This window comes from Cannabis sativa, chromosome 4 (genome assembly GCF_029168945.1).
Source record: "Cannabis sativa cultivar Pink pepper isolate KNU-18-1 chromosome 4, ASM2916894v1, whole genome shotgun sequence".
Lineage (NCBI taxonomy): Eukaryota > Viridiplantae > Streptophyta > Magnoliopsida > Rosales > Cannabaceae > Cannabis > Cannabis sativa.
In genome coordinates, this window is record NC_083604.1 from 3696918 (window position 1) to 3769006 (window position 72089).

At 32.7% G+C, this 72089-nt stretch overlaps 6 protein-coding genes, 1 long non-coding RNA gene and 1 other non-coding gene across 8 annotated transcripts; 5 read left to right on the forward strand and 3 right to left on the reverse strand.

The window, feature by feature from the left end:
- Window positions 1-5297: 5297 nt before the first annotated feature.
- On the forward strand, window positions 5298-9828 carry LOC115714851 (aldehyde dehydrogenase family 2 member B7, mitochondrial). The gene is made up of 11 exons (XM_030643619.2): window positions 5298-5754; window positions 6290-6424; window positions 6541-6683; window positions 7005-7158; window positions 7242-7471; window positions 7910-7999; window positions 8155-8328; window positions 8426-8563; window positions 9001-9138; window positions 9227-9288; window positions 9371-9828. Exons 1-11 carry the CDS (start codon window positions 5679-5681, stop codon window positions 9642-9644), a joined length of 1614 nt encoding a protein of 537 aa, XP_030499479.2. The 5' UTR covers window positions 5298-5678; the 3' UTR covers window positions 9645-9828.
- A 763-nt stretch (window positions 9829-10591) lies between these two features.
- On the reverse strand, window positions 10592-11467 carry LOC133036593 (uncharacterized). The gene has a single exon (XM_061113104.1). It carries the CDS (start codon window positions 11465-11467, stop codon window positions 10592-10594), a length of 876 nt encoding a protein of 291 aa, XP_060969087.1.
- Window positions 11468-22978: 11511 nt separating this feature from the next.
- On the forward strand, window positions 22979-23085 carry LOC133037608 (small nucleolar RNA R71). The gene has a single exon (XR_009687700.1). It is a non-coding gene; the product is annotated as a small nucleolar RNA R71 (small nucleolar RNA).
- A 3408-nt stretch (window positions 23086-26493) lies between these two features.
- LOC115714877 (probable xyloglucan endotransglucosylase/hydrolase protein 33) lies at window positions 26494-28014 on the reverse strand. The gene is made up of 4 exons (XM_030643639.2): window positions 27651-28014; window positions 27459-27559; window positions 27147-27355; window positions 26494-27058 (listed from the first exon to the last, which is right to left on the reverse strand). Exons 1-4 carry the CDS (start codon window positions 27880-27882, stop codon window positions 26665-26667), a joined length of 936 nt encoding a protein of 311 aa, XP_030499499.2. The 5' UTR covers window positions 27883-28014; the 3' UTR covers window positions 26494-26664.
- Window positions 28015-28022: 8 nt separating this feature from the next.
- Window positions 28023-29222, forward strand: LOC115714878 (uncharacterized). Its single transcript, XR_004011141.2, has 2 exons — window positions 28023-28112; window positions 28838-29222. It is a non-coding gene; the product is annotated as an uncharacterized LOC115714878 (long non-coding RNA).
- Window positions 29223-39474: 10252 nt separating this feature from the next.
- LOC115712650 (PTI1-like tyrosine-protein kinase 3) lies at window positions 39475-44655 on the reverse strand. The gene is made up of 8 exons (XM_030640957.2): window positions 43806-44655; window positions 43662-43703; window positions 43169-43279; window positions 42956-43084; window positions 42658-42876; window positions 42458-42573; window positions 42115-42375; window positions 39475-42034 (listed from the first exon to the last, which is right to left on the reverse strand). Exons 1-8 carry the CDS (start codon window positions 44470-44472, stop codon window positions 41828-41830), a joined length of 1752 nt encoding a protein of 583 aa, XP_030496817.2. The 5' UTR covers window positions 44473-44655; the 3' UTR covers window positions 39475-41827.
- LOC115715219 (U-box domain-containing protein 19) lies at window positions 39545-41820 on the forward strand. The gene has a single exon (XM_030644061.2). It carries the CDS (start codon window positions 39545-39547, stop codon window positions 41603-41605), a length of 2061 nt encoding a protein of 686 aa, XP_030499921.2. The 3' UTR covers window positions 41606-41820.
- A 23793-nt stretch (window positions 44656-68448) lies between the features above and the next one.
- Window positions 68449-70653, forward strand: LOC115715278 (uncharacterized). The gene has a single exon (XM_030644126.2). It carries the CDS (start codon window positions 68737-68739, stop codon window positions 70519-70521), a length of 1785 nt encoding a protein of 594 aa, XP_030499986.2. The 5' UTR covers window positions 68449-68736; the 3' UTR covers window positions 70522-70653.
- The last annotated feature ends 1436 nt before the right edge of the window (window positions 70654-72089 follow it).

Sequence of the window (72089 nt, forward strand, 5' to 3'; positions counted from 1 at the left end):
GCAAGAGAAATCATAAAGACATTTCATGTTTCCTCAAAAGGAACAACTAGCTGACATCTTAGCTAAGTCTCTGTTTCTTAACCAGCTCAAGATATTCAAAGACAAGATGGGCTTAAAGGACATATATAGCCCATCTTAAGGAGAGTATCAAGGTTGTTAGGATTAGTTTAGAGTTAGTTAAAGGTTGTTAGGTGTGTGTGAGTTGCCTTTGAGTTTGTTAGAGAGCTAGTTACTACTCTCTTCTTCGTACTTAGCTACTATAAGTAGCTTCATTCTTCTTTTATAAACTTAATGATCAATACACACATTTTTCTCATCTAACTACTCTATTTTCTCTCTCTCTCTCTAGTGTATTTTGCTCCTTCGAGCTAATATTCAGCAACACTCAATAAAAAATAAGGTAAACGAAGAAACAAGAATTTGCAAATTTACTTGAAGTAATTGTTCACCTTGATTGTGTCGATTAAAAGTAGAAGTATCGAAATATCTAATGTTAATTAGTGAAATTCTAAATTTTAGTATACCAAACCAAACCTTATAAAAGTGTTATAGCGTTATAAACATTCCAAGGTTGGAAGCACATTATAAAAAATTTTATTTTTAGTCACAATAAAACTTATGACTAAAAGTGAAAAAATTGTGACTAAAAGGCCCATGACTAAAGGTATTAGTCACAAAAATTACAATTTGTTGTGACTAAATGTATTTTTAGTTACAATACTTATTGTGACTAAAACTAAATTAGTGACAACTTATAACTAAATACTATATTTTAGTCACAAGTAACATTTTTGTTGTGACTAAATATTTTGTTGTGACTAAAAGTCACATTTAGTCACAAAAAAATTATGTTATGACTAAAAAGTTGTCACTAAAAGTTACAGTCTTTTGTAATGACAACTTATAATTTCTTTACAACTGCTTATTTACAATAAAAAATAATAAAAAAAAATCCTGAGCTTAAGCTTAATTGACTCAAATATGAGTAAAAATATTTCATCAAAAATCATTAAATCAAGGTTAATTGGCTAAGTATGAACATCATATTAATATGCTTAAAGGGTACAATTACAAATTCTACTATTTGTTTCAAAACTTTGTATTATGACTATTTAATACAATGTTTGTCAATAGTTTAGAATCAAATGTATCTTCTTTCACGTGTGAGGTGTGAGGGTGGTTATTTATATTTATATTTTGGCTGAGGGATTGGGAGAAGCCGGAGTTTAAACAAGTTCTTAATTTCAGATCAATGAATAAATTGATAATTACCACGATACAATAGAAAAAACACCCTTTGTTCAGAATGAGAAGGTGAGTGATAGACAAAGTAATAGTGGTGTTGAGAAGTACTCTAACTCAAAATTTCTAGTTAGAATACTAGAGTAATTGTAGTAGTTATTTTCAACTTGGTGCTATGGCTCTTAGAGCACATCTTTAACGAAGAGTTATAAAAATAGTATTATTTTAGTTCATTTATAAAAAATGAAGCTCAATTAATGGTGTAAAATGTGTGTTAAATTTTGACACATGTTAAAAATTTGACTAAATTTAACATAAAATATAACACACGCCAAATTTACACCACAATATATGTTATCTTATTTATTTACTCATTTACCTCTAAATAATATTTTTAATTGATTAAACACTTTTTAACATTTTATTTATGAGCATTGCTACTGAGGTGCTCAATACCTTGTGGAGATGACGCTTAATGATTATTTAATTAGTGATATTTTTTAAAAATATTACATTAAATTATATAATATCTAGGAATAAGTTAAGACATGGTACCTTTTAACATTTCTCTTTATTTAAACAATTTTTTTTTATATAATTTCAAGAAAAATTTAATGATTATATTAATTTTAGGGGTTAATTTGTATTTTGTACATTAAAATACAATTATAAAATTTGAAATATAACATTGACTCATTTTAATTTATTATTACAAAATTTACATTTGGAGATATAAATGGTTGATTTATTATATCATTATAATATGAGTAGCTAATTAATATATAGGTTTACAATTATCTTATCCTCTTATCCTTAATCGGTATTCATGTTGCAAATGTGACACGTAATAATATATAATACTTGTTAATTAGACAAGAATCACATTATACTATTTAATTTAATTACACACCAAAATTTAAGGGATTTCCCAATCTTCTACTTTATTTTTATTACACGTGATTAATTATGAATTATTATTATTATTATTCCTAAGATCTACTTTATAACATTTATTTATTTTTATTTAAACATGCACTTAGCTGGGTAAGATGATTAATTATTTGAATTTTTTATCAAATACACATTGATCAACTTTAACGCATTCATTGCTATAATCAATCATCCAATTTTATTATTAATTAATTGATATATTATTCAATCAAACCTTTTCACTTTTTCAATTTTTGACTAAGTAACAACGTATTATTTAATTTTAATTTTAATCAATAATAGAACGTGACAACTAAGCTATATAGCATATTTTGTAGAAGTAATATTACACCTACTTTAGACTCCCCCCAAAAAATGGTATATTGCCATATACCTAATTTTTTTTTTTTTTGTTGAAAGAACCATATACCTAATTTTGTATTTGATGCAAATATTTATAAGTTTAGTTTTGTTTTGTTGTTATTTTTTATTTCGAATGGTTTGCATCACGTACAATTTGATTAATTATAAAAAACATTATTATGTGATATTAAGATACTTAATACTACCCCATAAATATGATATTTAATAGGGTTTTTTTTTTCTTTTCTTATTCTTATACTTCAAAATAATTTTTTTTACATTTTTACGAAATTCTACCTAGAAACTCCTATTGTAACTAGTGCTGCAACTTAAATTGCAACAAAAAATCGTATAGAACCTCTATTGCAACTAGCGCTGCAACCACTTTAGAAATTCAAACGGTAAATTTTAAAAAAAAGTTAAAAAAAATAGTATATAGAGTAATTCTTCTATTTAATAATTGATTATATTATTTATTAAATTAAAATGTAAAAGACTTAATATTAAAATGTATCAATAATAATGATATATCACATCTTATAATACTTGCCACTTTAAAATGTGTTTAGCCTTTCTCAATTATACAATGTCTTATCATATTATAAAAACAATGCTCTTATGTAATTGGTGTGACACCACAATCATCAAACAACCAATGATTTAAAATCAAAAATAGGAAGTACTTGAAAAGTTAGAAAAGTTAATGAAATTTAGAGTCCGTTTGGCTGTGTTTTCAGTTTTTAAAATTGTACTTTTAAAAATGAGAATAGAAAACAGTTTTTGTCATTTTAAAAATTTAATGGTGTTTGGTACAAATTTTTTAAAATTATTTTTAAATTTTTTTGACTAAAAAAAATCAATATTTTAACACCATACCATGACATGAACCCATCCGGGTTCGGGTTCGGGTATGATTCCGAGTCTAGATCTGAGTACGTGAACAAAAATATAAATATAATATGTTAGACAAAAAAAATTATTTTTAAAAATTGAAAACAACATTTTAATGTTTTTGTTTTCTAGTTTTTCAAAACTCCATTTTAAAAAAACTGTTTTAAATTTTTTTTGCCAAATATTAGTTTTTAAAAATTATTTTCAGTTTTAAATAACAGAAAACAGTTTTTAAGTCATGAAGCCAAACAACCTCTTAGTTTCCTTAAAAATGAAACTAATTTGATTTTTCAACTTAAACCTAATAGAAATGGAATTTATGGTGTTTAATTAACACCTCTTAAGTCTTAAGCAATGCTAGGGAATGCTATAAAGAATACTTGGTAACATAGATATATTTTTGACATTTTTACTAGACACTTGCAATTTGAGTAAAAAATAATGTCAAGTATTGATGTTATTTTTGTGTTACTTTTATGTAGTTATTTTTGTTGTTTTTATAGAGTATTGAAAAATGTAAAAAAAAAAATCTTTCTATGTAAAAATATAAGATTTTTACAAAAAATAATAATTTATGTAATTATTCTTATAATAAATATATGTTTAATTTAGTTTTACTATTGATGTAAATACTTATTGTTTTATTAGTATAATTAAATATTAAGTCTCATTTATTTTACTTTGAGTGAATGAAGATCATAGAAAAACTCTTATAAATTGTATATGATATCTTTTGACCAGGACCGGTCCTGAAAATATATGGGCCCAAGACAAATTAAATTTTGGGGCCCTCAAAAATATATAAAAAAAAAAATTAAAAAAAGAGTGTTATAGGATTTGAACCATGACCTTGAACATTATAACATCCACCTCAACCAACTAAGCTATAAATATTTGTTGCTTATAATACACTTAAATTTTACTTAAATAAAAGCCTAATAATTTTTTATTTTTTTTTTTATTTTGGGCTCCTGAAAAGTGTGAGCCCTAGGCACGGGCCTAGCCCGCCTATGCCTAGGGCCGGCCCTGCTTTTGACAGACCACCTTAATTAGATTTGGCTGCTTATTCACTCACAAAATGGTTCCATTTACATATGAAAGTTTTACTTTTGGACAAAGACAAAGTTGTCTAACACTATGTGTATATTATAATTGATTAGTAAATTTTTATATTATTTATTAAATTAAATTTAATTAAAATACATCAATAATAAATTTAGTATCTTAAGATTATCTCCAATGCATGTAAAATTTATACTAAATTTAGTATAAAAAATGATTTTATATTATATTTAGCTCACTATTTATAATTATGCTTCAGTGTACAAGATGGAAAATAAGTAACAAATAATTAATTATATTAATAGTCATTTGATAATTTATTGAGAATATACAAAATTTATTATTTTTTATTGTTTAAATAATATTAATATGGTAAAGAAAAATGTAAAGTTTAGTAAAAATCATAAATTATAATAATAAGTGGTATTATAATAAATAAAAAAAATTAGCATTTATTTTTTATTAAAAAATATTCCTTTCATTAACCAAAAAAGCTAACTCCTCCTAGCTGAAGAAAACCAAATAAAGTCTTAGATGACAACAAAAAATGCTAACTCCTCCTAGCTGAAGAAAACAAACAAACAAAAAAACTCCTTGTAACAGAAACTATTTATTGAAATTAAATTTGACATAATGTTATATTTTATGTTAAATTTAATATAATTTTTAACATGTGTTAAATTTAATACAATTTAAAACACGAAGTAATAATTTTGGTTAAGTCTACTAAAATAAAACTATAAACCACCTTTTTAGTGCTGCCCCTTCTTATTTAAACACTCAAATTACATGAAGAAGAAGAAGAAAAAAAAAAAGAAATTAAACCCACATGTTTTCTTATTATTGGTTGTGAAAACCTTAACAAGAACTTAAAAGGCCAATCAATTCAAGCCAAGTCAAGTAAAAAAGAGATAACAACTTGAAAAGAAATTAAGAAAAAAAGACACTCTTTTTCCATTTTTTTTTTCTAAAGCTCATATTTTGAGTTGGTAGGAGGTGGGTTGTCCATCATTTTGGGGGGTCAGCATCTCATTTTCTATTATCACAAAAAAAAAAAAAGATTAATTAATCACACACTAAATATCTGGTAATCTTCTTGTTGAAATATTTGGCTATTTATAGATCCTTTAAAACAAAAAACAGAACAGTGAGAGCCCAAGTTCTCTTTTTTCTTGTTTTTTTGGTTGATAATGGCGGCTTTGAAGATGTCATCTCTTCTGTTTCGCTCACTCAGGGCTGCTTCTGGCTCTGGTTTGCTTTCTAAAGGTATGTTCTTGGTAGTTCTTGCTTTTGGTGATGAAAATATCTTTGGTTTAAGTTAAGTTGTGTAAAAATATACACTTTAAATCAGTTATAATTTCTACTGAGTTTTTCAACACAGTTCCAAAGTTTTGTCAAAAGTTGACCAAAAGGGTCCAAGAAAATAGTTATGATCTTTCATGAACAATTTTTTATTTTTTGTTTTCTTCTTTTTTTGTATTTGACTTTCAATACAGCCCCATATAAATCCTAATATGGAACATGGCAGTTGATATAACAGTTCAGAGATTTTTGTATCTGGAGATGCAAATCAGATGATTTCACTACCCCACATTTATATCTTACCTACCTGGGACATGGTTGGCTGTGTCTCACTCTTCTGCCTTTTCTTCATTTTTTGGCTTATATTTATTACATCTCATCACCTACTTTCCCATCTATGATCTTTTTATATCCTTTTGACTGTTATCTGTATTAATTTTTTACCTATTTCTCACTAAAATCTAAAGGTTTTAATTTGTTGGAATTTTATTATTACCAGGAAGAATTCCTGTTGCAGTTAAAGCTATTGGTAACTATAGCACTGCTGCTGTTACTGAGGAGCTCATCCAACCATCTATTGGTGTTGATTATACTAAGCTTTTGATTAATGGAAAATTTGTGGATTCAGCTTCAGGTGAGATTTTTTACCTTGTTGTTGTTCTGATTTGTAAAACAAAAGGGCTTAAAATTGTACCATAATATTTTCTTAATGTAACAATGTAACATTTACTGTTTCTCTTATGGTCTCAGGGAAAACCTTTCCAACATTTGATCCCAGGACTGGAGATTTGATTGCAAACGTTGCTGAAGGCGATGCAGAAGATATAAACCGTGCAGTTTCTGCTGCTCGAAATGCCTTTGATGAAGGCCCATGGCCAAAGATGACTGCTTATGTATGTAACTATTAACTGTTTGCTTATTTCATTTGCTCTATGTTACTAACTAAATACTTCAATGGAGTTTGTTAGGATCCTTACATTGACCAACTATGAGACTAGTTAGTAGTATATAATTACTTGGGCACCCTCCTTTTTTAGGCTACCTCTTAGGAGTGAGTTCTACCCCAGTAGTTGTATCAAGTGGTATCAGAGTCATGCACCCTCAAGTGGGGCCGCCGTGGACATCCCCTCCAAAAGGGGGTGTATAGCTAAGATCTCAGTATGAGATTGGTTGTATCAAGTTTCTAACAACATACAAATTTATACCATCCACAGGAAAGGTCCTGCATACTCTTACGTTTTGCTGACTTGCTTGAAAAGCACAATGATGAACTTGCAAAGCTTGAGACTTGGGACAATGGGAAGCCATATGAACAGGCTGCTAAAATTGAGGTACCTATGGTGGTACGTCTTATCCGCTACTATGCAGGTACTCCTGTTAAACATGGCTTAAAAACTCCATTATTTGTAGTGATATTCCTATAAAATCTTAACATGCTTATAATGCCTTAGGTTGGGTGGATAAGATTCATGGTTTGACAGCTCCAGCAGATGGACAGTATCATTTGCAAACTTTGCATGAACCAATTGGTGTTTGTGGTCAGATTATTCCATGGAACTTTCCACTTCTCATGCTTGCTTGGAAGCTGGGGCCTGCATTAGCTTGTGGAAACACTGTTGTTTTGAAAACAGCAGAACAAACTCCACTTTCTGCTTTCTATGCTGTAAAGCTGTTGCATGAGGTACCTCATGAAACTTATCACATTTTTGTTTTTAGCTTTCTACTTTGTATGTGTATATATTTGGGTAAGTCTATAGTAGACTCCCTGATTGGGTGTTTAAGTACATTTTTTGGCATCCAGAAGAGCTTTTAGTGCCAAAAATAAGTTTCAAACAATAACTTAAAAAACAGTCACGAGTGCAGCAAAATATTTGAACCTTACTTTTAGTACTGCAAATTATTCGGAATTTTCTGAAAATTTACAAGTGATCTTAAATAACTATATTATATATGATCATGAAAAGAATTAGACTAAAAAGCTCTCCTGGATGACGAAACAGATAAGGGGTGTACCTAAACACTCATTTTAGAAAGTGTACTTTAGATTTTTCCTACATATCTATCTAATTCCATGTGTAAAAGGTTAATTAGATGTCTAAATAATCTTATTCTTTGTCAGGCTGGACTTCCTCCTGGTGTTGTGAATGTGGTTTCTGGTTATGGTCCTACTGCTGGAGCAGCTCTTGCCAGTCATATGGATGTTGATAAGGTGAAACATTTGCATTAATACTTACCACCATTTTTCCTGAACCAATTTTTTTTGTCTAAGAATGTTGTAAGCAAACAGACTGAACCATTACTTTGATTGTAGCATTTTAGTTTGCTTAATTTTCGTGCTAAATCTACCAATTAATCTCTTTGCAGCTTGCTTTTACTGGTTCAACTGTGACAGGTAAAACTGTACTTGAACTTGCTGCAAGAAGCAATCTCAAACCAGTAACTTTGGAGCTTGGAGGGAAATCCCCATTTATTGTTTTTGATGATGCTGATGTGGATCATGCTGTTGAGTTGGCACATTTTGCCCTCTTCTTTAATCAAGTATGTAATAAAAGATTTCTCTTTAAACTTGATTGATTCTGCAAAAGAAAAAAGAAAATAAATTCATTGGTAAGAACCATTTGCTTCCCTTTTGCAGGGACAATGCTGTTGTGCTGGTTCAAGAACTTATGTCCATGAAAATGTGTATGAAGAGTTTGTAGAGAAAGCGAAGGCGCGTGCAATGAAACGTGTTGTTGGTGATCCATTCAAGGCAGGCATTGAACAAGGCCCTCAGGTAAATCAGTGGCTTTTAGCTCTATGATATCACTCATTTGAACAGTTTAGGAAGCCCCAATTGGATTTTGATTTTGGTTTCTGAACTAATGTTCAATTTGTTAGAAATTTATAAAACATCAGGAATCCATTCAGATGATTTAGAGAAGCAGATCATCAGATGAACCAAAAGCATACAATTGTGATGAGATAATATGTATTTATAGAGTTAGGAAGGGAGCAAGAAAACCCTTTGGGCCTTCTCATCAAAGATTTCAGTTATCTAGATTAACTCACACTTCTGCTTTTACTAGACTCCATTAGAGCTATAAATCACTAACTATATGAGAAACGATAAAAAACTATTCATCAACTCATAAAATTACAATGTTATAAGCCCAAAATAAAATTTTAAGGTATTATGTTGTGTTAATGATTAATGCTCTATTAATGTTTCAGATTGACCCAGAACAATTTAACAAGATCCTGAATTACATAAGATCTGGAAAAGAAAGTGGAGCTAAGTTGGAAACTGGAGGAGACAAAATTGGCTCAAAGGGTTACTATATTCAGCCCACAGTTTTCTCAGATGTTAAGGTATTATTATATTTACCTTTTCCATAACCAAATTAGCCATTTTTTTGATTATGATCAATCTAACATTGCTATCCCTTATTTTGTCAAGGATGACATGTTGATAGCAAAGGATGAGATATTTGGGCCAGTTCAATCCATCTTGAAATTCAAGTGAGATAAATCTCTGCCCTTTATAACACCATAAAAGTTTTCTCATTCTATTAAAACTTGTAACATTTTTGAGTGATTTCAGGGACCTTGATGAGGTGATTAAAAGGGCTAATAACAGTCAGTATGGTCTTGCTGCTGGAGTCTTTACAAAGAACATGGACACTGCTAACACCTTGACTCGAGCATTGCGAGTTGGTACTGTTTGGATCAATTGCTTTGATGTGTTTGATGCTGCAATTCCTTTTGGTGGATACAAAATGAGTGGAATTGGAAGAGAAAAGGGTATTTACAGTCTAAATAATTACTTGCAAGTAAAGTCTGTTGTCACACCTTTGAAAAGCCCAGCTTGGCTTTAGTTTGATCATAATATAGGCATTGTCAAAATAATAAGGCTTGACACATCATGATGTAACTACAACTTTGAGCTTGTGAGATGTTTTTTCTTATATAAATGTTTTCTTTTTTAAATTATAAAAATCCCATTTAGTGAACTTTTGTACCAACTTGCAAAGATTAACGAGGTCTCCCATATTATAATAATGAGAGTATAATATATTAATACGAATTATTTATTCAAATTAAATCACTATTCATTTTGAGTACGTACACAACTAATTCACGAGTATAAACACTCAGGAAAAAAAAATAAACTAGCAATTTTCTCTATCTAGAAAAATATTTTTTAGAACACAGACATCAAATCAAACAGCACTTGATAAATTATGAAGCCTAAAGACAAGAGAGTAGACCGGAAAAAGATTATGAAGATCAAGTACTCTATTCCTTTCATTATTGGGAAAAAGTCGCCTAACTATTGGAGTTTGGGCCAGAATAGTTTGGTGGTGTGTATATGTTGGTATATAATAAATACATGCCAGAAATCAATATAGAAATGCAGATTGTAAGAACCACTATTTTTTGTAGTGACAAATTATGTCTAGTTGCATTCTAGTTGTGTTTGGGATTCGTAGTATTTTGTCTGGAGTTCGTACTATTAGTGTTAGTCCACGTCAGCAAAGATATTTTGGGTTTTAATTGTTCAGATGGTAACAAATGTCTTTTTCGGGTTTTTTGGTTTAGCTGGGTTTAAATACAACTTCTGGGTATTATGTTGAGGAACCTTTTTGATTGGAGATTACGGATTACATTTCTTTCTTCTTGTTTCGTCTATATGTTCCATGGCAGGTGATCTTTGAGCTTGGAGGTATTAATCCAAAGTTGCAGATCAGATTTTGAGTTCAGAATGAAGGGATTTTAGTATTATCTTTTTTTTTTTTTTTTTTTTGAAATAGAATTTTTATTACTAAGCAACACTAGGCACATCTGCTATTAAAAAAGCAGCAGCACAAGAAGGTACACTATCAGTCCAAACTTCGGACTTTTGAGTCATACGACTCCACTTAGCTAAACTATTAGCAACTTTATTACAATTTTTGGTAAAAAACAAAAATTGAATTGACTGAAATTCGGTCTTCAATTGAATAATTGTTTGCACCAAATGCCCCCAATCTGTTGGAGAAGAAGCACCTTTAGTAATAGCAGATATCATTGTTTTGCTGTCAGATGCTACCCACACATTTGAGATGGACCATTTAATGGCTAGCTTAAGTCCCAAAAGAATAGCAGCAGCTTCGGCAAGATTGACAGCCATACAACCGGGTATGTACAAAGTTTCAACAACAATTAAACCACCAGCTTCGTTACGAATTATCGCACTTATTCCACAGCCTTCCTGCCCGTGAACCAGTGAAGCATCTGAGTTGACTATGAAAACATCCTTAGGAGGGGGCTGCCAGTGAAGAATCGGCTTAGAAGGAGGAGGACCTGATCTGGTTTCTTGCTGTCCCAAAAGATTTTCTATGGTTTCTATCGCCCAAGGAATCCAGAAGTGAATGTCCGGGTCCCTGTTTTGAAAAATAAACTGGTTCCGTCGTTGCCAAATCAACCAAGTATAACCCGCAAAACTTATAAACTTCTCCTGTGAAAGGTGTTCCCATTGCCACCAAAGGAATGCCGAAGCATCAAGGCCAATTAACTCAGTAAACTTGGAATAACCCAGCTGTTTCCAAATTTTTTGAACCTTAGGACAGCCCCATAAAGCATGAGTTATGTCTTCCTCTTGTTGTAAGCACCTGTCACATTTGGCTAATAAGGACATACCTCTCTTCCTCAATTCCATCTTAGTTGGGATCCAATGATTAAACACCTTCCAAATGAAATTTTTTATTTTCGGAGTTAGTCTTGACCCCCAAATGAACTTCCACCATGCTTTTAATTTGGAGTTGTTAGAACATGCTGCCCACTCCGGATTGAGAAATCTCAACTTATACCCACTAGCGACCGTGTAATGTCCATTGTTATTTAACCCCCATGTGATTCGATCCGGTTTTAGTATTATCTTCATCACCAGATCTGAAGGGAGTTCAGATTGAAGAAAAGTGTTGAAGAGAGCTCATCATTCACACAAGGGGATCTTGTGTCTCCAATCAAGGGTCTTGGTTGGTATGGGTATAGATTCACTGTATTTTGTAAAAGAGTGTTGTTTACAATATTGTTGATTTTTGTAAGATGCATCTTTGAATATAGGGAAAGTTATTACCCTGGTTCGGGGAACCCAAGTACTAGCCGCCTAGAATGAGTTTCTAGGGCAGGTGAAGCTTGTAAAATTCTGGTGTTGAATCTTTGATTTTATATCAATCTAAATATGAAAAAGATAGGTTGGACGAGAACTTGGGGTTTACAAAGATGACCATATATATATAAGCATTGTTATTGGGTACCTGTGTGTCCAATACTTTTCATAAGTATTACCTTATAATTAGTTAACGATTGTTGTGAAAATTATATTGCTTTATAATTGCGCAAGTGTACACAATCAAAAACAAGTAATACAATGATAAGTAATCAAAGTTCGTCTCCACAGGGACTTTTTACTAAATAATGTTAAATCAACTAAACGTAATTCCAAGAATTTCAAATAAAAATAAAATAAAGTCACACATGTAATTCACGAGAAAAATCTATAGCCTTGAATCTAAACTTGAGAACTAATTTTTTTAAACTAAATAAACTAAAAATAAGAAACTAAAAGTGATTAAAATGGTGGTAATTTCAGATTAGGAAAATAGACTTGGGTGATTAATTTCCACTTGTATGTCCCAGTTGATACAGCAATGACCCAGCAATGACTCAGCAATCCTGGCAGAGTTAACAAATTTCAAAAAAACCAGCAAGCTTTTTCCAAAACTTGCAAATAACCATTCATAATCTCACAATGCATTCCTACATCAGTTTAGATCACAAATAGCCCAATAAAGCATCAAATCCTTAGTTATACATGGTAGCAAAATATTCCTATTTCACTACTAATTAATACCTAAAAGTAAAGGTAAAAATCATGCATCAATTAGAAGGGTTCAACTAGGTCTTACTTTTCCAAGTAAGATCTAGCTTGCTAAATGTTAAAAATGGCCAAAAATTAACATTCATTCAACATTTCATCACAACTAATTGAACTAAGCCAAGATTACTTCATCATTGCAAAATCCAAACACTAGTCCATACAAGGGTTCATAACCACCCAAATCTCAAAAAGTTTAGTGCATAGCTGAAATTAAAAACTCAAAACTAGAAAACATATTGTTCATGGAATTAAAAAGAACTTGAAGAGAAGGAAATGATACAAACGAAGTAGAGAGCAAGGGAAATGAGTGATGAGCTCAAATCCTTTCTTTGAATGTTGCCTTCTTCTCCTTCTTCTCAATCTTCTTCTTCTTTGTACTCTTCTTCCTTCTTTGTACTTAGAAACTTTCTTTTTTTCTCTGCTGTATTTTTCGTACTAGTATTCAAGTGCAGCCACCTCTCATCTATTCATCCTCTTTTTCCTCCTTGCTCCCCAATTAGGGTACCAAAGTTTACCCTAATTGGAAATCCCAATCATCACCCACTTGTCCTTCATTTTCCACATGTTTGTTGAGTCAATAGCCAAATTCCGCCACCTCAGCTCGTTTTTCTTTTCATTAAAGCCAGCTGGACATTCTGCCAAAATAAACTTACTGGGCTGACGAATTGCTACGCGATGAGTGCTACAGCAATGCCAGTCAGCAATAATCATTTTCCTGCTCCTTTTTCCCCTTGTCCCAAAAATTTTCAAATACCTATTCTTGTATTTTTTCTGCTTAAAACACATAAAAACAATAACATAAGTCTATTTAACACTTACTAACACACACACTTTCATTTATTACAAAGACACAACAAACTAGACACAATTACACAATATAAACATTAATTGATCCACAATTCACATTAAATTCAAGCTTAAAGATATGATAATAACTCTAAATCTTAGAGTTATCAACACCCCAAACTTAGAATCTTGCTCGTCCTCGAGCAATGACAACAAAAATTAAACAACAAAAAACACACAACACATTTACACTAAGACTCACACACAAGACACATGAGAGATTCTATAGAAATTTAAGATGGCCTAGCGAACATTGACGCTCTCAGAAAAAATGGGATTAAATGGAATATGAAATTGCTTGCCGTACTTTGTATGCTGCCCCTTTAACATTTTTGTCATTGGATAACATTAATATTTCCCAAAAGTCACCTAATCAACAATTTATACAAGTATATCCCACCTAAACTTCGAACTTCTCTCCAATTACCTTAAAATTTTTTTTTTATATTCATTTCAGCTCCATAAGTTGAATTAGTGCACTCCTCTCCACTAATGTAGTCTAAACTTATCCCCTTGATCAATAGGACTTTATTAGGCTTGTAATGCTAGGCTTGGGTTAGGGTATGGTAAAGGATGTATTTTAGCTAGCTCAACACCTAACCACTTCACTTGTCAAAAACCGAGCCTCTTCCATAATTTTTTTTTTCTTTTGACTCACTTCCCTAATTCATTATACTCACAAGTACTTGATATTAAAATTAACTTCTCTTGCTATGTTTATTTTTGTTTTTGTTTTTTTTTTGTTTTTTTTAAACCAAATGGGTGGAACACCCCAAACTTAGTTGCAAGAATATATATACATATATACTTATTATTATATTTTTTTTTCTTTGCTGATTTTTTTGTTGTTTTTTTTTTTTTTTTAAAACTAAAAAGGAATTTAGTACTATAGTATACTTATATATAGCAAGAGAAAGTTATTAAAAATGCATACTAATAAACCTTGTGAGCTAATTCCCCCACCCCAAACTTACAACCCAACATTGTCCCCAATGTGGCTAAAAGTATAATCTTGAATTAGCTCGCCACAAATTACACTCACCGCACTCACCCCAAACTTAATGTGAAACTTGGCTCTTGACAAGTGAACAATTAAGTTAGGACATATGTAGAAAGGCAATTTAAGAGTGGCATTAGATGTATGATTGGGTTGCACAACAAAAAGAGGCTAAACGGTTCAAACTTGGGTGCCTAGGGAAAAATTGATTTGATAGGGAAGGTTAGAAAGGCTCAAACGTCCAAGGATGGCCTAAATCATCTCTAAGGGACAAGTCTAGCTAGGATTTCGCTTCAAGGAGATGCACTAACCAATTCTAGATGCTAAAAGTATATTGGAAATAATCGTATGAGAAATGCAAAGCATGGTGGAAAAATGCAAGTATAAACTAGTGAGGAGAGACTAAGGGACACATCCATAATATCCAACAATGCAACATGATAAGGCAACAAGTAAAAGTAGGCAGCAACAATAATGGAATGGGCGGAAAGTATCATCATCGAGCAGAACACTAGGCCACCGAAAAACCGAAAAAACTCTCAATGCCAAACTAACAAACACATAGACAACATAGAATAAAAGTTCCAAACACAAAAGACAACATACAACGAGCACAATACAATCTAAACACAAACAACACAAAACAGAAAAATATAAAATAGCTTAGGTATGAGAAAAACTCCCTCTACTCGGAGTCCTCGTGGGGCTCCTCGGTGTTCGAAGCTGATGGGCCTCCCCACGGGTCTAGAACATGCTGAGGGAAGTCCGGGAACTTGGGATCAAAACGGGGCGTAGTCCTCTTGAATGCACGCTCCATGACGACGTCACGCTTCTGCTCATAATCCCACATCGCGTGCAATCGATCACACATTTGTTGTTGCACTTGCTCAAAGCGATCAAAGCGATCTACGGGAGGCTCCGTGGCTGAAGACGCCGCTGGGGTAGGCGTTGTTTTCGGGGCTCGAGGTGGACCAAAATTTATAGGCCCCCGAGGATTCAGAGCGCCTTCTTCCTTCCACATGGGTACACCCGCCTTGCGGCAAAGAGCAGTGATGGTAGCAGGGAGAAATAACTTCCCCTTCCCCCTGTGTGCACAATCAGCAATCTCTTGGGCAAGGACAGCCCCGACGTCAACATCCCAGCCCATTCTAATGCAATAGAGCATCCAGGCGCGGTCTCTGCTGACGGTCGAATCATGTGAAGTAGGGCAGAGAGCAGTTTGCACGAATGTATACCAACATTTCAACTCGTGCTCCAAATCAGTGCGCCGAAATCGAAGATTGCCATAACTATCCAAACTCCATTCAGATCCTGGCTTAGCGAGCGTCGGCATCATGTCACCCACAGTCTCGTCGCTCACCTGCCCTTTTTGCGCAGAGTATTGGCACTCGACAGAGCTTAACCCAAACAGGTCATTGATTGCTGCAGCTGAAAATGAGACTGGGACTTCACGCACCACCACTACAGTGGGCCATTCTTGGGATAGGAAGTTAGCATAAAATTCCTTGACAACTTCCATGACCGCTTGCTCTCTTTGTTGGACAAAAAGTCCCCAATCTCGCTGATGAATCGTGGCACTGACCCATTCGGGCAACTCATCAATGTCCTCAATATCGGCTACTAATCCACACTCCATATAAAATTCCCGATTGTCCACCTTCTCATGATACTTTGTCTCAGCTGCCGGGCAATGAAACTTAGGAATTTCATGCAGTGACTTCTTTTTATTCTTGTTGGCGGTCTTCTTAACTTTGGGCATTTTCTTTTCTTTGCACTCGCACACTACCCCAACACAATAAATTTTTTTTTTTTTTTTTGTTTTGTTTTTGTTTTTTTTTCACTGCTGCCCCTCAACACAGTAATACTCTTACAACGCACTTCACTGTTTACAACCTCCCATCTTGTTCAAAAATTTCCCAATCTGATCAACCACATCAACCTACTTTCACAGCAACTCATGCACAAAAATAATTCACTCCTCAACTAGCCATGGTACAATCCCCCTGTGTATATGATTCACACTTCCATATAATCAAGAGTTCAATATTTCAACCAAAGACACACAACAAACAGCCCCTTGTTCACCAACCACACTAACAATCAGCAACTAGCACACACGGCAAACCCACCAATCTGTCCAACACTACAACAAACTCCAGAACACCCAAATGATCACAACAAACAACCTCTGGTTCAAAATCACAACAATTTATACTGTCACTCCAGAAAGATTGCAAACCACACCCTCAATTTTTGAACTACACCATTTCAAAATATCAACTTTCACAGCAAAGCACTACACCACCAATTGAACTACTTCAGCAAAACCAAATGCAATTTTTTTATCCAAAACAAACATCCACCAATACTCACTCGGCAGCCAGGAATTTGTTCAAATACAAATTGAAAATTAAAAACAGCAATCTTGACAAACCAGGGATTTCGTTTGTGTGCACTGTAGAATTCGGTTGTTGCAGGTAGTGGTGATTCTGATGCGTGTAGGAGACTCGAGTCGTGTGCTTTGAGTGAAGTTCACTGGTGATGGGTCGAATGGATGATAGCCGAATGGAGGTTTGGTTCGCAGTGGCTGGTGCGGTTCGAAAAGCTTGGAGCTGGGCGATTTGGTGGTTCGAAGGTTGGGTTCACGGGCTGTGAATGGGATGTTTGTTGAGATGAGTGTTGTGAGGTATGGGTTGAGTCGAATGGCGAGCTGCTGGTGCGAGGTCTGTGGCGACGGGTTCAATGGTGGAAATGGAAGCTCGGGTTCAATGGAGCGGGTCGAGTGGTGTTGGACTGGACAATGGTGATTCTGGTGGGTTGGTGTCGACTTGGAGGTGGCTCGGGCTGCTATGGGATCAGGCGGGTTCGAACTTGGTGGGTGAATGGTGAGGTGCGATTTGGGTGAAGAAGGCTTCGGCTTGCTCTTGGCTGGTTCGGCTGTGTGATTTCTGTGGCTTTGAAACTGGTAGACGGCTGAGTGTGTGAAAAGGATGAAGGTGATGGTGGTAGGGTTGATGCTAAGTGGGCGGGTCAACATTGACTGGGGCCCAGTTGACCAAAAACTCAGGCCCAAACTGATTAAATTAAAGTGGGGTCTTTGTATCTCCAATATCAATTGGGCTCACTTAATTCAAAACTAAGTACACCCCAAATGATTATATGAACAAAAATAGAATTTTCCAATGATTGTATCATGAACAACATGGCAATCACATGTTTTTTTGTTTTTTCTGACAGACCATTCACTTTATTTTTATTCAAACCCCAGTTCATTTGATCAGCCTAGTACCAAAACACTTCTTGCTAAGCTTTTGCTATAGCAACTGAACAGCAACCTGCCACCCCAAACTTAATGTTTTTGCCCAATTCAAAACTTCTTCACTTCCACAGCTCCTTCACTTGACGCTCTGCACAAAGAAAAAAAAAAACACAATCTCAATTTCACCATGACAATTATTTATAGCTTATTATAATATATATAGATATAATTTCTTTTTTTTTTTCTTGTTTTTTTTTTTCTTTTGCTTTTCTTTTTTCTTGTTTTTTTTTTTTTTTTTTTTTTTCAAGGGGGCCTTTCACCGAATTTTTTTTTTTCGTCTCAATTCAATCTTTCTTTTTTTTTTTTCTCTCTTTAGGCACCCCAAATTACAATGATCAAGCATCTTTCAAAGAAATTGAGGTCTTCTCTCGGTTGACCTCGCCTCTCCAATAGTGTTTCAATCGCTGCCCGTTCACTTTAAATTCCCTCCCGGATTGTTGATCTTTCACTGTAATCGCACCAAAAGGAGTCACTTCTTGCACAAGAACGGGCGTACTAACGGGACTTTAATTTTCCCGGAAAGAGTTTGAGTCTTGAATTAAAAAGTAACACTTCTTGTCCTTTTGCAAAAACTCTTTCCTTGATTCTCTCATCATGCCATCTCTTTGTCTTCTCCTTGTACAATTTAGCATTCTCATAGGAAAACAAACGCAATTCATCCAACTCGTTCAGCTGTAACTTTCTTGCTTCTCCAGCTGCTGAAATATCCATATTGAGATGTTTTAGTGCCCAAAACGCCTTGTGTTCTAACTCCACGGGAAGATGGCATGCTTTCCCATAAACTAGGCGATATGGAGACATGCCCAGAGGAGTTTTATATGCTGTCCTATACGCCCAAAGTGCATCATCGAGGCGTTGGGACCAATCTTTTCTGTTGGGATTTACAACCTTCTCCAATATGCCTTTAATTTCCCGATTAGATATTTCAGCTTGCCCGTTGGTCTGTGGGTGGTATGCAGTAGCAATTTTGTGTTTTACACTATATTTTGCCAAGAGGGCAGCCAACACTTTGTTCACAAAGTGTGTTCCCTCATCACTTATCAACGCTCTAGGAGTCCCAAACCTTGTAAAAACATGTTTATGAAGGAACTTCATAACCACTCGAGCATCATTCTTGGGACTAGCAATTGCCTCCACCCACTTTGACACATAATCCACCGCCACTAGAATGTAGAGATTCCCAAAGGATTGTGGGAAAGGTCCCATGAAGTCGATACCCCACACGTCAAACAACTCCACCTCCAAGATACAATTAAGAGGCATTTCATTCCTGGCGGAGATATTTCCAACTCTCTGGCAGCGATCACATTGTTGAACAAAAGCATGAGCATCTTTAAAAATAGAAGGCCAATAATACCCGGATTGAAAAACCTTGGCCGCCGTGCGTTGTCCACCAAAATGACCACCATAAGGAGCTGAATGACAATGCTCCAAGATGCTTCTAACTTCACCCATTGGCACACATCTCCGCATAATACGATCGGGGCACTGCTTGTACAAGTATGGCTCATCCCAAAAATAAAACTTGCTATCATGAAGGAACTTTTTGAGCTGCTGCTTGGTAAAATCAGGTGGATGGGCACCTCCAACTAAGTAATTGACAATGTCTGCATACCATGGTACCCGTGTTTGCTCTACCAATAGCAGTTGCTCATCTGGGAATGAGTCTTGAATTTGGAATTCTCCCTCTAAGTGGCTGCTGTGATTGTTAGTTTCCAACCTAGAGAGATGATCCGCCACTTTGTTTTCTGCCCCTTTTCTGTCTCGAATTTCCAAGTCAAACTCTTGTAGCAACAAAACCCAACGAATAAGCCTCGGTTTAGAATCTTTCTTGGTTATCAAATACTTGATTGCCGAATGGTCAGTATACACAACCACCTTGGTTCCCACAAGATATGATCTGAATTTCTCAAAGGCAAAAACCACCGCTAGCAACTCTTTCTCAGTAGTGGTGTAGTTAATTTGGGCATCAACAAGAGTTTTGCTTGCATAATAAATGGAATGAAAGATCTTATTCTTCCGCTGCCCTAGAACAGCCCCAACGGCAAAATCACTTGCATCACACATGAGTTCAAAGGGCAATGACCAATCGGGTGCTACAATCACGGGGGCCGTAACAAGAGCTGTCTTCAACTTCAAAAATGCTTCATTACATTCAGCGGTAAACTCAAATGGTCTATTTTGCTCTAGCAAGTTACACAAGGGTTTGGACACCTTAGAAAAGTCTTTAATGAAACGCCTATAGAAACCCGCGTGTCCAAGGAAGCTTCTAATGCCTTTCACCGTGGTAGGGGCTGGTAGCTTCTCAATCACTTCTAACTTTGCCTTGTCAACTTCTATCCCCTTGCTAGACACTTTGTGACCCAACACAATACCCTCTTGAACCATGAAGTGGCATTTTTCCCAATTCAGCACCAAGTTGGTTTCTTCACATCTTGCTAACACTCTTTCCAAATTCTCCAAACACACCCCAAATGAATCCCCGTAGATAGAGAAGTCATCCATGAATATCTCCAAAATACTTTCAGCCATATCCGAGAAAATAGCCATCATACACCTTTGGAAAGTCGCGGGAGCATTGCACAATCCAAATGGCATCCTCCTAAAGGCAAAGGTACCATATGGACAAGTGAAGGTGGTTTTCTCTTGATCTTCCGGTGCTATAGAAATCTGGTTGTAACCCGAATATCCGTCAAGAAAGCAATAAAACTCTTTTCCCGCCAAACGATCCAACATTTGGTCAATAAATGGCAGCGGGAAATGATCCTTCCGAGTAGCCTTGTTTAGCTTCCGGTAGTCCATACACACCCTCCAACCGGTCACGGTTCGAGTAGGAATCAACTCATTGTTTGCATTAGCCACCACCGTGACTCCGCCTTTCTTGGGCACACATTGAACAGGACTAACCCATGAGCTATCCGAAATTGGGTACACAATACCATAATCTAGCCACTTGATCACTTCTTTTCGCACCACTTCTTTCATGACGGGATTCAATCTTCGCTGATGCTCAACAGAATTACTACAACCAGCTTCTAAAAGTATCTTGTGCGTGCAAATCGTTGGACTAATACCCCTTATGTCCGCCATAGTCCACCCGATTGCTTTCTTATGCTTTTTCAACACCTCTAGCAAAGCACCTTCATTTTCAACTACCAAGTTTGATGCTATAATAACTGGCAGCGTGTCATTCTCCCCCAAATAGGCATACTTCAGATGGCTTGGCAAGGGTTTCAACTCCAACTTCGGTGGTTCTTGGATGGAGGGTTTTGGAGGCTTAAAATTACTTTCCTTCAACTCCAAAGATTCAAAGGGCTTCTTGAAGTTAGGAGTAGGTTGCAATGGCTCCACCCAAGCAACTTGGTTGTCTTCATCTTCACTCAAGGCTTCAAGCTCATCAAAAGAACTTATAAATTTCTCATCCCTCCAAGCTTCCTTCTGAAATTTTTCAGCCACTAGCGAGTCAATTACACTTATGCGGGAACACTCTTCTATCTCATCCGGAAATCTCATAGCATTGAACACATTAAAGGTGACTTTTTGATCATTCACCCTCATTGTGAGCTCCCCATTTTGCACATCAATCAGAGTTCTCCCGGTAGCAAGGAATGGTCGACCCAAGATAATAGGCACATCTCGATCAGCTTCATAGTCTAGGATGATGAAATCAGCTGGAAAAATGAACTTGTCAACCTGTACTAGAACATCTTCTATTTTTCCTTCCGGATGGGCCATGGACCTGTCAGCAAGTTGCAATGTAACAGTTGTAGGACGTGCTTCACCAATACCCAACTTCTTAAAGATCAACATAGGCATGAGGTTGATGCTTGCACCCAAATCACATAAGGCTCTTCCAACATCCCGCCCCCTAATAGAACAAGGGATTGTAAAACTACCCGGATCCTTCAACTTCGGTGGAATCTTACTTTTCAACATGGCGCTGCATCCTTCGGTAAGAGCTACAGTTTCAAACTCCCCCAACCTCCTTTTCTTCGTCAAAATGTCTTTTAAGAACTTGACATAATTTGGCATTTGCTCCAATGCTTCCACCAATGGAATATTGATATGGAGCTGCTTCAACACATCTAAAAACTTCTTGAATTGCCCATCTTGCTGCTGTTTCCGAAATCTTTGAGGAAATGGAAGGGGTGGTTTAGTACATACTGGTGTGGATTGCTGACTGTCAGATTGCTGACCCGATGCTGTATCAACTGGTCTGGTATCAGCAATTTTCTGGGCAGTTTTTTTACTCAACTTTTCGTCATTTTGGATTGAAGTGGGCTCCCCACTACCCTTTATTTCCTCCTCGGAATTTTGCAGATGCTTGCCACTCCTCAAGTGAATGGATTTGCATTGCTCCTTTCCATCCCTCCTTGGATTCTCCGTGTCACTAGGCAAAGAACCTTGCGGCCTAGCTTTCAATTCATTGGCCAAATGTCCAAGTTGCAACTCTAAGTTTCGAAGAGAGGCAGCTTGACTTTATATCACCGCATCATTTTTTGCCATATAATCCCGCATTAGACTTTCCAAAGAACTTGGTTGGGCATTTTGAGCATGTTGTGAATGTCGGGGTTGTTGTGAAAAACCCGGTGGATATGCTTGTCTTCCTTGGGCTGGTGCGGTGCTTGAGCTTGCTCCTTGACCCCCCCAAGACAAATTAGGATGATTCTTCCATGCTTGATTGTAAGAGTTTGAGAATGCCCCATTGTTTCTATTAAAATTCTGATTTCCCATGTAACAAACGGACTCTGGATTAGATGGACACTTCTCAAACGCATGCCCTTCTCCACAAAACACACATGAGACATCATCACTTTGAATGGCAGCAGCTGGTTGAATATTTTTAGCGTTCCCAATACTCAAATTCTTCAAAACATTCGTCATGGAAGCCATTTGAGCTGTCAAAGCTGTTATTGCATCCACCTCAAGGACTCCCGCCACTTTTCTACTTGTTGGAGCTCTAGTGTTGGACCATTGGTAGTTGTTACTTGCAATGGTCTCCAAAATCTCAAATGCTTCATTGTAAGACTTCGACAAAATAGCACCATTGGCCGATGCATCTAACACCATTCGAGAAGCGGCATTCAAGCCATTATAAAAAGTCTCCATCTGAATACAATGTGGAATGCCATGATGTGGACACTTTCGCAAGAGTTCTTTAAACCTCTCCCACGCATCACTTGTGGACTCATCTTCAAGTTGCTGAAAAGACATGATCTCACTTCTGAATTTTGCATTTCTAGTAGGAGGAAAGTATTTCCTCAAAAACTTCTCAGCAAGGTCATTCCAGTTGGTCACAGAATCAGGCGGTAAAGTGTTGAGCCATGATCTAGCTCGGTCTCGTAGTGAGAATGGGAATAGCTTCAACCTTAACACCTCTTCACTTACTCCTTGGATCTTGAAAGAATCACTCACCTCCAAGAATGAACGGAGATGGAGGTGAGGATCTTCAGTTGGCAACCCGCTGAATTGCCCCACGGTTTGGAGCATTTGAAACATCACTGGCTTGAGCTCAAAGTGCGGTGCTTGTATTTCAGGCCTCACAATGCCTGGATTGAGCTCATTAAACATGGGGGCTGCATACTCCCTTATAGCCCTTGCTCGATCATCTGCCAATATGACGGGATTAGCAATTTGTGGAGCAACCCCATCATCATCAAAATTTTCAGCCATGATGTCTCGGCCCTTAGCCTTTTGAACCCTTCTTCTTCTTCGGAATGTACGTTCAATCTCGGGATCAATAGGAGCAAGTTCAAAGTCCTCTTGTTGGTTCATACACTATAGATACCTGAGATTTCAAAGACAAACCAGCAAGATTAAAAGCACAAAAATTCTTAGAATGTCAATTAGTTGATAAAACAAAATTTAGAACTTAAAGTCCCCGGCAACGGCGCCAAAAACTTGTTGTGAAAATTATATTGCTTTATAATTGCGCAAGTGTACACAATCACAAACAAGTAATACAATGATAAGTAATCAAAGTTCGTCTCCACAGGGACTTTTTACTAAATAATGTTAAATCAACTAAACGTAATTCCAAGAATTTCAAATAAAAATAAAATAAAGTCACACATGTAATTCACGAGAAAAATCTATAGCCTTGAATCTAAACTTGAGAACTAATTTTTTTAAACTAAATAAACTAAAAATAAGAAACTAAAAGTGATTAAAATGGTGGTAATTTCAGATTAGGAAAATAGACTTGGGTGATTAATTTCCACTTGTATGTCCCAGTTGATACAAAGAATGACTCAAAGAATGACTCAAAGAATCCCGCAGTTAACAAATTTCAAAAAAACCAGCAAGCTTTTTCCAAAACTTGCAAATAACCATTCATAATCTCACAATGCATTCCTACATCAGTTTAGATCACAAATAGCCCAATAAAGCATCAAATCCTTAGTTATACATGGTAGCAAAATATTCCTATTTCACTACTAATTAATACCTAAAAGTAAAGGTAAAAATCATGCATCAATTAGAAGGGTTCAACTAGGTCTTACTTTTCCAAGTAAGATCTAGCTTGCTAAATGTTAAAAATGGCCAAAAATTAACATTCATTCAACATTTCATCACAACTAATTGAACTAAGCCAAGATTACTTCATCATTGCAAAATCCAAACACTAGTCCATACAAGGGTTCATAACCACCCAAATCTCAAAAAGTTTAGTGCATAGCTGAAATTAAAAACTCAAAACTAGAAAACATATTGTTCATGGAATTAAAAAGAACTTGAAGAGAAGGAAATGATACAAACGAAGTAGAGAGCAAGGGAAATGAGTGATGAGCTCAAATCCTTTCTTTGAATGTTGCCTTCTTCTCCTTCTTCTCAATCTTCTTCTTCTTTGTACTCTTCTTCCTTCTTTGTACTTAGAAACTTTCTTTTTTTCTCTGCTGTATTTTTCGTACTAGTATTCAAGTGCAGCCACCTCTCATCTATTCATCCTCTTTTTCCTCCTTGCTCCCCAATTAGGGTACCAAAGTTTACCCTAATTGGAAATCCCAATCATCACCCACTTGTCCTTCATTTTCCACATGTTTGTTGAGTCAATAGCCAAATTCCGCCACCTCAGCTCGTTTTTCTTTTCATTAAAGCCAGCTGGACATTCTGCCAAAATAAACTTACTGGGCTGACGAATTGCTACGCGATGAGTGCTACAGCAATGCCAGTCAGCAATAATCATTTTCCTGCTCCTTTTTCCCCTTGTCCCAAAAATTTTCAAATACCTATTCTTGTATTTTTTCTGCTTAAAACACATAAAAACAATAACATAAGTCTATTTAACACTTACTAACACACACACTTTCATTTATTACAAAGACACAACAAACTAGACACAATTACACAATATAAACATTAATTGATCCACAATTCACATTAAATTCAAGCTTAAAGATATGATAATAACTCTAAATCTTAGAGTTATCAACGATATTCTCTAATTTTTTTTTTAAGTTATATAGGATATGCTATTTAATTAATACTAATAACAGTATGACACTAAAGAGGGTGTTTGGTACCAATAATACTCCTTAGCAATTCTATATAAATATATGCTTGGTAGAGTGTAGCTTAATTAGCTGTGAATTGGTTGGAACTTTTTAAATAAAAAAGACATTGGAATGTGGAAATGTCAATTTAGGTTTATTATTTTTATGAGACAGATAAGATGGGTTCACAATTGGTACTATGTCTATTTATATGTATGTAATGTATTCACTTTCTTCCTTGTAATTTCCTTTTCTCATTTTTTGGACATAATAATCAATGGAAGCTTGAGATTATTATAGTTGGTGACTTAATTATTAAGTGGCTACCATAAATTATATATTCATGAATCTATCGGCGGTGTCCTATTACCATTACTCCACCCTAATTTCAAGACGTGTTCTTAATTGATATCATTTACTATTATGCTATTAAGTTTTGAATAATCCTACAGGTCGTCCAGTATTGGGCAAAAAAATTTAATTAATTTTTTTTTTTATGTATAGTGGTAAATACTTAAAAATATAATTATGTAATTTTTTTAATAAAATGTTGATTGTAGTATCTTAAAAAAATAAATTAAGTATTTTTTTTTTAAAAAAATAATTATATTTTTTAATAAATAATAGTAAAAACACAAACTATAATATTTTTAAAAATAAATTTGGAATTTTTTTATTAAAGAATTTTTTAGGCTTGTGTAAGGAGCCTTAACGAGCCTTGGGGTGGGTTCCTACGTCTTCTTGTTGTTGCATATTTTATGAGTGTTAAAGAATATAAACATTTCTGTCTTCTGCCCCATTTTTGAGTTGGTCCTCAATCCTACAATACATATTCTTAAGGAGATGTTTCGGTAGACTTTTATCTGTTTTGGTATTTAGGAAAATTTTTCAATTTCTTTTTCTCACGTTGTAATTATTTAAGATGGTAAATTTTAAAAAAAATTTTAAATACCAAATGATTTTCCTCAATTACTTTATATATAAATATTTTAGAAAAATTAACTACAAAATTATTTCAAATACTAAAATGAATAAAAATGTATTAGTACATCTATTTCGTTTGGTTGTATATTTCATCAAAACACCAAACCAAAGATAATAACTAGCCAATATTAATGATTAGGCAAACAAGATAAACCCAAATTCAATCATGAAATAAAATCACTATAATTAGATCAGAGCTTTATAATATAGGATGGTAATAAATTGGGTGTTACAACTTACAGTATAATGCAATTTATTTATTAGATAAAAAAAATCATTAATAAAAAAAAAAAAACTACATGGTAGAGCCTTGTGAAATTTCTTGTACTCTGATTCATTTGCACTCAGGAGGTAAGACTTTGAATCTTGATGTGTCTTTACAATAAGAATAAAGCATGAGCTTTCTTCTAGCCCAATCCATGGCTGTAACTTGTTGTTTCGAAAGAGTGGCAAACTCATGTCCCTCAACTGGGTCCAAACTCGAAGGGTTGTTCTTCTTAGAACACAACGAAACACTATCATTTTGTTTCGAATAAACACACCCATTCATCTCCATTTCTGTAAAAGAAGCTGTAAACGGTGCGTTTTTGTAGTTAACTGGGTATTTTCCACCATGAGTTGCCCACTGTGAACCATCCCATATGGTTGCATATACTGACATGGGTTTTAATGGGAAAACAGCATTGTTTCGAGGAAATTCTCTAACTGGTACATTGTCAACGAAAAACCTGAAAATTTTCAAATGGGTATGTCTTAAAAGGTGATATTTTTAATGGGAAAGTTTTGATTTTTGATTTTTAATGGTATTTTTCTTACACTATGTGATGACTATTCCAGAGGATGCTGTAATGGTGGTGCTGTGTAGTTGGGTCAAACCAGAGGTAGAATTTCTCTTCTCTACCTGTGTTAACACTTCCATTTGCATATACATTTGTTTGAAAAATCCAATCTTTTCTCCTGTCATGACCAAGTAATTCTATGTCTATTTCATCATGATTGTGTGGGAAATCATCTGCATTAGACAACTGCAATATGTTGTTTTGTAAGTCTTGCATGTGTCACATAAAAAAGTCTTTATCTTTTTCTGTTATAAAAAACATTGGAAAAATAGAAGTGATCATAGCTTACATAAAAAGCCACTACAACACCAGAAGAAAGACCAGATGGTAGTTTAATTGCAGCACTAAAGAATCCATATTGGTATTTGTTTTTAGAGGCTAATCCAGAACCTGTACCAAAACCAGAACCAAGTATAAGAAAATTAGAACGAAATTCAGATAAATAAAAACATAATGTTGGCTTAAATTTAAAGGATTTTACCTGAGGATTTGTCAAGAGTAAGAGTTGCTATGGAACCATTACTAGTGAGCTTTATATGTGAGTCTCCATAGAAGTTAGAATATCCATCACTAACAGGAATTTTAGGAAAAAGATCTGTTAAATGTGTAACACTTGGAGGTGTGTAATGCCTAATGCTTCCAGAAGAAACCAATACTGTAATGCAAAAGAATAAGAAAACAGAAAAGGGTAATTGAGTTTGCCAAAATGCCATGTTTTTTTTTTCTATTGAACTTTGACTTAGAGAACTTGTGGTTGATATCTCTTTTTATTGGGAGGTTTTAGTGAGGTTCGTAATCTTGATTGGTTGTTAATTAGCTGGCTATATCTTTGATAATATCTCTTGTTATTAAAGGTTTTGAAGCTTTAAGACAAATATCAAAAAGATGATATGGGATGGATTTGAGAAAGTTTGGCAGGACTTGTTGTGGGGGCTATTCAAAGGTCTGAAATTATCTTTTTCTTAGCTTTTGGGACCCCCCTAGAGAATAATTACACAATAAATTTCAAGTTTTTAGTTAAGATAGTGACCAATTGTAACAATCTTGAAAAGGCAATATTTTGGTTCAAAGTGGTTGTTTCACTATTGTTCAAGCTGTTAAGGTTTGGTATCATATCATTATTAGTATTATTAAGTATTCGGTATTACATATTTTAGTTTAACAATTATTATAAAAAATTACCATCTATTGGCCAAACGTTAAGTTCTTAATAGCAATGCTCATATACAAATATTTGGCTAACTAGACTTAAGTAAACCTTTATTAGTATAGTGCATATAAATTACACATAAACTTGACAAACACTTGTATTCATTTAGAATCTCACTTGGACATAAAAAACAGGGGGTAGTAGTGAGTAGAAAATGTCATTGTTTCTTGACAAAACTAGATTTTGCCAGAAGTGTGTTGGCTGGCTCAGATAGATATTGTTTGAATTTTGATATGACATTGACAGGAGTACATAGCACATATGTACTAAACAATAAAAAGGCCATGCAAGTAGCCACAAAAAGCTTTGAAACAACATAACAACATCTAACACTAACTAACTACTATCTTACACATTAGTTTGTCCATACTCTGCAAATTGATGACTTTTATATATTTGTTTATATTAAAATTGAGTCATGTCATGTCTAGTAAATTGGTTTATTCATATTACTGCAGAAAACAGAGTATCTTTTTTTATACAAATCTGATCTGAGAGCCAGCCTGTGTGTTGAATGAATGAAAGATCAATTGAGAAGAAGCCAAAGGGAGAGAGTTGGAGAGTGATAAACAAAGAGAAGAGAGTATCTGATTTTGCACATGCTGTTGATTCCTAGGCCAATTTTGATTTGATATACACTTGTCAAGATGGAGGCCAAAAGACAAAAAATTATCTTATTAGGGGCCAAAAATATAATTTATAAAAGATATGTAATAATTATATATGTTAATTATATATTTGAATTTAATTGATTTATATAAAGTTTGAAAAGTGACAATCTTTTTTATATTTAGAAAATCTGTCATAAAAGGTAAGTTTTATGAATACATTAATTTCTATTTTTTTCAGCTGTGTTAACCTGATCTTATATGAGTTTCCTAATTAGTTTGATCAGATTTCTTGTGAAGAAAACCAAATTAAGACTTTCCTTTTCTGTAAAAGAAAAATCGCACTTACTGCTCAAGATTTTGTAAGTACACAAGCAAAATTTTTTGGGCTGATTGAAGATCATTTTTAGAGAAGTTTCTTGTGAGCTATGGTCTCGTTTAGACTGTGTATGAGCTGTCAATAAGGTGTATATTGATTATAAATACACCTTATAGCAGCTAGGTTCAGTATCTCTTTCACATCTTTATATTTCATTCATATCTTGTAAGAAAAAGTGTCTTTGTTGTGTAGATGAGAGAGTGTTCATCTCTTCTGCCGTGTTTATGTATTTTGTATTGTATTGAGTTTGTAATCAAGTCTACAAAAGAAGAAAAACAACAGTGCTACCTTCGGGATAAGGTTCTACAGGCTTTCAGAGGATAGCTTTTCAAGTCTTGCCTCGCGAGGAAGCAAGCACTCTTCAAAGAGATCGAAAGGAGTTCGAGCACTTGAAGTTTCATCAAGATTCAGTTAGAAGGTGGTATACATCAAGCTTGTGGCATACAATAAGAGGGATTCTATTTATGCATAAGTCAATTACTTTGTATTTTTGAGATCTATCTAATGAATCTTATCTATGGGCGTGACCCCGTAGACTAGTAACAATCTACAAGGATTGTTGATACCACGTATAAATATCTTGTGTGTTTTTATTTTTTTTTGGACTGTTTATTTTCTACTTTTATCTTGTAGTTACGGAGTTGTGTTCTGTAGCTACATAATAACTGTTTCGGTACCATATTTATTATTCCGTATTTAATTCATTAATTAGTTAAATAAAAAATTAGTAATATTAAAATATAAAATTTCAATTGGTATCAGAGTAAGTCATTAAACTCTTAGTGAGATCTTGAGTTTATTTTATTACATTTGAATTGTTTTATGTGAGATGTCGTTGTTTGTAGAAGGAAGCTCCATTACTCGACCACCCATGTTCAATGACTCGAATTATCCATATTCGAAGGTCAGAATCAGATCATTTATTAAGTCACAAGATAAGAAGGCATGGAGAGCTATACTTTCAAGTTGGTCTCGACCTATTAAAAATGATGATGAAGGTAATGCTAAGGTAAAACTTGAACTTAATTGAACTACTAAAGATGAAAATTATCTGATTATAATAATAAAGCTTTGCATGGTATTTTTAATGGTATTGGTGAAGGCTTTATTGAATTGATATAATCTTGTGAATCTTTAAAGGAGACATGAGAAATCCTTCAAACTTAGTTTGAAGATACCGCTGATGTAAAGAGATCACGTTTTACCATGTTGCAAACTAGATTCAATGAATTAAGAACGTCAAAAATTGAAACTTAATATGAATTTTATGAAAGATTATTTGATATTGCTAATGAATTTTTTTCCTTGGGAAAAAAATTAGATAAATTTGTGTTGGTTCGAAAAATCATTCGTGTGCTTCTTGATAGATTTGACACGAAATACTAGCAATGGAATAGGCAAAATTTTTTGGCAAATTAAGAAAAAGGGTAAGTCAAACTCTTCAAATGAGAAAAGCAAAGGTATTCTCTTTAAAGTTTTTGAAAAATATGTTTCTGATTATGAGGATGATGATGAATTGGCTAATTTTCAAAAGCACATGATAAATGTTGAAAATAAAAAGAATTTCTCAAAAATTCCAAAAGGTAATTATGTATCTGATTATTTTGTCCCCAATAATAAAAAGGGTATTTAATGCAGAAAATGCAAAGGGCATGGTCATATTCAATCTGAATGTGTCAATACCTTGAAAAAGAATAAAAAGGATTTTAATGTTACTTGGAGTTTCGATGATTTTAAAAATAGTGAAGATGAAAATATTATTTGAACAAGTGTTTTGTCAAGTAATTTATAGAAAAAATAAAAGAAAAGAAAAGTTTTGTGTTTAAACAATACATTGACTGATGACAATGATAAATGAGCTCTTTCATATTCAAATGAGTCAGAACTTGATGAAGGATCATTGACAAAATCTTACAAGGTAATGTTTGGTAAGTTGATGTAAATTTGTGATGAAAACTGTTCCTTAGTAAAATTTAATAAAGAGTTATCTCACAACATCAAAGATCTTGAAGAGAAAAATACATGTTGTGAATCTGAATTGATTTCAAAAAATTCTAAAATTGTATATTTAACTAAGAAACTTGAAAAATTGAAAAGAAATGTTAAAATGCTAAATCTAGGTTCTAACATTTTTAAGAGGTTCAAAAGTCAAGACAAACGAGTCATGCTGGTTTGGGTTTTATTAAGGCTCAATTTAAATCAAATACTAAATTTGAAAATTTGATTTCTGGATGTTCTGACATTACTTTGTAGGGTTTTGATTTCTGGATGCTAAAAATGTATTGTTATTACAGAAGTAGTTTGGTAAGTTTGGCAATCCCAAAGGAAATAAAAATCGATTCATTCCTATATGCCATTTTTGTGGAATAAAATATCACATTCGACCTAAATGTATTACCATGTAAAATATTTTTAATTCTAAATCTTTTGGAAATAAATATGTTTCTCAAAAATAAAAATAGATTGTCAAAAATAAATATGTAGTTGGTTCTTCTTGCTTTAAATCTATTACTTCTCAAATGTGATATTTCGACAATGATTGTTCCAGGCATATGACAGGTGTTGACGCTGAAAAGTGGCCAACAGCAGCTCGCTAGATTGGTGAGATGAATAATAAATGTAAGTATATAATTTAGAGAGACACAAAAAATTTATAGTATTTCACTCCCCATGTCGTGATGGTAATGAAGCTATTTCTACTTCGAGTTTTTATTTCTCACGAGATGGGTAATTATAGAAAAAGGCGAAGTGCTTAAGCTCTGGTTTCTAGAGAGAGATGCTCTGACCTTGTGGGTAGTTTTGTGAATATGAAAAATGAACTAAGAGAGCTCTCCTTTTATCGTTGAAGGAAGCCCACAAAAATAGGAAAAATTAATTCAAAATATAAAAAAATCTTAATTGGCTAATTTTGACCATCGATAATGATCCAACGGTCAAAATTAATTTTTGAAGCTCATAGTCATTTTTCGAAGCCCGGCGGGACCTGCTGCGGGTAACTTGGAGCTTATTTTTGTAACTCCCTTGGGATGAAATTTGAGGCTGATAAATTTAGAATTGAGATTGAAGTGTGAGACATGACTTGATAGATCATTAACTTAGCTTCAAAATTTAAGTTGAATTGCGTCAATCAGATCAATATTGAGTAAGTTGTGGCTGTTTTACTGAACTCAGTTTATAACCTAGTGTCCAGGTTGACATCCTAGCGCCTATGTTGACATATGATGTCAACCTGGACGCTGGGTAAGTGGAAAAACATTTGTGGGTATAATTTATGGTGCCTAAGTGATATTTTGACATCACTTAGTCTGTTATGTGTTTTGGCAAAGTTGTTCACCAATTCTCAAAGATGTTATTGTTCTGCAGAAATGAGAGTCTCAAAATTCTTTATTTTTGAGTGAGTTTCTCATGTTTGAAATGAGAAATGAGAAGTTGTGAATTTTACTTATCTGAATTCATAAATCTTAGTCATTGTGAAAAACTAGACAGACAGTCAAATTGGAATCAGAATCAAATAAGCAGAACTTAGCGCATCAGGCCATTTGTTAACCTGGGCGCTTGGTACACCAATTCCAAGCTCTCAGGATGTCGTTTTGATACTTCTAAGGTTCTTGAACTTGAGGACGAGGTCTCTTACCTTGGTTTTGACCATTTTGGATTCAATGGTCGGATCAGATTTGACATTTGAGTGATCCAAACCAGTGCACCAAGTTGATTGTCAACTTGGGCGCTGGGCCCAACACTAGGTCAACTTGGGAGCTGGGCCCTATGTCTAAGGTCTCAGGGTTGTGGTTTTCTCCTCAAGTTTGCTTGAATCTTTATTATTTCTAATGATAGAAAAAAAATACCTGAAACTCTTTTTTGAGAACTTGTTTGGAATAGCCCAGGTTGATAATATGTCAACCTAGGCATTGGGTCCCCCTTTTGGCCCTTCAGAAGTTCTGTTTGGTCATGAGAAATATTTGAATCTTAATATTTTCTAAAAACGGAAAATATCCTCAAAAGAGTTCTCGGAAACCACCATCAAAATACTTGGGCGCTGGGCCTTGTCTTTGGCATCCAAGAAGTGTTATTTCTTCCCTAAAAGTACCTATATCCCCGTTTTTGATGAAGTCGAAGATGATGTAAAAGTCAGATCATTGATTTGATACTTGGAAGGTGTGCAAATTGACAAATTGTCCACCTGGGCACTGGGTTCTCTGGGTGCTAAAAAATAAACTTGCTTCGAATTTGATTCTAATACCTCAAATATGTCTGTGGTATGTCTAGTTTATGTCCCAATGTAAATTTTGACCCATTTACACTAAGACGGTCCCAAAAACTGAAACCTTAGTTGGGAATGTTAACCTGGACACTGGGTGAAACCCTAGGTGCCCAGGTTGGATTTTGGGGTGCAGGTTCATGTAATTTTAACTCTCGGGGCCTAGATTTGACTTCTTCATGTCTTCATGCTATAGAACACTGAAAGATAGTGAGTTGAATTCAAGTTATTGAAGTCCAAACTTCCATTCCAGAGCTCTCGAAGTTAACCTGGGCACAGGGCTAGGGACCCCTCCCAAGCCAACTTGCTATGACTCGGGACTACTTAACTTTGAGATGTCATCTTTCTTGCTATGTGTCAAACATTGATGTCCACGTCATCAAGATTACTTTTGGTGTAAACATTTTCCCCCAAGTAAGTGTGAGGTTGACTTAATAAGGTGAACTAAGCCTGATTCTCTTGAAACTACCAGGTGGACATCAGTTTTGACAATCTTGGACAATCGCTTATGTTATTCAAGCGTTCCCACTAAGAGTAGGAGTTTGAATTCGCATTTCTTGTTAAATAGTAGGGTTCAAAATTTTAAGTAAAAAAAGAGAAGAGAAAAGATGATCAAAAAAAAAAAAGATGATCATCTTTTTTTATCATTTATCTTTTCATTTTTAACTTAAAATTTAGATGATTTCTTGAGTGATTTCTATTGATTTGAGCAACTGTGAAATCATGCCGCCATTGGAACATTTACTTTGATCTTTGCCTATTGTCTTAGCATTGAATCTCTTGTCACACTGTGTGTTTATGTAAACATAGATGTAATCTTTGTCTTCTCTTAAGTTGTAGCCTTGAAGTCCTTTAGCATTCCATCAGATGCAGCCTTTTGTCTTCTCTTGTTCATCTCCGGTCGATTTGATAGCAAATGAGGCATTTGTCAACTCCTTAGCTTTACAGTGTTGGAGGCCTTCATCATCTCCCTGGATTTACAGCGCAGGAGGCCTTCATCATCTCCTCAGCTTCAGAGTAGAAGAGGTCTTCTTGGCGATTGTCAATGATTTGTTGATGCAGTCACTAGCTGTTCTTTGGTCAATTAATGATGTGACCAACTCTCGAATTAATATACCCAAGATGGGGGCGATGTCTTCTCCATCTCAAGTTCACCTTAGAGTGATTGTAGGTGCGGTCTCTATTTTTTCCTTGGTCTTTAACCTTATAGGTCTTCATCATCTAAGCCTTCTTCATCCCCTTGGCTGTCTTGACAACAAAAGAGGTCTTCCTCATCCCTTGGTTGTTAGCACAATCAAGGAAGTCTTCTTGGCAAATATCGTTGATGTGTTGTAACATTCACATACTACTCTTTAATTGCCAAGGAAATGGTCGATACTAGCTGTTATCGAGAACTGGACAAACATATGGTAGATATGTGAGATGGCTCAAAGGTCGTTCGGTGTTGACCTTCCAAAGAGACTTGGTGTCGATCACTATGAAAGTAGTCATAGTGATGTTTGTCACGGGGTAGTTTTGACTATGAGTGGTAATCTAATTTTACCACAGGGAGCGATGTTGGCTCACTCGAAACCATACATGAGCTACTTGCATGGCTCCGAATCTCTTAGGGAGTGACCCACTCTTTTTAGGGTCTGTTTTGATTAGAGTATTTAGTAATGTTTGATTATTAACCATCATCTTTGTCGCCTTGATGTTTGAAATTTTGTCGACACTGTCTGAGCTTGATTGCTCTTGTCCTCCCAATTTATTTAACTAGGGTAAAGCTTTAAAATCAATGGATATAGACTAATTTAGGCAATAAATTAATGAAGCATATAATACCTTTGACAATATTAAAAACTACAATTTATCACAAACACTATAGTAATCCTAAGATGATAATAAATTAAAGTAAAACTTAATTTAGTAATAATCTAAATAAGATTAAAACAATAATCATGGTATTGAATATAGAAAATAGAAACAATTCGTTATAATGGAAACTAAGAAATTAATATTCATCATAAAAATTAAAGATTCATGTCTTGGGTTTTGAAATAATCCTTCACTAAAAGAAACCACTCTGAATTAGACATTATAATAAAAATCATAATAAAAAGTATGAGTTTACGAAGAAGAAAAAGAGCAATGATGTAGAACAATTGGTGCCGCAATCTCCTTCTTCTTCTCTCTCTAAAAAATGCAATTCAAAGGTCCCCAAAAACAAACCTTAAATGTCCTATAAATACCCTTGAAAATCCTATAATTTCAAAAATATCAAATTCGAAAAAAATTGGAATCGTGCTCTTGCCGCAGGGAAGGGAAGTGCTCGCCGCGCGACCATGATCCTTACTGCCGAAATTTTTTTGTGACGTGTTCAGATTAGTATTTTGGCCATAATTAACTTCTTTAATACAACTTGAAATTGAACGATTCAAGATATTTCGAAAAGTTGAAAACGAGATCTAAAAGTTTTATGTTTAGCTCCAAGTCCAATTCTACTTCTTAGGTTGTCAAAATTTATAATTAAATTCTACCTTGTAAAATTGAGCTCGCCAGCTTTTACTATTTTTCACTAAAATGTGTTAAAATCTTGTTTAATAACTCCAAATGTATGATTAGTCTTCAAAATAGCCTAATAAATTAAAATTACACTAATTAATAATTTAAAAAATTAATTTAAGAATATTAATACATAAATAATAGTTATAAAATAAAATATTGACTTATTATTAAAATTAGTTGATTGTTATTAGTTGATTGTTATTATTAAAATTACATGATTTATTAAAAAAAAAATTATTATTATGTGAGATTCAAATTAGGTTGATGGAGACTTGAGTGCAAAGCTTGTGTATTTGAAAGTGATGGTCAAATTATTGGCATTGAGGTCGCCTCCTCCTATGGCGTTCTTTCTTCCAAGTCCAAGCATTTTGTGTGGTTAATTGAAGTTGAACACACCAACTATTTTACTTTGACCAATTCTATATATACAATTACAATCATATTAAAATTTTGGGTTATATATTTTTAATCATCAAGGATATTCTTAACCCATTAATTAATATCTATAAATAAAGATAACTATACGAAAGAATAGGTGTACACACAATAAACCTAGTGGCTAGTATATATATGATCACAAGAAACATGCTTTCAAATAAATATATATATTGTGGCTATAATTCACACACTTTAATTTTGGAGCCGACCCTAATAGGAAAAATGTATAAAATTTCAAAGGTCATCCACTAAAATAGAGTCTAGCAGTGTTTCATGAAAAGTCTTGTTAATTATGGTCAAACAATTGAATTTACATTTTAAAAGTGTTTCTTATATATATTTATATATTTTCTTTTTACATGTTTTGAAATTATTAATTAATACACAATTATTGTAAGAAACTTATAAATCGATACTATCATTCTAATCCATATATCACTTTGTTACATGAAGATTTTCTTCTGAAATTCATATTTTCTTTTTCTCTTAACAATTAAAAATTGTTTTGTAAAATATTATTACATAGATAAAAAAAATCTTTGTTAGATAAAGAGAGTGCATGCAACTGCAAAGTAGGTAATTGTTCATAGAAATAAAACCAAAGACTTGTGAATTAATTATGACTTGTCAAGAAATTAGGATAAAGAGATGAGTTAAATCTAAAAGGACATAATTAATATATTTAGCCATAAAATAATTAAGTTAGGGCATGGAAAAGTACTAAAATACAATAAAATGTATATGTTTGTGTTTGTAATTAATTAGATTCTTAATCTGAGATAATAATAAGTACAAAATTGTTAATCAAACAAAATGAAGAAAGTATCCTAAGTCTTGATCACTAGACAGTACATGCAGATCTCTGCCTATATATATTTATGTGAGTCCTTTGCACATGAGCCTGTTGCAACTGTACAAGTCTTTAGTTATAGCTATCCAAGTCAACTTTATATACATATATATATATACATCAAATTATATAGGCTTTTGTTTTTATGAATTATCGTCACTTGTCATGTAAAAAATATGTAATTAATTTTTAGATTTATTAATATGTGAATTTATAGGGATCATACCGTACCTGGCCAATTTCATTATATAGATTTTCCGTTAGGAGTTATGATATTCTATTTCTCAATATATATATATATGGATATCATTTTTTATTTTTGGATCTTTTTCATTTTTACACTTTAAAACAAATTATTTTGTATTTTTATAGAATTTTACATAGAAACCCCTATTGCAACTAGAGCTACAACCTAAATTGCAGCAAAAAATTGTATAGAACCCCTATTGCAACTAGCACTGCAACTTATTTAGAAACTCAAACCGTAAATTTGAAAAAAAAAAAGGTTAAAAAAATAGTATATAAAGTAATTTCTTATAATTAAAAAAATAAAAAAACTTGAATATCATTTCAACTCAGAAAATTTCGTTTTAATTGGGAAGTGAAACTTGATTTGCTAAAATATTAACCATGCATGATACAAAAAGATGGACATTAATAAAGGATAATCTCTTTAATTTGTGGAGAGAACTTGATTCATCTTGAAGAACTTTATATATATATATATATATATAATATTTTAAAATTCTGTAGATTAATTAAGATATAAATTTTAATAACATTTTCTTAATGGAGTTTATATTGGAGGATAGAGTCTATAATATTATTTATTTTAAAATAGTGGTGAGAAGAAAACAAATACGCGTAATGTCAAAAAATTAATAGTTATATAAAATAGTGGTTATATTAATATTAATTAGAGACCAGTTAATGAAGCAATTAACATGTTAATCTACTCTTTTCCCGAAAATAAAAGTACAATTATATGTTTATTGGAAAAGTATCCAAGGAAGAAGGCTCATTAATTCATAATAATTATCACTACTTAAGCATACATTTCAATACAATTGTCGTCCAAATTTTTAAATTAAAAAAACGTCAGCTTCATTACTTCCCAAATTATAAACTTTCACATCTATCAAATTACATTTTTTTTAATTGTTTTCCCAATTAAAAATTTTCCTAAACTATTATGATTGTTATATTTAAAAAATTTTGTTTAATTTTATTCAATTTTACTAATATAATAATTGCTCATGTACTAAATTATGCTTCTCTTTAATAGTTATTAAATCATACTCGTCAAATTTTAACATGTACCAAATAATATCTCATGAATTTTGATTAATGTTAGACTTAATAAAATTAGATATCAATCTTTAAATTCAACAATTTTAATAATTTAAAAATAATTAATGATCTTAAAAATTTTAAAAAATAATTTAATACATGTTAAAATTTGAGAATTAAAAATTTTAATTAATCATTTTTCAAAAATAAATAATAATAATAGAACCATATGAATGACCTTCTTACAAACCTTTTTCCTTGTATCTTCATCCTCTTGAATTTATTTATTTATTAGCATTAGTCATTACTATTATTAATGTATTGAACTATTTATTTCAATTATTTCAAGAAAAGAAAGGAATAAATAAATAATTAAAATTAATAATTTTTCATCAATAATGTATTGATAATAATAATTCCAAGCTGTTTTCCCATTGTCGATGTCGGCTATCACTCTTCACGTAACTTCACGAGCCATACCATGATCCCTGCTCCTGCCACGTGTCACCTTAACACAAACTCACTCGAAGCCATGTACGAAGCCGCCATTCCCTAACCCCTTGCTTAGATCTCTCCACGTGCAAACACGCCACGTGTCCTCTATTTACAAAGTCAAAGCCACTACAGTCCCTTTTAACCTTAAACTTTAACTCCATTCATATTCTTACACGTGTACATACCCAATCCAAACGTTATATATAATCCAAATTCTCAAACCGAAAGTTAATAATTCAAAGCACAAGAAAACAAGTTCATACTTTTATCGAAATCTCTTTGATTTGAAACTTTTGTTCAATGATTCAAACTCAAAATGTCTCTACTCGCCGGATTATGACTTTTCCGGCGATTCATCCATGTGAGGAGATTCGTCCCTCTACACTCCTCAACTCGTTAATTTCTCTTGCTCGTCAAATATGTAATTACCGATCCAATTTTTTCGCTTCCAACAAGCGAAATGCCCACGAATCAATTCGCCAAATTGGGGTGATTCTCACTTTTCTTGAAGAAATTCGAGAATGGGATTCGGATCTTCCGGGTTCCGTCGTTCTGGGTTTCTCGGAGCTCCATTTGGTTTTCCAGAAAGTTCGGTTCTTGTTAGAGGATTGTAACAGAGAAGGTTCTCGGGTATGGATGTTAATGAATTCGGAGCGGGTAGCTAACCAATTCCGGTTCTTTTCCCGGGCGATCGCGACGGCTCTTGATGTTCTTCCGATTACCGTGATCGACGTACCGGTCGATATTAAAGACCATGTTGATTTGGTAACGAGGCAAGCGCGGAAAACGAGGTTCGAACCCGAATCCGACGATAAACGGGTCGGGTCAGCTGTTCGATCCGTTCTGAGCGGGTTCGAACGTGGGGTTGTCCCTGATATGGGCGATCTCAAATGGGTACTTGTTAATCTTGGAATCAGAAACTGGAGCTCGTGTAATAAGGAAGCGATGTTCTTGGATTCGGAGATTGAGCTCGAGAGCTCAAACGACGAAAAGGAAGAGTTGGGTTTGCTAAGCAGTCTAATGGGTTTCGTTTGCTATTGTCGTTGCGTGGTTTTTGGTGTCGTTGATTGTGATCCCAATAGAAAACAATCAAACGGAAATTGTAGAAGTCAAGTGCTGAATGGTATTAATTCAGATGATCTTCGGTGTCCAATATCGTTGGAGATGATGATTGATCCTGTAACGGTAGCTTCTGGTCAAACGTATGATCGTTCTTCAATTACCAAATGGTTCAGAGCTGGAAATTCAACTTGTCCCAAAACAGGTGAAAAGCTCAAGAACATGGAAATGGTACCTAACTCTGCTCTTAAGGGTTTGATTAAGCTTTATTGTTCTGAAAAGGGCATTTCTTTTGTTGATTCATGTCATAGAAATCGTCACGTTAAGAAGGCGGTTTCGGCTGATAGTTTGGCTTTTGAAAAGGCCATGAATATGGTTGCAGATTTTGTATCTGTTACACTTGTAGTTGGAACAGGAATAGAACAAAACAAGGCTGCTTATGAAGCAAGGCTTCTATCCAAAACAAGCGTTTTTAATAGGTCTTGTTTGGTAGAAGCCGGTGTGATCCCGCCACTGTTGAATCTTTTACTTTCAACAGATTCATTGTCTCAAGAGAATTCTTCTGCTGCCCTTTTGAACCTTTCCAAGAATTCCAAAGGAAGAGCCACAATAGTCCAAGAAGGAGGTCTTGAAATACTCATAAGTGTTCTTAAGAAGGGAGTTAGCTCAGAAGCAAGACAATATGCAGCTGGGACAATCTTTTATCTTGCTTCAGTTGAAGAGTACAGAGTTTTGATTGGGAATCTTACTGAAGCAATTCCAGCTTTAACCGAGCTCATAAGAAATGGAGCAAGTAGAGGCAAGAAAAACGCCTTAGTTGCCATATATGGGCTCCTTGCACACCCTGGAAATCATAAGGGTGTGTTGGAAGCTGGGACAGTTCATGTCCTTGCTAATCTTTTGAAATCTTCTGATACAGAAGATGATCTTGTGACAGATTCACTTGCAATTCTAGCAACTCTTGCTGAAAAATCAGATGGGACAGCTGCTGTTTTGCACCATGGTGGTTTGAATTCGATCATCGAGATTTTAAGCTCCATTAGTTCTAGGACAGGGAAGGAGTACTGCGTGTCTTTGCTGCTAGCTCTTTGTAGAAATGGAGGAAAAGAAGTGGTTGCTCTATTAGCCAATAGTCCATCTCTAATGGGATCTTTGTATTCTCTGCTGAGTGAAGGTACATCTCGAGCTAGCAAGAAAGCCGGTGCTCTCATCAGGGTCCTCCATGAATTTTATGAAAGAAGGTCTTCTGGTTTGATGGCTTCTCCTGCTCTTTCACAAGAACGATCTGTTCACGTTTGGTAACCCAAATTTTATAGGGTAAAACCTTTCGTGTTGTGTAGATATATAATCAAGTCATGAGTATATTAGCTCGGTTTTTGTAAGAGTTAATAGCTAAAGTGTATCAGCTTCTGGTTTTATTGATGAAGCTTTTGTATAAATCTATGTACACACTATTACACCATATTGTAATTCTTTTCTATTTGAATAAGCAAATATGAACAATATTCTTTGATAAATTATGAGTCAAGTAACTGAATCAAATTGTGTTGAGATATTAAATGCATTTTCTAGTGTTGAGACCACTTGTTTCATGGATGGCCTTAGCTGTTTATGTCCTGTGCATGACAAAGCTAGCTTGAATACAAGTTCAAAGGCTTCCAATGAGTATTCCCTCTTGAGTTTGGGGTCAGCAAAATCGTCTTTACTACTTTTAGCTGTGAGAGATTTAGCCTGAAAATCAACCAAACAAACACATCAAAACAGTTGCCAAAACATGAAAAAACAAAGAGTTGTTAAGCTTGTTTTCTCACCATTTTGAGGAGCAGCATTGGTGTGGCCAAGTTGAAATCGATTACTCGTTGCCCTGATAAGAGTTGTAATAGTACTATTCCGAAACTGTAAACATCTCCTGAAGGGTTCACATGGTGATTTCTTTGATACTCAGGATCTACATAGCCTAATGTCCCTCTCACTTCTGACACCACATGTGATTGGTCTATTTCCATAACCTTAGACAATCCAAAGTCAGAGAGTTTGGCTTGAAATTTAGAATCTATGAGGATATTTGTTGGCTGCCAAAAAGTCATGTCAAGAACAAAATCACTGGAAAGAAAGAGTAAATAGCAGTAAAAATCTATACAGACCAAGAACAACCTTGATATCGCGATGAACAATGCATCCATCTGGATAAGTATGCAGAAACCATAGACCTTTGGCGCTGTCAATCGCAATCTTTAGTCTTTCGATCCACGAGAGAACAACATCTTGACCTGTTTTGTGTCACAGTTTTTGGATTAGATTTCCATTGTTTGAAAATGGACAAGAAGATTCATTTAAGAAGAAAACTTTATTACCAAACAACCATTCTGAAAGGTTCCCATTGTGGCAAAGCTCATAAACCAGGAAACATGCATCTGCAGCCTCACAATATCCGAGTAAAGGCACAAGGTTTGGATGTTTGACATGAGAAAGGCTTCTCACTTCTCTAATGAATGTGTCTACATGACCATCTTTGATTATGTGCTTCACTGCAACATGTTTCCCATTTGAAAGTGTTCCTTTATATACTTTCCCTGAAAAAAAAAAATAAATGATATCAAAATCCATTCTTAAGAACAACAATTTATTCTTCACTAATTCTAAGGGTCTCACCTGCTACACCTTGGCCAATGAAGTTAGAAGAATTGAGATTGTCTGTTGCAAAATAAACTTCCTTAATTGATATCTTAATGCAGCCTTTTTCTTCATTTGTAGACTCCATATCCATGCTATGATCAGATTCTGTTATGTGAATTGAGAATGTTAATAATAATATCAAGTGAGGTCTCAAAGTTTATAGATTGAAAAAAAAGATCATATTTTTACCCTCCTTTTCTGATAAAAGATGGTCTTCAACTCTCTTCCTATACAAGAACCATGTTATACCAGTTACTAGTATTGTCATTCCCACTAGAGCACCAGCTAGAATCCATAAACCTGTCATAACCAAGAAACTTATTCAAATTTGCACAACCCCATTATTTCAAATCGACTAATTGGAATTTTTTTTCTCCTGAACTTTGACATGTATTAAATCGTGTTTCTCAAACTTTTCAAGTCGTTGAAAATTCTCTCAAAATTATTAAAACTGTTGAATTCAAGAACTTTTCTCTAATTCTGTTCAATTTTACTAACAGTTGCCTAACGTGGTACCAAATTGTACCACCTGAACTTGTGCCCACGTCAAGCACTAACAGTAAAACTGGATAGAAATTCATAAATCTAATTATCTCAATAGTTCGGGTGAAATTTTTAACAACCTAAAAACCTTTCAAATTTCATATATAATACATAGCTATTTTAGCTGTAGGCAATTTACCTGTCCTCAACTTTTTATGTTTACTAGTTTTGTCTTCCTTTTCTGCAGTTAAACAAAGGTTGCATATTTTAGCTGTTTTTACTAACATTAAAGAGAATAGACAAAAGCAAACACTCATTGCTCAAACAACTATTAGTACTTTACCTCTTGAAATGTCTTGATCCCCAAGGCATCTATAAAGGGTGTGAATCCAATTCTCATCTTTAACTCTTCCACTACTTAAACTAATCAAAACAGCAAAACCACATACCATAGTTTCAGTTTCTTCTTTTTTAGTCTCATTCCCATCCTTTGCAACAATCTCTTCCCACCTCTTTAGACAGGAAGAACAAGCTATTGAGCCAAGAAATTTACAGTCTTCTTCAAGCTCATTGAGTTTGTTTCCTAGATTATTAACAACATCATTTGAAGAAAAGTCAGAACAACCACCAACTCCACTTGTTAGCTTTTCAAAACCACAGCCAGAAATATCATTATTATCAATGCAACTATTTTGTTCAGTTGAATTCAAGAAAAGCTTCTGATGATTATTACTCTGGTTGGCCCTTTGTGCCAATCCATATAAGTAATCATCAAAAGCTTCCCCACAACTACAATTACTTATAAATCCACCCCAATTTCCTTCTTTACAATTTGAGTCATAATTCCATGATGAAGATTTATGAATATCAAGGACACATTGAGAGGCTGAAGTTTGAAAAAGCAAGAAACTCAGAGTGGTGACAGAGATTAAAGCATAAAAACAAGAGAATTGTAGTTGTTTACATTTATTTGGATTGGAAAAATGGAAATTTAAGATGAATTTAGCCATGGAAGCTTATGTTATGTTTAGTAATTATGTGTATGATATGTATATTTGGACTGAAATCATAGCTAATAAGAATGGATTTGTTACAGAATGAAAAAGGGTATTTTAGTAAATTTAATTTAATAGTTGGATTTATGTGAAGTTGATACATATAAGTGACAAATGGTTATTAATATGATTTTGCAGGCTGATATGAACGAAGTCAGTCCAGTTCATAATCCAAATTTAGTTTTAATTAATTAATTAATGAAAAATATTGCTCAAGAAAACAGATGGCAATTTTGCCGGAAGGTGATAATTACCACTTTATTATTATAATATTGTTGAGAATCCTCCTATCTTAAAACCAACTGCTAATGAATGAAGTGGTACATGTTCTTATATATATATATAGTTTATTTAGGATAAAATTAAGGAAATTTACATTGTATACTAACTTTTGTCATTTTTTTTACAAAAATACTGTCAGACGATATTTTTAACTTGTTTACTGTGTTTTTTTATAAGTTTCATACTACAGTATACTGTATTAAGTTTTCACTGGTGTTCTACTGGTGTTTTTTAGTTGTTCTACTGTTGTTTTGAGTTGTTCTATTCTGTGTTCTACTAGTGTTTTATAAAAACACAGTATTTTTGAAAACTTTTCCGTATGGCAATATTTTTGTAAAAAGTAACCCAAATTCCAGTATTTTTGTAAGTTTTCCTAAAATTATCTAATATTCCTCCTCAAGATGATGCCTATTTTTCCTCACTAATCTTGAATTATCTTTCCATAAGTAGTGTCATTTGCTCACTTATATTTGTTCGCAGTTAAGAGTTTTGTTTGCTCGCTTATTCTTGTTCGTGGTTGGGGTACTATTTTGCTCGCTTGCTATTGGCTAACTAATTGATAGGTGTGGATCGAAAGCCCATCAAAAATATGGCTCGGATATTATGTTGAGAGTAAAATAAAGGCTAATTACGATTTTTGCCCCCTGAACTTTGACATGTACCAAATCATGCCCCCTGAACTTTTAAGATCGTTGAAAATGCCCCCTGAACTATTTAGATTGTTGGATTTAAGGATTTTTTTTCTTCCAATTTTAGTAAAAAAGTCTAACATGGATGAAAGTCCAGGGGCCATGATTTAGTACATGTCAAAATTCGAGGGGCATGATTTGGTAGGTATCAAAGTCTGGGGAGCATGATTTAGTATATAAACAATCGCTGAAGCAGTAAAATTAAATGAAATTAGACAAAAGTCCTTAAATCCAACAATCTCAACAGTTCATGGGGTATTTTTAACGACCTTAAAAGTTTAGGGGACATGATTTGGTACATGTTAAAGTTCAGGAGCAAAAATCCTAATTAGCCTAAAATAAATATCAAGCCTTGATATGCATGATTCTCTTAAGTAAAAAGACAAGAAACGAATAATGGGCTAAGCCCAAATTGAACAAAAGAAGAAAAACAACACAAATAGTCATATACTTAATTTTGATTATTATCATTTAAAAATATTGTTGACTTTTTTAAGTGTCTTGACTTATATGTCTCTATGCAAAATGATAATAACTTGATTTATAATTTGGTAAATATCAGTTTTGGTAAATAATGTATAAAATTTAATAATAGGTGTTATGATAAAAATAGTTATATATATTTTATGGGTTCGTATTAAAAATTAGCTTTAAATTAATTATATTATAAAATTACAAAAATTAAGTTTAGGGTATTATTTTAGGAAAATTCTACAATGCACCCCCTTAAAAGAGATATTGATATACCCCTATTTGTTTTAGCATTCGAAATAATTTTTTAGTCAAATTTTTTCTCATGGTCATGTACGTTATACTTATTTAAGACATCCTGCAAAATTTTAAGAAATTTGGAAAAGTTTAACATACCGAAAACTATTTTCAAATAGTGTGTTGCACGCGTGACTATTTTATTTTATACACGTGTAAAATGGACTGTTTGAACATTGTTTTTTATATTGTAAATTATTTCGAATTTTTCAAAAATTTGTAGGTTATCTTAAATAGCTATAACGTACATGAATATGAAAAAAAAATTAGCCAAAAAAATTTTTTGGATGCCGAAATAAGTTAAGGGTATATCAGTACATCCCTTTTAAGGGGGTGTATTGTAGAATCACCCATTATTTTATACTATCTTTTTTTTTCTTGGCAAAGTTATTTTGTACCATCTTGAAAATACAAGTTTTAATTTATCATTTAAAAGACAAAATAACTTTTGTAAAATGTGATTTTTTTTAAAAAAAAATAAATAAAAAGAAAACTTTTGCAAAATGTGAGTTTTTAAGTGTACTCATTTGGATTATTATCATTTAAAAACATTGTTAGACTTTTTTTAAGTGTCTTGACTATATGTCGCTATGCAACATGATAAGTTTTGATTTATAATTGGTTAAATGCTATTTTGAATTTTATATTTGTTAAAATTATTGATTAAATTATTTATTTAATTAGTGACAATTTAAATTTTATATTTTTCAAAATAGTATAAGATAATACTTAATCTGATTTTTTATCAAAAAACTTAATAATATACTAGATGAGAGTTACGTGGCGAGCCACGTAAATATTAATTTTATATAAGTTTTAGTGGTTTTTGTTTAAGAATCCAGTAACTGAGCAACTGCAACAACAATGGTAGATAAATCTATTTAAGTTTTTTTATATTTTTAAAGATTATAAATCTAAACTTTTAATTTTCTTGATTTGAGATTTTGAATTGTTCTGATTTATTTGTTTATTGTTATAAATAGTATTAATTATGTGGATGTCCAAATCTTTTATTTATTACCATTAATGTAATCAACATTCCCTTTTTCTTAGTTTCCCTTTCTCTTAGTTTCTTAATATTTGACTCTTATATGTGTATAAATAGGAGATCACCTATTGGAATAAAACACTCAGAAAATTCTCATCTCTTCTCTATTTTCTTTCTCTAAATTATAATATTACATAATACTAATATTTCATAACACGTTATCAGCACGAGCCTCTAACCAAGGTATAACAATATTTTTGTTATGTGATCTCGAATTGCTTCAAAGTCATGATACACTAAATATATATATATGTATATATATATACTCATCTGACTGAAACACATTCGAGTTAGTTATTTTTTTTAATGAATTAATATTTATACAATATATGTCTATGCTTATATATATCTATATAGATGCTTATATATTATATATGTGTGTTGATTTGGTTATCATATTATATTGTTTAATCTTATTATCTTATTCTATATTGTACTATATTTTGTTGTATTTTTTCAAAGTTTATGTATATGTCTAATAATTTACACTTTATATTGATATAGTTTTATCCATGGCAAACCTTGCAAAACTTGATTTTGTGGCACTTGATATTTCTGGAAAAAACTATTTGTCATGGATTCTTGATGCTGAAATCCATTTAGATGCTATGGGTCTTGGAGACACCATCAAAGATCAAAATACTGAAACAAAACAAAATAAGGCCAAGGCTATGATTTTCCTTCGCCATCATCTCCATGAGGGGTTAAAATCTGAATATTTAACCGTAAAAGATCCTCTTGTGCTTTGGCAAAATTTGAAAGAAAGATATGACCATCAAAAAACTGTCATATTGCCAAAGGCTAAGAATGATTGGTTGCACCTGAGGTTGCAAGATTTTAAATCAGTAAGTGATTATAACTCTGCAATGTTTAATATCACTTCTAAATTAATGTTGTGTGGAGAAAAAGTTACTGACTATGAAATGTTAGAAAAAACATATACTACTTTTCATGCCTCTAATGTGCTCCTGCAGCAGCAATATAGAGAGCGAAATTTTAAAAAATATTCAGAATTGATTTCATGCCTTCTAGTAGCTGAGCAGAATAATGAACTTTTGATGAAAAATCATGAATCTCGCCCAACTGTGTCTGCTCCATTCCCTGAAGTGAATGCTACAATTGCTGACAATCATAATCATAGTCGTAGTCTCGATCATAATCGAAGTAATAGACGTAGTCGTGACCATAATCAAAGTCGCGGTCGAGGTCGCGATCGCGGTCGAAGCAATGTTTGGCATCGTAATGGTCAAAATAAAAATTCATATACTCCAATGAAAAGCACAACTACTGAGAACAAGCGAAAAGGTCCTCAAAATAATAATCATAGAAATTCTGAAAATTTATGTTCCAGATGTGGAATAAAAGGACATTGGGCACGTGCTTGTCGTACGGCAAAACACCTTGCTGATCTTTATCAAGCATCTGTGAAAGGAAAGGAGAAAATAGAAGCAAATTTTGCCTATCAAGATGATGGTTTTCTCAAAGAGCCTTTGGATATTACGCACTTAGATGTTGCAGATTTTTTTAATGAAGATCTCATTAATAACAACATGAATATCGATAATGGAGATGGGAATGTCCACAATTAATCACTTTTCTTTGTTATGTTTTTTTTTATTATTATCATTTATTTACTTTAAGGTGTTTATTTTATTTGGCATATTTATGTAATGAACTTTTATTATTTAAGCATTTATATTTTGAACTTATTATATTTTTTTTGTTAATGAAGTAATGGACATTTGTCATTCTATACATGATTCTACAAATAATGGTGATGATATGTGTTTGGTGGATAGCGCAACCACTCATACAATACTCAGAAGTGATAAATATTTTTCAAATTTATCAAGAATGAAGGCAAATGTTAATACAATATCAGGCACTGCAAATTTAATTGAAGGCTCCGGAAGAGCCATTATATTGATGCCTAGAGGAACAAAAATTATTATAGATGATGCCTTATTATCCACCAAATCAAAAAGGAATCGTTGAGTTTCAAAGATATACGTCGTAATGGATATCATATTGAGACAATAGATGAAAATAATTTTGAATATCTTTGCATTACATCTATTGTTTCAAGAAAAAAATGCATAATAGAAAAATTACCTGGTTTGTCTTCAGGTTTGTACGTTACACGTATAAGTACAATAGAAACTCATGTTATTGTGAACGAGAAGTTCGCAAACCAGAAAAATTTATTTGTTATTTGGCATGACCGGTTAGGCCATCCCGGTTCAATTATGATGCGTAGAATAATAGAGAACTCACATGGTCATCCATTGAAGAACCAAAAGATTCTTTTATCCAGTGAGTTCTCATGTGCTGCTTGTTCTCAAGGAAAGTTAATCATTAAGCCCTCACCGGTAAAGGTTGGAATTGAATCCCCGGATTTCGAACGAATTCAGGGCGACATATGTGGGCCTATTTGCCCACCATGTGGACCATTCGTATATTTTATGGTATGGATAGATGCATCAACTAGATGGTCACATGTTTGCTTATTATCTACTCGTAATGTAGCATTTGCAAGATTGCTTGCTCAAATAATCCGATTACGAGCACAATTCCCAGACTATGCAATCAAGACAATCCGCCTTGATAATGCTGGTGAATTTACATCACATGCTTTTAATGATTATTGTATGTCAATAGGGATAAATGTTGAACATCCTGTTGCTCATGTACATACACAAAATGGTCTAGCAGAATCATTTATTAAGCGCCTCCAATTAATCGCAAGACCATTACTTATGAGAACAAAACTCCCAATTATAGCTTGGGGACATGCTATTTTACATGCTGCGGCACTTGTACGCATTAGGCCAACATCATATCACAAATTCTCCCCGCACAATTGGCTTTTGGTCAGAGCCAAATATTTCCCATCTAAGAATCTTTGGTTGTACAGTATATGTTCCGATTGCTCCACCACAACGAACAAAGATGGGTCCTCAAAGGAGGCTGGGAATATATGTTGGGTATGAATCTCCATCTATCATTAAATATCTCGAACCCACAACTGGAGATGTATTTACAGCACGTTTTGCTGATTGTCATTTTGATGAGACAAGTTTCCCAGCTTTAGGGGGAGGGGAAAAGAAACAGCTGGAAAAAGAAATTATATGGAATGCACAATCATTATCTCAATTTGATCCTCGTACAAATCAATGTGAACTTGAAGTTCAAAGAATAATTTATTTGCAAAATATTGCAAATCAATTACCAAATGCATTCACTGACCCAAAGAAAATTACAAAATCACATATTCCAGCTGAAAATGCTCCAATTCGAATTGAAGTCCCAGAAGGACAATTAATTAATGATTCTAAAGCACGTTTGAAACGTGGTAGACCAGTCGGTTCCAAAGATAAAAATCCTCGAAAAAGAAAGGGAGCAAATAATCAAGATGGCCCTAATGAAGAGGCTGAAAATTTCGAGGAAGATGTTGACATAAACAAATCTCTTGAAGAGATTCAGGTACCTGAAAATATTAGCAATAATGAGATCTCAATAAATTATGTCAATACAAGAAAAGAATGGAACCGACTCGAAGTAATTGTCGACAATATTTTTGCTTATAATGTAGCGCTAGAAATTATGAATGAAAACGAGGATCTTGAACCTAAATCTATCAAAGAATGTCAAAATAGAAAAGATTGGCCAAAATGGAAAGAAGCAATTCAAGTAGAATTGAATTCACTTGCTAAACGCAAAGTATTTAGACCTATAGTCCAAACACCTGAAGGTGTGAAACCCGTTGGATACAAATGGGTATGTTTACGTAAAAGAAATGAGAAAAATGAAGTTGTGAGATACAAAGCAAGACTTGTAGCTCAAGGTTTTTCTCAAAGGCCAGGTATTGATTATGAGGAGACATATTCTCCTGTGGTGGATGCAATAACATTAAGATATTTGGTTAGCTTGGCTGTGAGTGAAAAACTCGATATGCGATTAATGGATGTAGTCACAGCTTATTTATATGGATCAACTAGATAAAGTGATATTTACATGAAGATCCCTGAAGGATTTAAGATGCCTGATGCATATAATTCAAGCAATCGAGAAATGTGCTCAATTAAATTACAAAGATCATTGTATGGATTAAAACAATCAGGACGCATGTGGTACAATCGACTTAGTGAATATTTATTAAAAGAAGGATATAAAAATGATCCTATTTGCCCATGTGTTTTTATAAAAAGTTCAAGTCCTGAGTTTGTTATCATTCTTTTGTATATGTTGATGATTTGAATATTATTGGAACTCCTGAAAAACTTTCAGAAGCTGTGGAATATCTAAAGAAAGAGTTCGAAATGAAAGATTTAGGAAAAACAAAATTTTGTCTTGGTCTACAAATTGAGCATTTAAAATGTGGAATTTTCATTCATCAGTCAACTTATACTGAAAAGATTTTGAGACGATTTTATATGGATAAATCACACCCATTGAGTAGCCCAATGGTAGTTAGGTCACTTGATGTAGAAAAAGATCCTTTTCGACCTAGAGAAGAACATGAAGAGCTCCTTGGTCCAGAAGTACCATATCTTAGTGCAATAGGAGCATTGATGTATCTTACTAATTGTACAAGACCTGATATAGCTTTCTCTGTCAATTTATTAGCAAGATTTAGTTCTGCTCCAACATATAGACATTGGAAAGGGATTAAGCACATACTCCGTTATCTCTAGGGTACTATTGATAAAGGATTATTCTATTCTAATAATTGTGGGTCACAACTTATTGGCTACGCAGATGCAGGATATTTATCTGATCCACATAAAGCCAGATCTCAAACTGGCTATTTGTTCACTTGCGGTGACACTGCTATATCCTGGCGATCAACAAAGCAAACTCTGGTGGCTACTTCCTCAAATCATGCTGAGATACTTGCAATTCACGAGGCAAGTCGAGAATGTGTTTGGTTAAGATCAATGACACAACATATTCGAGGAACATGTGGATTAACATCTAATAAAGAAGTACCAACAATTCTCTATGAAGATAATGCTGCTTGCATCGCTCAACTTAAAGGAGGGTACATTAAAGGAGACAAAACTAAACATATTTCACCAAAATTCTTCTTTACACACAATCTTCAAGAAAATGGTGATATCGATGTTCAACAAATTCGATCAAGCGATAATCTTGCAGACTTATTCACGAAGTCATTACCAACATCAACTTTTGAGAAGATGGTTCACAAGATTGGAATGCGTCGATTAAAGGATCTCCACGAATGCCAAAATGAGGGGAGTAATTTCATACTGCACTCTTTTTTCCTTGACCGAGTTTTGTCCCACTGGGTTTTCTCGGCGAGGTTTTTAATGAGGCAGTTATTATGGACATCCAAGGGGGAGTGTTATAAATAGTATTAATTATGTGGATGTCCAAATCTTTTATTTATTACCATTAATGTAATCAACATTCCCTTTTTCTTAGTTTTCCTTTCTCTTAGTTTCTTAATATTTGACTCTTATATGTGTATAAATAGGAGATCACCTATTGGAATAAAACACTCAGAAAATTCTCATCTCTTCTCTATTTTCTTTCTCTAAATTATAATATTACATAATACTAATATTTCATAACATTTATGAATTTATTGAAATAGTTGAATATTTATTGGTTTTGATTTTGAATTGTTCTGATGTATTCATACTTGAATATTTATATTAATGAAATTAGTCTGCAGTTTTATGGATTTAAAAAAAATATATATTTTTTAACATAGAGTTTAAATTTTATGTTGATGATTATTAATAAAATTAGTCTGTAACTTTAAGTTTCTAGAAAAAAAAAATATATATTATTTTATATGGTTTGTTAGAGAGATATGTGGCTAAGATGATTTTTTTTTTTTAATTTAAAAAAAGATTGTTTAATTTTTTGATTTTTTTTAATTTAAAAAAAGATTGTTTAATTTTTTGGTTTAATTATTGGGTTTATTTGTTAACGGGAGATCAAACCTATTAACATCGTTAAATTTAACAGAATATTCTACGTATATTCTGTTAAACCAAGAAATGCCGTTAGATAGACACTTTTAATATATAAAGATGTTATTGCTAGAGTGGTTATATATAGTACATATATTTTTTATCTGTTCATTCTAAAAATTAGGTTAATGTTAGTTTATTAAATAAAAAATACAAAAATTAAGATAAAATTATCATTATATACAATTTTATAATATACAAGTTTAATTTATCATTTTAAAAAAAATTACAATGCAGAATTCAAAAAAATATTTGATGTTTATAATTTAGTAATTTAGCTTGTTTTTATTATACTATCGACAAGAATAATAATAATAATAATAAATTATACGATATATTGTTACCGTGTTTATCCAATCCAATTTACATTATTTTGTTCATAATGTATTTAGTGTAAATTTTATAATTTGGATCCAATCTAATTCCTACAATAATTCTATCTAATCTAATTTAATATGCAAAAATGTGAATTAAATTAATTAATTACTTTTAATATTAAATTATTTAACTTTTATTAAAATATACTTCCTTCACATAACTAACAATAAATTAAAATAAATAAAATAATAAATTCGAAAAAAAAAAGATTGTATGTTGAAAGAAATATTTAATTTTATTTTAAGTTATATGTAAAAAATATATATATAATAATATAATATACATTTAATTAATTAAATTTTAAAATATATTTGTATTATATTGTATTAGTAAGATTTTTTAATTTTTTTTATATTAAAATGTTTTTTTTTTTTTTTGAAATGAAATAGCAACTTCATTGAATTAAAAGCATTCTGAATACAAGAGAGTCTTAAGATCGGCCCAAACATTGTGATAAAAAATGCTACGACCAGAGGAAAATCGAGCATGCCTAGCAACAACATGAGCAACTCGATTGGCTGATCGTTTAATAAATCTTATTTTAACACTAGGTAGAGAAGACAACAAATGACAACAATCCTGAATAACCAGGCCGAAAATGGATGACATTCTCTGACTGTTTCGGATTGCTTGGACAGTGAGAAGACTATCAGTCTCAAGCTCTACGTTGTGCCAATTGGTGCTCTTAATCCAACTAAGAGCTTCCTTAATTCCCAGAGCCTCCACAACCTCAGGTGAATAAGAGCCTGCTTTGAAGCATGTCTTTGCTTCAATAAGATGACCCAAACTATCTCTAGCAACTATACCGAACCCGTATGAGTTCTCATGATGAAAAAGAGCGGCGTCCACATTAATCTTGATGTGATTTGTAGGAGGTTTAGACCAAAGCTCGGCCCCATCGTCACTATTATAGAGAGATAGTGTTGATAAGGCAAAAGGATTTTGAGCTTTTCGCCAGTGATCAAGTGTGGTGGAGGCTGAAGCTAGAACATCATTAATAGTACAATTGCGTTTCTTCCAAACAACTTGGTTTCGAGATTTCCATAAGGCCCAAGTAATCATTGAAGCACGACAAACTTGTTCTGTATCACAAACTCGCATCAAGTTCTCAAGCCAATTACCGAAACTAGAAGGGGCTGCAACATTGATAGGCCAACCGAAACTAGCCCAGCAGGCTTTGGCAAAGTCGCAGGTTATGAGCAGGTGAATGGCAGTTTCTGGATGTGCTTTACATACCAGACATTGGCTTGAAATAGGGACATGCTTGGTGACGAGATTGACACATGTGGGGAGAGAATCTGAGATGACACGCCACAGGAAATTCAGCACCTTTGGTGGGAGTTTCAGGTGCCAAAGCTGTCTCCAAAAACCAGAGTTGTCGGGTTGAGGAGTTGCTGCTGGTTTGTGTTGCTGGAGCAGGGAATAGGCACTGCGCACGGTGTAGCAACCTTTATGGTCTGCTGTCCAAGACCAGAAGTCAGCCCCTGCAGAACTACTCAAAGGTATACCGAGAATAACATTAGCCTCATGTGAAGGAAACAAATCAATCACAACTTCTTCATCCCAGCTTCGTTCGTTGACCTTGAAAAGAGAATTCACAAAGGTATTTTGAAGACTTGGGTGGCTAGACACAAGGCACTTAGTATGTTGATTCGGTAGCCAAGGAGTACCAAGGATTTTTGTGCTTAGTCCATCACCAATTGTACGAATAGCTCCAAGACGAACCACATGTTGGGCGCCCCAAATACTACGCCAAACAAAGCTTGGATTATTACCAAGTTCGGCTGATAGAAAATCAGTTTGAGGAAAATATTTTGCTTTGTAAACTCTAGCTGCGAGAGAATTTGGGTTACACAGAAGACGCCAACCTTGTTTAGCAAGCATGGCAAGGTTAAAGTCGTGTAAATGTCGAAACCCCATTCCTCCTTATTCTTTAGGCTTAGCAAGCCTGTCCCAAGACATCCAGATGATACCTCGACCATTGCTATTATTAGATTTCCACCAAAAACTTGCCATTATTTTTTCGATCTCCTTGCAAGTGCCGAGGGGAAGTAAAAAAACGCTCATAGCGTAGGTAGGCAATGATTGAATGACAGTTTTGAGAAGGATTTCCTTACCTGCTTGAGATAAAAATCTTCCATCCCAACTATTCACCCTAGTAATGACTTTGTTTTTTATGAAGCCGAGGATAGCATTTTTGTTGCGTCCAATGATGTTGGGGAGACCAAGGTAAAGACTACCTTCTGTAGCTTCATCCATATGAAGGGTAGAACATATTCGATGCCGAGTTGTGTTATCCGTATTGGGACTGAAGAAAATTGAAGATTTAGAGGGATTAACCTTTTGACCAGAGGCATTTTCGAACATAGCAAGAAGATTGTTGATACTAGTAGCTGCATTCTCACTAGCCTGACAGAAGAAATAGCTATCGTCTGCAAACAACATGTGAGTGATTGGAGGAGCCCGATTTGCTACGCGACAGCCTTGTAAGATTCTATCAGACTCAAACTTTTGGATGAGGGCGGAGAGTCCTTCAGCACACATAATAAACAGGTAAGTCGATAGAGGGTCTCCTTGACGAATGCCACGAGAAGGTGTAATAGATTCCAGAATGTGACCACCATGAACAACCTTGTAGCGCACCGTTGAGACACAAGCCATAATCAACTCAACCCATCTACTAGCAAATCCCATTCGAATCATTACCGCTCTTAAGAAGCTCCATTCCACTCTGTCGTATGCCTTGCTCATATCAAGCTTGAGCGCCATAAACCCTTTCTTGCCTTTTCTTTTGCGCTTCAAGTAATGCATCACCTCAAAGGCTATCATTATGTTGTCAGATATAAGACGCCCCGGTATGAAGGCGCTTTGGGTTTCAGAGATGATATGGTCAATGAGATCCCGCATGCGATTAGCTAGCACTTTAGAGATGATCTTATATAGGACATTACATAGTGAGATTGGTCTAAGATCACTCATAGCAACAAAGTTCTTCTTCTTTGGAATCAAGACAAGATGGGTATCATTTAGACCAGCAGGAAGTATTCCAGAGACAAAGAAATCTTTCACTAATTGTATAACATCAGTACCCACAACTTGCCAATGATGTTGAAAGAAACCAGGACACATACCATCGGGACCAGGTGCTTTGTCAGGATGCATAGAGAACACAGCAGACTTAACTTCTTCATCACCAATCGGTTGTAGCAGTGCTTCATTATGAAAAGCAGTAACCGAAACTCTGATATTGTCTATAATCTGCTGGGCCGAAGTGTTGGATGATTGGAATAGATTAAGAAAGTAGTCATTGATCACTGTATCAAGGCCGGTTGACCAATTCTTCCAAGAGCCATTTGAGTCTTGCAATTGTTGAATTAGATTTGATCTTTTCCTGGCACTAGCAGTGGCATGGAAATATTTATTATTTTTATCACCCGAATGAAGCCAATATTGCTTTGATCTCTGTTTCCAGTACACTTCTTGTTGAGCAAGGATCTCAAAATAATTGGTTTTTTCTTGCACAAAATTTTCCATATCAGTAGCAGAGGAAGAGCTCTTCAGTTCAACAAGCAATTTCTTACTCTTGGAAAGTCGCGACTTGAAGTTACCAGTAATGGATCGCCCCCAACTTGCCAGCTGCTTTAAACACAGATCAATCTTTTCCATGAGTTGAAGGTGAGGGCTGGACTGCCATATATCAGCAACAATTTGAGCACAAAGAGGCTCTCTATTCCAGGAATTTTCGTAACGATAGAGCCCCATTAAGTTCCCACTGATCATGGTTTCGGGTTCTAGAAAAATAGGGGAATGATCGGAAGAAGAAAAAGCCAAATTAGAGAGTGATACCTCATTAAATAAATTCAGCCATTGTTGAGTAGCCATAGCTCTATCAAGTCGAATCTCCACTGCTCGGTTAGTGCCTCGGCTGCGTTCCCATGTAAATTGATAACCTCGAAGCTCTAAATCAATGAGATGACAGTCCGAAATAGCATCCTGAAAACCAGTGATGAGTGTTGCAGGATAAGGTCTTCCCCCTTTCTTATCTTCTTGACTGATTATATTATTGAAGTCTCCTATCACACACCAAGGGAGACTTGAGTCAGCAGCCATAGATCGAAGATGATTCCATGTGTGATGTCGCAAGTTCCTGTTGGGTTCGCCATAAAAACCAGTAAGTCTCCACTTCACCATCCCAGGAATCCTAACTTCAATATCAATGTGATTATTGGAGTAGTTATTGAGATGAGCCTCCTCAGAAATACGCCAAAGCATAGCCAGCCCTCCCTTCCTACCATTCACATCGACAGAGAAACATCCCTCAAAGCCTATCTTTATTCTGAACCGCTCCACCACTTTTTTGTTACACAGAGTTTCACAGAGAAATAAAAATTTGGGTTTCTTTTGGACACAAATGTCAAAAAGGAATTGTTGGGCCCGTGGGTTCCCAAGCCCACGGCAATTCCAACTAATGGTACTCATGGCTCTTGGTGGGCTTGGAAACCAAGACCCACCATATCTACGTTTTTTGAAATTACCACTTGAGTTGAGTGATCTAAGATTTTACCATCCTCTGTTTCCATTGAGTCTTTTGTCATAGAAGCTGGCCCAACATGTGTAGAAGACACCAAACGTTTCCTTTTTAAATCAGAGATTTCAATTATCTCCTCACTATTGAAATCTGTTGAGTTGTCATTGACCAATACAACATGCTCTTTTAAGGTTGATTGCTGATTCCCATAATCACGTGATTTTGATTGACTATCATGAGGATCACAATTACCTGAATTAGTGCCCCTAAAATCCGTAGGAGCATTAACAGAGGGAGATGCTGATGTCGACTGCTTCGCTGGAGCATGACCTCCCTTGCCTGACCGGAGCCATGGAGAGGCTGTCAAAAAACTTTGTCGTCTCGTCGGAGCCTTCATCTCTATGCTGTATGGTTTCACTATGTTCTCAATCGGGGTAGCATATATCTTCTCACAGAAACGTTCAGCATGTCCCATGACTCCGCAGATGAAACAAAATGTCGGAACTCTTTCGTATTTGAAGTAAGCATAAAAAGCTTCTCCATTGCGGCTGCGAATCTTCATTCGTCTTTTCAATGGAGCATTAACATTAACTCGAACTCGAACCCGAAGGTAATCACGCCACACGCCTTGAAAATTGTTAGGATCGGACTCCACGTACTGACCGATATAGCGAGCCGCTTCCCTTATTGCCCATTCAGTTTTGAATCCAGTTCGCAGATCGTGGATTTGAACCCACATGTCTAACGTGTTTATGTCAATCGTTCTAGGATTTCCACCTGGTTCAAGCCTTTCAATGAGTAGTTGTTTGCGATCATACGTCCAAGGACTGCCATCAATCACCCTTTTGATATCTATCTCATGATAGAACTGAAAAAGAAACCTGTTTTGATCCAGAATCTTAATGAAAATACCTCTTCCAGGCTTCCATAAATCAGCAATAATATTTTGGAATATCTGGAAATCAGAGACTTTTCCAGACAGCATTCGACCCACTAGGCACCATCTGTCATCAAAATTCAATTCTTCTTCCTCGTCGCAATCGTCAGCCAGGGAGACTTCATGTTCTTCCTCATCTTCTAGGCATATATCAGCCCACCTTTTGGTCAAAGCATAATCTTCTTTGCTAGAGGAGGCCATAGCAAAACTTTGGAGCCAGTAATCAACCCTTCGACACACAAAAACAAAATCACTCTACAAGGAGGGACAAAACACTCTCTACAGGGAGAGACTCGTGGTCATGTGTTTGTTAATTGTAAAGATACAATCCACATTTATTAAAATGTTAATTGTATTGTATATATAGTTTTTTTTTTTTTAAAAAAAAAAATTATATATAAATATGTGTGGATTAGATTAGATTAATTACTTTCACATTATAATTAACATTCAATTTACAAATGCAAGTTTTAAATTTTTCAATCCAATTCTTGTAAAGTACGAGTGTGCGGATTTGATTGGATTTATTATTTTATGAACACTCTAATTATTACCTTAATATATTTACTTAAAAAAAATGAGAATTAATAATATGGTACTTGTGGTGATTCAATCACCATTCAAGAACATTAAAACAGATCAATAAAGATAGCTGAACAATTAACACAAACCAGAAAAATCAATTGGCAGTAAACCAGAAACAAGAATTAATAAAGCAGCAGAAAAACAGTAAGAACACAAGGTTTACAAGGTTCAATCACAAGTGAATAACACTTGGATCTAATCCTTGGGAGGAACCGCCTTGAGGCTTTGCCTTTATTTCTTGATGAAGATAACTCAGAGAACACAACAGAATTGGACTACAGAACACAGTACACAATGGAGTCTTGCTCCGACTTTTGTTCTCACTCGAGAGCTATGAGTTTAAAACTCTCATGCTCTTCACAATGTGCTCACAGCTCACAGCCTCTCAAATTCTCTCACAGAATATTACAACTAAAATAGCCTTTATATACATAGGCAAAAGAGAGTACAAAACTAACTGACATAACTAGTTATAACTAACTGTTATAACAGAAAAACCAGTCCAATAAAATATTACTTGCACCAGGCTATAAACCCCACAGTATTAATATCTATACAATCGTTTACTAAATTTTAAAAAGGTAAAATGTAATGGGACTCACACAAACTAGAGAAAAAATAAAAGAAAAGTTCTCCCTATTTTGATAGAGAATACATTTCTCTTTCCTAATTTATTTTATTTTAAATTTAATTTTATTAATTAAAAATAAAAAAGACAAATATGCTTTCAAAAATTTATAAACAAAACATATTTACCATTAATTATCTTTCAAATTAAAATCTTCTAATTATCTTTCAAAGTTATATAAATAAAATAATATATAATTTTGATTTTCTTTCCGTACAATTTAGTAAATAGTATAATAAAATATTGTTTTCGATTCTTTTTTAGTTTAAATTAATTTATTTCTCCCATTAATTATTCTGATTGTAATTACAGTTTAATCAAAACCTCATTAGTATTACTTGTAGGCTTGTAGCTATTAATGTAAATCTTTATTTGACCAAAAGACAATATTCAAAATAAATGTGACACATGATCACTTTTGTCCATCAAAACTAGCTACACCCACACACACACACTACATCAACCGGAGCTGGCACAAAAGGAGGCGGCACCACCGCGGTTACCGCCACACTTGGCCACCGTCCGAACACTATTAATTAGAGCCAGAGTGGGTGCATCCCTAGACAGAATCTGAGTAAGTTGTTGAGGACATATAGCTAACTTCACTCTCCAAACCCTACTTCCATTTTTCTTCATCATCTTTCTCATCATCAAATTCTTCTTCTTCTTCTTCTTTTTCTTCCCTAATTCCTCATGATCACCATCACAAGACGAGATTCTGTACGGCACAGTACTACTACTATTTTGATCAGTAGTGATGATGATAAGATCATGATCATGATGATCATGATGTAGGAGATAGTAGAGCTCACCAGGATTGAGGTGGTCGTTGGGGAGTAATGGATCGGAGAAGACTAAGTCACCATTATTAGGGCTTTGGATTCGCCGGAATATGGCGTGGCCAGGAAACTCGTCGGTAATGGAGCTGACCGTTATGGGAGCATAGAGCTCCATTACGCCACCGGTTGATGTCATAACTTTGACTTTGACCGAACCATCTTGATCATGATCATGATCATCTATCACCATCTGATCATTATTATTATTATTATTATATGATGATGATGATGATGCTTTGAAACCTTTCAAAACACCCACACAGTTTCCCATGTATTTTAATTATCTTTATAATAGCATGGAATTCTTTGATTCATATCATATTTATATATAAATATATATATATATATATATCGAGAGTTGAATTGCATATGTTGATCGAGCTACATACGAGAGTACAAGATCAATCCTTTAATTCTTTATGATTTCAAAACAAAATCAAGTTTTAAATATCATGATTATCATATCGGAAAAAAAAATTAGTATCATATACATATATATTGAATTTATTTATTACATAATTTTATAATTTATATAAAGATATAATAAAAAAAAATTGTATAAATATTATTTTTGACCTTGTGTTTTGTAAAAATTACTAATTTTGGATTTTATATTTTGTTAAATGACAAAATATACCCTGTATTTTCCATGATAGTACAAATAGGACCTTGAACTGATTTTTTGCAAAATAAAATTTAATAATAATTCGATCTAAAGTTGTTATGACAAAAATGTTTACATTTTCTATATCTGTTCTTAGGGATTGTTTTCAAGTTGATTATTTTAAAAAAAAAGTTATCAAAACTTAAGCTCAATGTCTTATTTTTACCATTTTAAAAAATACAAAATCTATTTTAAAAATTTTGTTAGAAATTTTCTTATTATAGTTTGAGGGAATAGGAAGGATAGAACCAAAATAACCTTTAAAATACAAATAAAACTATTACATTAAAATTACATAAGAAAAAAAGAAGAAGAGGTTATAAATGAACACCAAGTTGAGAAAAAAATTGTTGTTTTAGATCTATACAAAGAAATGAAGATAAAAATTAAAAAAAAAAAATAAAGAAAAAGATAAAATAAATGACGTGGTCAAATAGCAAGATGGATCGAATATATATGCATTTAAATTACTACTTGACACCAATTTTTTTTTTTTTATATAGTTAATTGATTGTGGAAAGGTGTGAAACAGTTGATTTGTTATGTTGTGAGTCTAAGAAAGAGTAGAGCAAGAAAATACAAAATGATACCAAAATAAAGAAGGAAATTTTCTCTAGGAAATCAACTCACCTTTATTATATACTTAAATTAATCATATAATTTATTATTTTACAATCTTCTTTATTTTAAATTTAATATATTAATTGATATGGGTTTCATAATTTCCTTATTTATAATTTTCTACCCTCGATCTATGGTTCTCCATCTCTCTATATATACAAATTAATTAGGAACCAAACCATATAATAATATGACTTTTGATATGTGAGATTGTGATTGTGATTGTGAACTTAATTACCATATTGATATGCTATATAGTCATAGTCACAGCCTTCTTTTTAATCTTTGAAATAATAGTATTTACATTGAGAATTCAAGTGTTATATATATACTACATTATTAGTTTAATCGTTCACTTTGTAGAAACTACCCGTAATAACAAACTTATAAAATGAATTATTTGTTTCTCTTATTAAGGTTGTCTTTCCTTTAATTTTGGCAAAAAATTTATTCGACATTTTCTTATACGAGTTTCCAATATCCTCGCAATAAGAGAAAAGAAAAATAATAAGACTAATACTATTAGAGCATCTCTAATGTAGTTACTCTTACTATATGTATTTTTAAAATTAATTTTATGTAAAATGTTCTTAATATGGATGGTCACATGATATTTTTCTTTTTTTCTTTTTGTTATTTATTTATTTTTTTTTTTTGAGAAAAAGTTAATTTTTACCAAAAGTTATTAATTTAATGTGATTTGAAACTATGTAAGAAACTTTTAGAGTTGTCAAGTGTTATACTTATATTTCGAGCAATTAATATGCTAATGACACATTAAAAAGTTAGAAAATAAACCAGTTTGGATTATAAAATAATAAATGTGCTCAATAAACTCGCCTCGAAAATACAATTAGGGCCTGTTTTGGATTATGCTGAAAGTAATCCTGTGTTTGGTTTAAGAATGGACTGGACTATTTTATTTATTTCCTTTTAGAAAAAAAAAACTTAAATTAAATAAAAATATATAATAATAAATTAAAATTAAAATATATAATAATAAATAAATATAAATAAATAATTCGTAGCAAAAAAAATAATATATCATATATAATTAAGAATATATCATAAATATATAATAAAATATTTTTTCATATTTTTTATTTAATAAATAATTAAAATAATAAAATAAAAATACTTGAATAATATTTAATTGTTTATCTTAAACACTAATTTAATATAAATATTAATTTTTTAAAATATTTATATAAATTTTTTAGTAATTTGAAAATAATATATAATTTTATTGTCATATTTTTTTCTTAGAATCAATTTAAGTAACTATTATTTAATTAATAATATTCTAAATTTTAAAAACTTATGTATAATAATTCAAAATTATACATTTTTACTAATTTTAATGAATAAGTTTTTGATAAAAAAAAAATGTATAAATAAATGTGCGATAATTATTGCCTTTAAATTCTTATTAAATTTAAAATATATTAATAAAATTTAAATTAAAAAAACAATAATAAAAAAGAATCTCACCTGCATGGGATTATTTATCCCACCCTGCTAGATGGGATAAATAATCCCAGACAGATGAGGTTAACTGGATTAGTTATCCAGACTTCTAACATGCCCAAACACTGGATTGGACAAATTAACCTGTCTAATCCAATCCAGTCCTGCGTACCAAACGGGCCCTTAGTAGAAATAGTCACTTACCTTCAACTGTTTTTCTTCATTTTTTAACTTTTTTTTTTTTTTGCGTAAAATAATTATTGAAGAAATAAAAAACTATATAATTTTAACAATTGACGGGTTGTTATAAAATAGTCATTCCAATCCTCGGATGCGTATTCACATGTAAAAGTAACGATATTTTAATGTAAAGTTAAAACTTAATAGATCAAATTTATATATATTCCATTCTTATATTATATTTTTTTTACAAACAATCTAAAATAAAATTAAACATTTCTTTATACATATAATTTTTTTTTCTTCTTTTAAATTTGTTATTTATTATTTTATTTATTTTAGTTTGTTGTTGGAGACATAAAATAACAATAATTTATTTTATTTTGTTGCTAGTTATGTGAAGAAAAATATTTTTTTTTATAAATATTAAATAATTTAATATTAAAAAGTAACCAATCCAAAATAACATATCTAATTTGCACTTTTGTAGATTGGATCCAAAAAATAAAATTCGCACTTAGTGCGGATCGGATACACTATGAGCAAAATAGTGCAGATTGAATTAGATGAAAATCCCTATGAATGGTATAAAAACTCATAAAATATGTAATAATAAAAATAATAATACAAAGATAAATATAAGTTATAAAAATAAAATAATAAAAATAATGCAAGTTATTTAATGCAAATAAACATATTAGTTAAAATTTAATAATAAAATATTTAAAATAACATAATCTATATATCTATATAATGTTGTTGTTAGGGCATGTGAGGTGGCAGATTATATGAGCATTCTTTCTATTTTTCTATTTTCTCAATTTTTCTTATTTTTTTTATTTTTAACTATTTTATTATTCAATATAATAATATTAATACAGTTAATGATGGTTTTTTATACATTTATATATATAAATAATAAATGCATAAAATGTAATTAAATGAATTCATTACCACTATTTATTTGGCCTATTCATGTTATATCTATATATTTATATAATTTTGTTATGTTGCCAAGAGCTTTGTTTTACTTTTTCTATTTACTTAATTTTTCTTATTATTTTTAATTATTCTTAATCTATATATCTATATAATGTTGTTGTTAGGGCATGTGAGGTGGCAGATTATATGAGCATTCTTTCTATTTTTCTATTTTCTCAATTTTTCTTATTTTTTTATTTTTAACTATTTTATTATTCAATATAATAATATTAATACAGTTAATGATGGTTTTTTATACATTTATATATATAAATAATAAATGCATAAAATGTAATTAAATGAATTCATTACCACTATTTATTTGGCCTATTCATGTTATATCTATATATTTATATAATTTTGTTATGTTGCCAAGAGCTTTGTTTTACTTTTTCTATTTACTTAATTTTTCTTATTATTTTTAATTATTCTTAATGATAATAAAAGGTGAGAAGACACTTAAAATTTCTAGCATTTATTCAAAAAAAGTATTAATAACACGTGTAAAATAAATTATAATTACAATTACAAGCATATAATAAATCACAATTATAAAGCATATATTATATATATGTATATGACTGTTCAAGAGAACTTTGGTATTCTCTCAAAAAAAAAAAGAGAACTTTGGTATTCCACCTTCAATTTTTTAAATGTCCTTTATACTAATTTAAATTGCTATTTGTAACCACCAATTCTTCTTCATTTCTCCAATCAATTTAATATTAATTATTAATTTATTAACCTCTTATTAAAAACCCTTTCTTTTTAATTATTTTTATGTCGATTCCACAACTCCACCCAACTAAGTTATGTTCGTCTATTGATAATTTAAATCTTTATTATTATATATGTTCTCTTTGGAGTTCAGAGTTTTCAAGAATATTTTAAAGCTTTAAACTAATTTTTTTTTCTTCCTGCAATAATTTTTTTTCTTGTAATTTTACAGCCATGGAAGAGGTATGATCATTATCGCAGAAAATTCAAATTGAACCAGTCTTTCAATTCCTATTGAGTAAGATTTAAATATATATATACATATATTATATATATACGAGACAATATATATTTATATATACACATACAATATATATAGAACATATATATTATGTTTTATTTTTATACAGTTTTAATGAATTTTTTTTATGTGTATAATTGATTTTAATTACTATTTTCATGTGTGTTTCACTCTATAATATATCTTTTTTATTTTGTTATTTGTAACTCTATTTATATGTATATATTTTATTATTATTGATAACCTTCAGTTAACTTCTTAATACATAAAGTTAATATATAAAGGAGAGCCTCAAATATGAAGGAGTGAAACCTTCAATCAACTTCTTAATACATAAAGTTAATATATAAAGGAGAGCCTCAAATACGTAGGAGTGACATCCTCAAAATTTTTCATAGTTATATAGCTATATTTATCTATTTTCTTCTTTTTCTCTAATTTATATATTATTACATAATTATTCCTAACCACTAATATTAATCTATAATGAAATAAAAACTTACTCTTTAAATAGATTTTCTATGTATAAGCTTTTCATTTTTTTTTTCTTTATTATTATTATTTTTTTAAAATTATCACATTTATAAAAAAAAATTTAATTATTATTTTTCTTTAATAATAAATATTTATATGCTCATTTTCTCTATTAGTTAAATAAGAAATATTTATTTATAATGATAGTAAATAATTAAAAGATAAAAAGAATATAGAGAATCAACCGTGAGAAAAATTAATTATAAAAAAATAAGATAATATTATTATCTAAATAAATAATTACTGATAGTTTTTTCATTTCATAACTGTATATATTATAAATATATGTATTATTATTTTATTATTATTATTATTATTATTATTATTATTGTGGTATTTTTAATATTCTCATATTTCATATTCAATTTATTGAAAAAAAAATGAAAAGTTTATTATATATTTTTCATCAAAAAGATATATATATATATTAAATATTATTGTTATTGTTGTTAATCTTAGTATTATATTTATATATATATTCTTTAATCATGTTTTTTTTTATTTCATATTATTTATTAAATAATAAAACAATAATATATCATTTGTTTCTCATTTTTTTACTGAAAAAGGGCAAAAAAGAAATAATTGATTTAAGTTTGAGTAATTATAAAAAATTATTAAATTTTAATTTTACTTATACACCTTTACAATGATATTTTTTCATATCCTCCACATTTATTTTATGTGAAGTATATATATCTTCCTTTTACCAAAATAAGTATATGTATTTTTTTTTAGTAAAAAAAAAAAAAATATTTAGTGTTATTCGTAAATTGTATTATTAATAATTTGTAAAATTCAAACAAAACGCAAAGAAAATGAGAATTTAACTATAAAAAAAAAATAGTTTATATATATAGATTTAATCACACTAAAGTAATATTTATCTAATAATATAAATAGTTCTTAGCTATATAGATTATAAAAAAATAACTATAGAAATAATTATTGGTTATATAAATTTGAATATAAAATTAATTATTATTTAAGAATGTATTTTCTAATTATTAATAATCACTTAATAATATAATAAAACATAAAAGATAAAATTAATACATACATCACCAATCAAAATAAAAAATAAATGTATATATTATGAATATTATATTATTATTCAACTTTTTTTAACAAATTATATTGCACTATTTATTTGATGAATAATTTATTAATAGTTTTATGCACCACTATCTACATATTTATTATTTTAATAATTAGAACTTTATAATAATATAAACATTGTACATACTACAAAATTGATATTTAGTAGATAAATATAAATATTATTTTAATTAACGATTTTTATAATAATATAAATCATTATGTAAATATATGTCTAAAGACCGCGCAAAACGCGGTTCCGTTCTCTAGTTATAAATATAATAATATAGTATTTATTGTGATGTAAATTTCTCATGTTATATTGTCATTGATTTGTATTACAAGTCCATATATTATTAGAGTAAATTTTTAAAAAATAAACTATATTTTACATTTGTATTACTTATTTACAGCTATAAGATTATTTTCCTAATAACATATTTGTAAAATTGATTATAATTAAATTATGGGTGTTTAGTAATTTTATCCTAAAATTTCATAATCAAGTTTAGAGATCAAAAAATTGATGGGCCCCGCATGCTTAACAAGAGGGAGATTTTCTTGCCTAAACGAGGAACGAGATTGAGATAAGATCAATTTCTTTTCCACAAATATTTGAATGAGATTCCTCACCCTAATATGTTAGGTTGTTAATATATATTATCTCATTTTTTTACTAAAAAAATTAATAAAAAAATTCATCAACTAAATTATTTGTTGAGTGTTACGCGGTAATGTTATAACTGATTAAAACTTTCCTTATTTTTCTATTATTGAAAAAAAAAATAAGTAAAACTCAATTTTTTTTAGAAAGTAACAAAAAACCATAAAAAAAAAAACCAAATGGATAAATAAAAAATTATATATTAAAAAAAAAAAACCATAAAACCAAATCGATCCGTAATCCCAATTTTCAAGTGAATCTCCTCATTCAACTCCTTCACCTTCGGCCTTTGCCACCAAAATCACAAAATGAGGTCGACCCATTTCTCCACCACCGGTACCGGCACCGGCACCGGCACCAGAACATCATGTTTTGCAGTTCAGGTATTGAAAGGCCGATGGTTCAGCGTTTTCGCCTCATTCCTAATCATGTTCGGCGCCGGAGCCACCTACCTGTTCGGAGTATACTCCAAGCAAATCAAGGCCACCCTCGGTTACGACCAGAAGACCCTAAATCTCATCGGCTTCTTTAAAGACCTTGGAGCCAATGTTGGAGTTCTCTCTGGCCTAATTGCAGAGGTCACACCCACCTGGTTCGTCCTCCTAATCGGTGCAGCCATGAACTTCGTCGGTTACTTCATGATCTTTCTCGCCGTAGCAGGAAAAATCCCAAAACCCAAAGTCTGGCAAATGTGTATGTACATCTGTATTGGAGCAAATTCGCAAAATTTCGCTAATACGGGAGCTTTAGTGACTTGCGTTAAGAATTTCCCAGAAAGCAGAGGAGTCATGTTGGGTCTTTTGAAAGGGTTTGTGGGATTAAGTGGTGCTGTTATGACACAGATCTATTATGCAATTTATGGTGATGATTCTAAATCTTTGATTCTTCTCATAGCTTGGTTACCTGCAGCTTTATCTGTTGTTTTTGTATACACAATTAGAACTATGGAGCCAGAGAAGAGAAAAGGTTCGAATAAGGATGAGCTTAGAGTCTTTTACCATTTCCTATATGTTTCTCTGTTTATGGCTATTTTCATTATGGCAATGATAATTGCTCAAAAATTGACCCAATTCTCAAGAGCCGCTTATGCTGGGAGTGCAACTGTTGTTTGTCTTTTACTCTTTGTACCTCTTTTAATCGCCATTAGAGAAGAGCGTCATCTATGGAATCTCAACAAAAATGTCCCTAACCACACTCCTTCTCAGATCATTTTGGAAATCCCAAAAGAAGTAAAACAGATTCAGAATCAAGACATTCTTTCCCCCAAAGCTAAGAAATCTTGTTTCTTAACAGTGTTTGACCCTCCACCCAGAGGAGAAGACTACACCATTTTACAAGCTCTCTTAAGTGCAGACATGCTCATTCTCTTCCTCGCTACACTTTGTGGACTAGGATCGAGTTTAACCGCCGTTGACAACTTGGGTCAGATCGGAGAATCACTGGGTTACCCAACTCACACCGTTAGTTCATTCGTCTCCTTAGTAAGTATTTGGAACTATTTCGGTCGTGTCTTTTCTGGTTTCGTTTCAGAAGCTCTTTTAGTCAAATACAAAGTCCCACGGCCATTGATGATGACATTTGTTCTTCTCCTCTCATGCATTGGTCATATCCTCATAGCATTTCCAATTCCGGGTTCGGTTTACATTTCATCAATCATAATTGGGTTCTCATTCGGAGCTCAATTACCTCTGCTCTTCGCAATAATTTCAGAGCTTTTTGGGCTCAAATATTACTCGACATTGTTCAATTGTGGACAGTTAGCCAGTCCTCTGGGCTCCTACATTCTCAATGTCAAAGTCGCCGGAGCACTTTACGACAGAGAAGCATTAAAGGAGTTGACAAGGAAAGGGTTGGATCGAAATTCGGTGAAGGAGTTGGTATGTATTGGAAAACAGTGTTATAAATTGTCGTTTTCCATTTTGGCTATGGTGACTTTCTTTGGAGCTTTGGTGTCGTTGATTTTGGTGTATAGAACCAAAGAATTTTATAAAGGTGATATTTATAAAAAGTTTAGAGTGAGTGAGGAAGAAGAAAGGGGTTTGAGTAATAATGTGTCTTCTTCTACTACTACTACTGTTGTTAATGGTCAGTAGTGAAGTGAAAAACAATATTTAATTATTTAGTTATTTTGTTTATTTATTAAATATTGAAGAAGAAGATGATGATGATGATTTATCTTATGATGTTGATTTTGCAATTTGGGGAGTGGAAGTTTTTTTCTTTTTAAAGTGTTTTTATATTATATTATATTTTTTTTGACTTACACATGGGATACACATGGAATTCGATCTCTGGACTATTAGGTCCCCCAATATCTATGACCACTTGTACTAATTTCATAGTTTTGCGTGAAGGTATAAACTATGAAACACCTAAATTTTGAAAAGTGCAATTTCACTTTTTTATCTATTTTTTTTTTCTTTTGGATTAAAGTTATTTTTTAACCTAGATTAATTTATATTAGTAGAATAAGCTAATATTTCATAAAATTCAATTTTACCCCTTCTATTTCAAAAACTTAACCCTCTCTCTTCCTTTTTTCACTCACTCCAAGAACTCCACCCACAACCTCAGCCCCTTCTCTTCACGACCACCGCAACCATTGACTCAACGACCCATAGACCTAATGACCACATGGACCAACGACTTCTCCATCGACAATATTGTTAAATGAATAAATCATATGATAAATGTCTATTAATAGTGAGTTGATGTTAGATTTGGAATAAAAATAGTTGAATTTGAGCCGAAAATTGGTTTTTTTGCCAGCCCGATTATCGTTCGATAACTTCCTGTTGTTAAAATGAGTAAAGGTTGAAGACGAAGATTCGATGGTAGTCCAATAGTGACTCTCTCCGATGCTGCCTATAAATGTAACTGTAAGATATGGTCCGACAGTGAAATGATGTCTTCCTGACGAGCTTAATGAATGGAGCTTAACATCTATAAATATATAATATGGTCTAATGGTAGTCTGATGTTATCATTTTTTTGTACAAAAATATATATATATATAAAAAAAAAAAAAAAAAAAGCTATTATCGAGTCACTATCGAACCACCATCGAATGAGAATAGGAAGTATAGATAATGAATTTAAAAAAGAAGAAAGCAAAGAAGAGTATTATGAGTATTAATATAAAGTGCGCTAATTTTTTTAATTTTGATAAATTTATATTCAAAAAATTTAATATATGTTAAATATATGCATATAAATTTAAATTTCTCTTCTAAAAAACATCTCAAACTATTATGTTTTGACTTGTCGTGTTCATGTCTCTACTATACCTATGTTAATACATGTTGAAGTTGATATATATTGTTTTAAGTGAAAAAGAAGTCTATGATGATGATGATGATGATGATGTATTTTATGAAGTTGATTTTGCACTTTGCGGAAAGGAAGTTTTTTAAGAAAAGGGCAATGAAACTTTTTTAATTGGCTTTTGGCTTTGTTTTCTATTACATGTTATTCTTTCCCTTGAATAGAAAAAGTGACATAGTTATCTATGGAGTATAGACGTATTGTTTGAGCATGTTGTCGGACTCACGGGTTGGGAGCCTTTAATCATTATGCAATTGCAGCCTTGTGAATAACATGGATGATGGGCTAATCACGGGTTGATCCTTATCCTAATTTACTAATATATTTATATATAAAT

What these genes read in the sequence shown, in the direction of transcription:
- LOC115714851 (XM_030643619.2), top strand. Translation starts at nt 5,679, where the DNA reads ATGGCGGCTTTGAAGATGTCATCTCTTCTGTTTCGCTCACTCAGGGCT. An exon ending in CTGTAAAGCTGTTGCATGAG is followed by an intron (nt 7,472 to 7,909) that starts GTACCTCATGAA and finishes ATTCTTTGTCAG; the next exon opens with GCTGGACTTCCTCCTGGTGT. An exon ending in GTCATATGGATGTTGATAAG is followed by an intron (nt 8,000 to 8,154) that starts GTGAAACATTTG and finishes ATCTCTTTGCAG; the next exon opens with CTTGCTTTTACTGGTTCAAC.
- LOC133036593 (XM_061113104.1), bottom strand. Translation starts at nt 11,467, where the DNA reads ATGGAATTGAGGAAGAGAGGTATGTCCTTATTAGCCAAATGTGACAGG.
- LOC115714877 (XM_030643639.2), bottom strand. Translation starts at nt 27,882, where the DNA reads ATGGCATTTTGGCAAACTCAATTACCCTTTTCTGTTTTCTTATTCTTT. An exon ending in TACTCTTGACAAATCCTCAG is followed by an intron (nt 27,560 to 27,650) that starts GTAAAATCCTTT and finishes GTTTTGGTACAG; the next exon opens with GTTCTGGATTAGCCTCTAAA. An exon ending in GTGTTGTAGTGGCTTTTTAT is followed by an intron (nt 27,356 to 27,458) that starts GTAAGCTATGAT and finishes AACATATTGCAG; the next exon opens with TTGTCTAATGCAGATGATTT.
- LOC115715219 (XM_030644061.2), top strand. Translation starts at nt 39,545, where the DNA reads ATGATTCAAACTCAAAATGTCTCTACTCGCCGGATTATGACTTTTCCG.
- LOC115712650 (XM_030640957.2), bottom strand. Translation starts at nt 44,472, where the DNA reads ATGGCTAAATTCATCTTAAATTTCCATTTTTCCAATCCAAATAAATGT. An exon ending in ACATAAAAAGTTGAGGACAG is followed by an intron (nt 43,280 to 43,661) that starts GTAAATTGCCTA and finishes TGGTTATGACAG; the next exon opens with GTTTATGGATTCTAGCTGGT. An exon ending in CAATGCTGCTCCTCAAAATG is followed by an intron (nt 42,035 to 42,114) that starts GTGAGAAAACAA and finishes GTTGATTTTCAG; the next exon opens with GCTAAATCTCTCACAGCTAA.
- LOC115715278 (XM_030644126.2), top strand. Translation starts at nt 68,737, where the DNA reads ATGAGGTCGACCCATTTCTCCACCACCGGTACCGGCACCGGCACCGGC.